This window comes from Capsicum annuum, chromosome 9 (assembly GCF_002878395.1).
Source record: "Capsicum annuum cultivar UCD-10X-F1 chromosome 9, UCD10Xv1.1, whole genome shotgun sequence".
Lineage (NCBI taxonomy): Eukaryota > Viridiplantae > Streptophyta > Magnoliopsida > Solanales > Solanaceae > Capsicum > Capsicum annuum.
This window is the reverse complement of record NC_061119.1, coordinates 115,311,117-115,383,205: the sequence shown is the minus strand read 5'-3', so window position 1 is coordinate 115,383,205 and position 72,089 is coordinate 115,311,117.

The window sequence follows — 72,089 nt, the reverse complement described above, 5'->3', positions numbered from 1 at the left end:
TTGATCACCCAAAATGGATTTGAATTCAATTGATCATTCTCAACATAAACAAAACAAACCAAACATGAAATTCATAAAGAAATCCATAAACTTACTTAGAAAAGAGATTCTTGGGCTTCATGGATGAAAAGAGTCCATGAATGAACACTATGCATACCTTAGCTTGTGATTCTACGAAGATTGATGGAGAGATTTTTGAAATTTGATGGTGAATTCCCTTGGAATTGAACCTTCTATGAAAACCATAGGGCTTGTTTCTTGAGAGTTTTGAGAGTACTTGAGTATAAGTTACTGAATTATGGCCAAATCTCATGTTATAAGGCTTATATAGGGTGGAAAATTAACCCTTTTAACCCTAGTACACGTATTTAATTTTTGAGAAAATTTCCTGACTTTCATTCTTGGCGCGATGCGCCACTATCTGGCCAAGTCACTGGAAAGTGACAAATGGGAAATTGCACGGTGGCACGACGCGGAGCTATCGGGTTGCCACCTGGTCTGCAACCTAGAAGTTTGGCGCGATGTGCCACTATCATGGAGAAACACTGGAAATTGACAATTGTCATTTGAGCTATCTCCGCGACGCGCTAAAGGCTCAGGTGATACACTGTCTCACTAAAAAGGCTCTAACTCTTCATCCGGGGATTTGGGCAAATTTGGTATCAATGGAAAGATTATTGAATTTTACACATGAAAAAAAGTGAAAATATTTAAAATACCATGTTTACAAAAGTGGATTCATCTTTCAAAGAAATATTTTAACATTCTTTGAAAAATTTTCAAGCTAGAAAAAGTATGGGGTATTACACTAAGACCGACCAATTTGGCTTCAAGATGGTGGCTATGCAATAATTGTATCAGGGTGCAAGACTTTAAATTCATCTCCATACACTCTAATACCAACCAATTTGACTTTAAGATGGTGTCTTTGCAATAATCGACTTATGCTATGAGAGTTTAACTTCGCCTCCGTACATTCTAAGATCGATCAATTTGACTTTAAGATGGTAGCTTTGCAACAATTATCTCAGGTTACGAGAGTTTAACTTTGCCTCTATACACTCTAAGCCGACCAATTTGACTTCAAGATGGTAGTTGTGCAACAATCGGCTTAGGGTGCGAGAGTTTAACTTTGCTTCCTTACACTCTAAGACCAACCAATTTGACTTCAAGATGCAATGGTCTTCTGTAAGTATGGGCTCTCTTACTGATGCACTTTTCCAATGGTCTTCTTTAAGTATGTGCCCTTTTACTGATGCACTTATGCACTGGTCTTCTTTAAGTTTGGGCCCTTTTATTGATACACTTATGCAATGGTCTTCTTTAATTATGGGCTCTTTCACCGATACAATTGTACAATGGTATTTCTTAAGTGTGGATCCTTTAATTAATGCACTTATTCAATGGTCTTCTTTAAGTATAGAACCTTTCACTGATGCACTTATGCAATGGACTTCTTTAAGTATGGGCCCTTTCATCGATGCCTTTATGCAATGGTTTCTTTAAGTGTGGTCCCTTTCACTGATGCATTTATGCAATGTTATTCTATAAGTATGGACCCTTTCATTCATTTACTTATGCAATGGTCTTCTTTAAGTATGGTCCCTTTTCAATGGTCACTTAAGGTAAGAGAGTTTAATTTTGCCTCCGTCACCTTTAGACCTATCAAGTTCATCTTCAAGTATGGTGCTATAATAAATCCGTTCAAATGCCAGCTTAAGGCACAAAGGGACGATTCTTTTCCACCTTAAGGCATGGAAATTTTGAGATCCTTTTAAGGACAAACCCTTGAGAGGCCAGCTTAAGGAGCAAAGGGACAAATTTTGTCCACCTTAAGGCATGAAAACTTTTGTATATCTTCTTACAGATAAATCCATACAGAGACCAACTTAAGGTGAAAAGGGACAAATCTTTCCCACCTTAAGACATGGAAATTTTGGAGGCCTTGATTTGAAGACTTAGAGATTTTGTCAACTTTCACTCTCAAATTTAGCATTTTAAATGGTTCAACTTCCAAATTTAGAGAGTTTGGAGACTTCACCTTATGTGAACGAAGCTCATATTCCATTAGAGTTTTCCCCCCATTGAGCCACCAATACTTAGAGTGAGTCCATGATTTAATTAGAATATTTTCATACTTAGTATCTTTATGGCAGATACTGTAGGAACATATTTTTTTTGACACTTATGCAATTCAACTTAGATTGAAATTCCAAGTTCTTACGTACCTCAATGAAGAGGATTAAGTCACAATGTAGTTCTGGGTGAGTATTTTTTATGTCCTAACTTTTGCCTAGGATGCCTCTTTTGAGGTTTTCAACCTAGCGGACATTTTTTCTAAGTCATACACAGTCTATACTCTTGCTGGATAGGAGTGGACATGCAGTCTATACTCATTCCTTAAGGAGTGTGGCATCTTCCTTTAAGGATAGTACTTCTTCAAGAACTTGGCGGTAATCAAACTAATTTTCATGCCATCTACATCGACAAGCTTATAAGTACCATTTGAATATACTTCTTGTATGATATATGGTCCATCCCACTTTGGGGTGAATTTTCCCCCAGACTTGTGAGAAGTAATAATGGGCCTTTTTACTAAGAGAACTCTCCAACTTGGAAACACCTCAACTGAACTCTTTTGTTGAAAGAATGAGATAGATGGGCTTGATAACATTCAAGATTTTTCTGAGCCTTCAACCTCTCCTCATTAAGAGATTCTAACTCCACAAGATGCAACTTAGCATTTTCTTGGTCAGTGAGTCCTTCCTGAATAGCCAGTCAGTCTTAAAGAAGGTAATTGACACTCAAGTAGTGGGACTGCTTTAACTCTAAAAGCAAGTGTGTATGGATTTGGTTGCGTTGGAGTGCGATAAGTCGTACTATATGCCTACAAAGCTTCTTCCATGTGTTCATGCCAGTCTCGACTGGACTTGAAGATGACTTTCTTCAATAGATTGCATAAAGTCTTAATAAATGCTTCAGCTAGACCATTGGTGGCAGCATGGTACATAGAAGCTTACGCTGCTTGAAACCAAAGAGATCACAAATCTTATTCATTAGCTTGTTATTAAATGGCTTGTTATTGTCGGTTATTATATATTGAGGGATTCTAAAATGGTAGATAATATTCACTCGGATGAAACTCGCAACATTCTCCTTCTTTACTTCTTTGAGAGAAATAGCTTTGGCCCATTTTGAGAAGTAATCTATTGCGGCCAAGATATAAAAGTGTCCACCAGAAGATTTTGTTAGTGGCCCAACAGCATCCATTCCCGAAGCATTGAATGGCTAGAATGCTACAGTTGGGTGTAATACTTTAGGAGGTTGATATATGAAATTTGCATAGAATTGACAAGCTTTGCATCTTCTAGAATAGTCCAAGAAATCTTTCACCATCGTTGGCCAATAATATCCCATCATTTTAATGTGAAAATGGAGCTTCAGTCTAGACTGATGCGATCCACAAACTCCCGAGTGAGCTTCTTACAAAGCATGAATTGCTTTTTCTCTCCTAAATACCATAAGAGTACTCCTTCAAATAATCTTCTATACAGTTTGTCTTTGTAGTAAAGGAAACGATATGTATGACGACGAATGTCAGTCCTTCTCCTTGGATCTTCTGGAAGTATTCCATAACACAAATAATCAATGATAGGTTGTCTCTCATCCCCCTTTATAGCTTTAAACATGACAAGGAGGTATTTAACATTATTTTCTTTACCCTCATCCCCATTTGATGGTATTACTACCTATTTTTGGCGGATAGTAACTCGTGTCTGATTTGGAAGAGTCAGGGTTGAGGCTAAAGTAGCTAGGGCATCAGCTTGTTTATTTTCTTTCCTTAGAGCCATCCCATTAAATTTTTAGCATAATCATGATATAGGCATAGCTCAGGATTTCTAACTTTATAGCTTCCCAATAGTTGCTTGATCACCAATTACGAGTTACCAAAGACTAGTAATTGTAGTTATTTCATATCAACTACCATCTCAAGCCCGAGTATTAATGCCTGATATTCAGAAACAATATCAAAGCAACGGTTTGTTAGGGTAAAAGAGTATGAGATGACCTCTCCTTGTGGAGTGAAAAACACCATACCAGCACCAGTTCTATCTCGATGTGCGGCCTATCAAAGTACATCTTTCATAAGGGTCTGTCTTTAATAACCATTGCTCTTTATCATGAAATTCATTACTCAATTCTCAGTATCAAGTATCAGGTGTTCTGCCAAGAGGTCAACCAATACTTACTTTATAGCCTTTTGGAGAATGTACACAATCTCAAACTATTGAAATTGAAGGTACCACCTTGCAAGTCGGTCACTAAGGACTGGTTTTGACATTGCAAACTTGATGGGATTTTCCTTAGACACAAGACGGACAACATGAACTTGAAGTAGTGTTTCATATTTTGATTTGAGAAGGCTAATTCAAAACATAACTTTTCAATTAGAGAATACTTTAGCTCAGTTGGTGTCATCATTCTGCTCAGACACTAAAGGAAGTTTTCATTGCCTCCACTATTTTCTTGTGCTAGTAGTGCTCCAACTGAAATTTCTTGTGCTATGATATACAGTATTAATGGTTTTTCTAGGTATAGATACCGCAAGAATTGGAGCCTTCATCAAGTATGATTCGATACATTTGAAGGCCTTACTACAAGCTTGGTCCCATTCGAAGGGAATGTCCTTCTTCATGAGATGGCTAAATGGTTGACCTTTTTTGGCCAAGTTTGAGATGAACCTCCTAAAATATGCTAGCCTTCCTTAAAGGCTTTTTAATTCATGAATGTTTAGAGACTCAGGCATCTTCAAAATCGCATCAACCTTGGCCTGATCAATTTCAATTCCTCAGTGTCATACGATGAAGTCGAGGAACTTTCCAGAAGTAACTCTGAAAGCACATTTTAGTGAATTCACCCTAAGTTGATATCTTCAAAGCAATTTGAATACCATTCTTAGGTCTTTTAAGTGGTCATCCCCTTTTCTTGACTTTACCACTAAGTCATCCATATAACACTCAACATTTTTATGGAGTAGGATATCAAAGATATTTTGAATAGGCCATTGATAAGTGGCACCAGCATTCTTCAAATTGAAAGGCATCACTTTATAGCAATAAATATCTTTGGTCGTATGAAATACAGTAAACTCTTCATCTTTTAGAGCCATGTAGATTTGGTCGTAGCTATATGAACCATCTATGAAGGACATTTCCTCATAAACTGTGGTGGCTTTAATCATTAACTGTGGTATAGGAATTGGAAAATCATCCTTAGGGCATATGTTGTTGAGATCTCAAAAGTCAACACAAACTTGAATTTGGCCATTCTTCTTTTATATCAGAACAATACTTGAATCTACGTGGGGTATTTAACTTTATGGATAAAGCATGCTTCAATGAGTTTATTGACCTCATTTTTAATCACAGAACAAACTCTAGCCTAAAGCTCCTTTGGGCTTGCTTAATAGGATGACCACCATTCTTGATCTCCAACTAATAGACCGGTACTTTTGGATCTAATCCAGGCATTTATTTATAACTCTAAGAAATACATCCATATATTTTTTGAGAATGTTCATATAAGTGATTTCCTCATCTATTTCTAGAAATGCACTAAGTTAAGTTGGTCTTAGGTCTTCATCAGTTTCAAGATTAGCTTTCTTTAATGGATCTATTATGGCCTTCACTCTTTCTTTAATTGTAATGGAGCATCTCCAGCGTCTTCCTCCTCTTGAGGATCAATATCGTTGATGGATATGTTGTAACACCAGAAAGTATCTTCCATCTCTTCATCAACCTTTATTTAAGATGAGACATGATTTTTATTTTGTGTTGTAATAGGACTTGAGGAACCAACACTTTCTTTATCTTCCTCACGCTTCCAGGTATAAACCATAGTATGAGCCTTAGCTTTTAACACCTTATTACATAAAACCACCAGTTCTATCTGTCGTCTCACTCTAGAAGGAATCAAACTTTGGGAATCCTTATGGATCTTAGGTGAAGAGTCTAATGTCGTACTTTGATGACTTTACAGATGCTTGTTACTTCTCTTCTTATCTAGAGGACCCAACTTCTCGAACACTAAAGTTCTTATGGTTGATTCTCTAAAACGGTCAAAGATAGAAGGCCTTTTGTTGGATGCAGTAGACTCTTCTTCTACAGTAATGTAGTTACTAACCGCCCTTATTATGGAGATGCAAATTAAAGGTGGCTGCATGTATCCTAGGCCTTCACGTGCCTGCCTAATTGTACCTTTCAATAAAAGTTTGCCCAATATTAATGGTTCAATAGGATTATATCCAGCCTTTACAAATAGCTTGTATACATTTGGATTAAAGCCCTCTTTTCTACACTTCGTAGGGAGTATCATATCTTATTGCAGATCTTCATCCACAGATTCTCCAAGTAGCCTTGAGGATAGATTTATTGTGTCAATCCTTCTGATAGGTAAAGTTAGACCCTTTAGCATATTACCTTGGGCATCAGATGGGTCATCTTTCTCTTTATTTACCTTTGGTATATAAGGAGAACAGGAGTTGCCTTCTTTTTCACAGATGCAATGCTTTCTATATTCAAAGTAAAGAGGGGCTTCTTGGTGGTGACTTTTTCGACAGTCACCGTGACCTTCTTAGATGCAAATCATCATACTTGATCTTGGTGACATATTCAGCCCTTTTCTTATTCACAACATAAGTTTTTAAGTAGAATTTTAAATCAGTAATGTTTGACTCAGCTTTAGGGAATGGCTTATCATCGGTAACTATCTTTCTTTCTACTCCATTGTCACGCCTTAACTCCTATTGGGGCAGACAGGCACTTGTAGCCATAATGGCTCGAGAGCACCAACTCGTTCCCTGGTACTTTCATGTATGTAACTATAATATTCAAAGGTCTTGCTAAGTATATATATGATGTATTGATGAAAACAAACCATGTAAGAAATCCCAAACCTACATATGCAAGACTAGGTTGTTGGGACCATGACACTAAAAGAACACAATACTACCACGCTTAAATGTACATTGGTTTACAAAGCCTCTAAAAGACATATGGACTTAGTTAAGGTTGGTACAAACCCCCCACCTTACTCATAACTACTATATAATCCCAAAATATATAAATATCAGACTCAAAAATCCCAAAATCAACTTGGAGCTCACCAATAGCCGCTGGGTGTTCTGTGCTCTTACTGGGGTGGTGTACTAGCTGGAGTACCTGTACCTGTGGCATGAAACACAGTGTCTCCCCATAAGGGATATTAATAAAAAGAATGTACTAAGTACGTACGACATCAAGTGACTATAAATAAGACAAGAGCTCAATGATATCAGATATCAATATATAACTATAAAGATAAGGATAAAAGACCAACTTTTCTTGTACTTATGGGATCATGTACATTACATCTTTTTATAAAATTATATGGCGTCATACAAATGACCAGCTGATCAATGGTAAAAGAGAATGACCCATGCTAGGCATTTTAACCCTTAGGATATGGTCCTCATATATACATAAATCGGGATCGACCCATGCTAAGCTTTCTTTCCACCCTTGGGATACCACCTGTAATGTTGGGATCGACCCATACTAGGTGTCCCTTCCACCCCTGGGATACCACCCAAGAATATATAGATTCACTTTGGATCATTCATTTATCTTTAAAGTTGTTGTTTTGGTGGTCATGTATTAGAGTCGAATCTTTGGACCAGTATCAAAAGGTATACAAATATTCAGTAGATGCAACAACAATGAGGTAAGATGCAACAATAATAGGAATATAACACATAGGATCTTAACTAACACCGTAGGCCATGTTGGCTAAGAAAATAACTCATAAATCTTGTTGTTGAAAACATCTATATCATATATTTAGAAGGGAAAATATGTAGGTTTAGTAATAAACACATTTTTAGGTACTTTAACACTCTAACGAGTTGGAATAAGGTTTTTAGTCACCTTGGAGGTTGTATGTTGCCTTTATGTATAATTTGAAAGGAAGAGTGCTTAGGAAGCTTACTTTGTAATACAAGAATTTGATTTATGCCAAAGAGTATAGGACCAATGAACCATACATACCTTGCTGCACAACTGATCACACTTTTACTTAACACATCCTCTCTTTTAGATTACTAATCTACAATAGCATAAAACTAGTATTAGTAGCTAATTAACACATTCACATTATTTAAACTTACCAAAATAGCAACCGGGTAGTAACCCACGATTAACTAATCCAAGGGTGTTCTTTCAACCTCATTCTTCTCCAACTACATTCACATTTAATGTAACTTCTTATAAGATCCTCCTTAAGAGTTTATCTTTTTTATACTCTCAAAACGATATATCAAGTGGTGTGGGAAGTAAACTTACACGACATTCAATTTGGTGGTGTACCACTATACCCTTCTTTACCTTTCAATGAAACCTTTCACACCTTTCCCCCAACATCAACCAAGCATCCCCCAACATATATACATAAAACAGATCCAAAACAGCCCCAAATATCCCTTAATATGGCAACCAAAAATTGAACTCACCATCTCTTGGGTTCTTAACAGTAATATATAAAGAATCCTCTACCAACACGCGTATATAGGAAAAGGGCAAAAATAGATAGTGGCCATAACCTTAATTTCTATGGTAGTTTATTCTCTAATGTATACCTCTTCAATATCTTTATTCCTTCACTCGCAAACCAAAAGTCAAGAGAAAAATCTCCTAATAATCAAGAATAATGGGGCTGCCATACTTAAAAAGGGTTGTCTTATAATTTAATCATGGAGAACATAATTCTCATAGTATTTTTAAGATAAGCTCATGATTTGTTTACTTACATTTAGCTTGGAAGGAAGTTAAATCCCAAGAAACCTAGTAGAGTTATAGAGTTGATGTATAGCTAAGAGAGAACAAAAGAGAAAACCTAGAAAGCTATTTTTTATCTAAGTTAAAATGAGCTAAAGAAGTTGGTTTTAATCCCTCTAAAAGGAGATTCTCTTGGCCGACTTTCTTGTCCATTTTTGGGCCATAATTTGTTAAGTAAGTTATGCACCTACTTTCCCATTATGTTGGGCCTTTTAGGATAAAAACTATTGGGCTTTGGCTGCCCATTCTCCTCATTTTCTCTTCGTTAATTTGGGCCAGAATTAAATTAAGTAGGTGGTAGTGTGCTTGGCCCAATAAGATGGTCAAGGAAGTCGTAGTAGGTGATGCACCTACTTATTTCTTAGGTTGATCAAAAGGTCAAAGTAGGTGATGCACCTACTTGCTTTATTCATGTCTAAAATGGGTCTTTAACGTATTGGACTTTTGGGACAAATTTGTTATTGGGCTTTTCATTCTATTCAATAATTATTTTACTTAGTTTGGGGCCTTAAATTAGCCCATTACCTATCCCATAAGTCTATATTAAGTACCACATAAGTAGAACTAGTACACATAGAATATAGGGTGTTACACCCCCCCTCCTCCCCCAGAAATATTCATCCTCGAATACTAGCATAACTAACTAGCCAATATAAGACTAAGTTTAAACTCACTGTTATCCACATAAAAATTATGTATTTATACTTACTTGTTAATGCCCCAAATTATCATCCTTGGACCTTGTTTTTAGATTCGAATAAATAAAGGTGCTTTGACTTCATTGCTTCTTTGGTTTCCCATGTGATTTCTTCTACTTACGGGCTCCTCCAAAGCACTTTTACTAAAGTTACTTCTATATTTCTTAACTTGCTGATCTAGTATAGCAGTTTGTACTTATTCATATGTGAGTTCTTCTATAACCTGTACATCTTTAGTAGGAGTTATATGAGATGGATCTCCTATTTACTTTCGAAGCATTAAGACATGAAACACCGGATACACCATTGAAAGCTCCTGGGGTAGGTCTAACTCATATGCCACTTGGCCAAATCTTTGAATAATTTTATATGTCCCTATATAGCGGGGACTTAGTTTTCCCTTTATACCAAACCTCATTACCCCTTTCATTGGTGACACCTTTAAGAACACCCAATATCCTATAGCAAACTCTAACCCTCTTTTTCTAACATTTGCATATGATTTATGTCGGCTTTGAGCTGTTTATAACTATTTTTTATCACATTAACTTGTTTTATAGCTTGATCAACAAGATCTAGCCCAAATAAGGTAGTTTTACCAACTTCAAACCACCCGATTGGTGATCTACACTTTCTTCCATATAAAGCTTCATAAGGTGACATTTGATATAACTATTGTTGTATGCAAACTCAATAAGTGGCAAATGATCATCCCAACTACCTTTTAAGTCTAATACACAAGCTCACAACATATCCTATAGTGTTTGGATTATACATTCCGCTTGATCATCCGCTTGGGGTGAAAAGTTGTGCTTATACTCACTTACATTCCCAAACTCTTCTGGATTGACCTCCAAAAATATACAGTAAATTGAGCTTCTCTATCAGATAAGTGTGTTGATTTGGTAAGTCTGTCAATTATTACCCATATAGAATCAAACTTTCGAGAGTAGCGAGGTTAACCAGTGATGAAATCCATGTTGATCATATCCCACTTCCAAGTAGGGAGCTCCATAAGATGCATATAACCTCCTGGCTTTTGGTGTTCTACCTTAACTTGTTGACAATTCAGACATTTTAGCTACAAATTCTGTGATGTTCTTCTTCATTTCATGATAAAAGAATGACCTAAAGAGATGAAGACTAAGAGAAACAAGATAACAAACAAATGCAATAAAGTAAGATATCTAGCTTGACATACAAGATTACAAGAAAAAAGAACCAAACTGTGTATCAAACAATAAGACCCCTAAGACCTGCAATAACAACACCAAACTCTTACGGTGACCGCTAAGGGAATCAACTCCGCCTTACAACTACCATTTCTAAGAAAGGATTATAATGGCTTTTCCAAGCCCTACACTACTTGGCTTTTCCAAGACCTACACTACACTCTCAAAGAGAGAAGAAAAAGTCTTTCAATGACTCTCAAATATCCATAATCAACTAATGAGAAAATAAGCCTAAAGAGTCTATTTATAGCTTATTACATAAAATATCAAAATACCTTTAATGAAAAGGGGCTCCTATGGAGTGTAAAGAAAAGGGACAAAAAGACTAAAACACCCTTAATGAGTGCTTACACTCCAAGGCCGCCCCTCCAATGCTCCAAAGCCGTGGTCCCTCCTTCTTCAAGCTTCCAAATGTGAAACCTCTTAGAACCCTTTGGTAGACATCAACATAAGTCCCAAGCAATCTTCCAAACATGGTTTTACTCTATTGTAAAATTAAAATGAGTCCTCCATGCATGTCCTTGTACCCTCAATATAACCAAAGCTTGAATCTTCATGTATGGGCCTCGAATGATGTCATCAAAAGCTATGATGGCCCTTTGGCTTGTATTATCCTCCCCTTCTTGAAAAAGATTTGACCTCGAATCCACATCTTGCAAAACCAAAGAAAGGACAAATAAGCACAACATCCTCATAGAAGAGGGTTAGGGTTATTACAATAAATAACATCATCATGCCAAGGGGGTACACACTTGAAATATAATCATGAATCCTTTGTTTTAGTCATGAAAAGCTTAGTGAAAATGTCACAAAGGAGATGGCTATGACAAGTATCAAGAGATAAAGAAACTACAAAGGTCTTAATGGTATCACTAAATTCAAAAGGTAAGACTACATTTATCTTAGGAACCATAAGACACAATTGTTTCATTACCTCTTCAAGTGTACTCATCAAAAGTGGTGCCACTATTGGTCTTAAAGTCCACCAAATCTACATAGCATTGTCATTCAAACAAGTGGACTAACCAACAAGTTCCCTACCTCTACATAATAAAAATCCAAAACTAGTATGGATGTCATCATATGCAAAGAGGTAGTATAAGAAGGAATCAAGTGTAAAGGCATCATCCAAGGTGCTATCATCTATAAGAATGCCATTTGGCCCAAAAGATATAGCACATAAAGCACATAAGGATGGATTTAAGGTACTTAAGCACATATGACCTCTTCCTTTAAAGTAAAGTATCAACTTGGCATCCACAAGTTAGGAATCATTCAACTTAAGCACAAGTGTGTCAAGTAAGGATGCACATTCTAATGCCCCAAGATCCCATCCCAAGACGTCACGCGGTGCTTAAGGCCACACGCGACCTCAAGCTAACCCTCTGAGCCTGTCATCACCTCTATAACTCACTATGACAATAATCAAGTTGTAATAAAGAAGAATAATGATGTCATGAACATTCTGGAATACCAAGAAATACTATCTTGTACAATCAAAATACTAAAGTTCTGTACATACTGGTACTCTAGTCTGACAAAGCCTCTACTACATAAGACTGAGGAGCCATTGGGAAAGATCCCCAACTGACCCGTACTGAATTGAAATAAACAACCATCTACTATCAAGACAAAAATTAGGGACAGAGGTCTTCAAACTGTGATGACTCACCAACTGTACGAATGTAGATGGAGGTACTCGAAGATCACTGTCGCTGCTGAGACTGAGCACCTGAACCTACATCACGAGAAAATATAGAACACAGAAGATTATGGAATCAGTACTTGGGAATGTACTGAGTATAATAATATCATAAATGTATAAGAAAATCATGCATGCTGATAATAATGACTCTTTTCGCTTGAGTTACCCGAAACATATTTTCCATAAATCATCAATAAATAACACATGTTTCATAAATCTCACAAATCGTTGGACTCAACTCAAACTCTTTGACTCATGACTTAGAGTGACTCGGTAACTTATGAAACTTGGACTATTATGGACTTAGCAGTTTCTTATAACCGACATAAACCATGTGAGCTTACATGGAGTCCAACATCTTACCCACGTTGGAGAGAGTTGTTCTATCCTTTCCATCGGAGTAGAACCTTAACTTTAGTGATAACTTTCTTGGCCTTTGTTCCTTAATCTTAATCCTACGGTGGCACGTAGATCTGGGGAAGTAGGATACATTGAACCCATACTTCCCGCTCAATGCTAAATACTACTCCCAAACTTAAGCTCAGAACGCGTTAGGAAATCCACCTTAATCAACTCAAGGGTCTATCATGAAGACAAAAATATAAATATATATCTCACTTGTAAATCATAATCAACTTGTGGATTCCTAACTCGACTAAATCTCCAAAATAATCTTTCTCATCATCAAGTACACTTGCTTATCAAATCATATCAAGTATCAAATATTCCAGAAAACATCATAGAACTCGTTCTTGACTCTCAAGATCAATATCAATATATATTCAATAGACAAACTTCTCATGGAAAAACATAAATCATGACACTCATCATAAATCACTTAGAAATTATCATTTCATGATACAATATACAACTCATGACATAAATTCTTAATTTAAGAAATAAGACAATGAAGTAGTCATATGTGTCAATCTTGTATAGCTCAAATCTAATAAATCCTTGATAAAGTAATTTGGGTGTAAACCCATTTTGCAAAATTCATGAAATTCAATAGAAATTAAATCTTTGGGCACAAGAACAAAAGAAGTGTTCTTGTTCAAAACCCTACATACCTTAATCTTTGAAATTGGATGAACTTTAGTTCTTAAGACTTTATCCACACTTGAAATAAATAATTCTTGAAGACCACACTCTGAGAAACTTATTCTTGAAGAAATTTTGAAGATTTATGGATGATTCTTGGAAGATTTATGTTCTTGATATAACCCCAGATATATTATCTCAAGAGAATTGGAAGAGAAAATAATGAAATTAGGGTTTGGATGGATTCTCATATTTATAGAGGCCTCTAAAAGATGGAAAATTACCAAAATACCCTTGCAAAAATATCTCTAAATTGCTTGAAAAAATAGCTGACGACATCCGTGACAGGACGTCCGACCCATGATAGGCTGTCACGAAATGTCGTCACAAAAGGGTCAAATTTTATGATTTTCTACCTAAGGCTGACGACGTCGTCAAAAATGTCATCAAAAACGTGACGACGTCATCATAAATGTTGTTAGAAACGTGATAGGCTGTCAGAACGTCATCACCCTTTTCCAGATTGACATGCTAGAGTAAAATAGGTATAACTCTTTGTTCCGGCATCGGATTTTGGCGAAATTGGTATCGTTGGAAAGATAATTCAATTATCTATCTGTTGATAGGTCATAAGCTCAAAAATTCCAAGTATAATAAGAGATATGCTTGTTTGAAGTTAACTATACCAATATCCTTCCCAAGAATTCAATCATTAAGGAATGTTTTGCTCCACCCAATCGTTAGGACATCTTTAAGGCCTTAATACACACCATCCTTGATCAGAAAACAATCCAAAACATTATAATTTATTTCTCATGAGCTTGATTCATGGTTGCACTATTGGTTAGAGTCTCGGGGTATTACAATATCTCCCCCTTGGAAACATTCGTCCTCGAATTTGGCTAGATAGGCCAAGCACAAGAGAAAATAAGGACGTATAGCTGGAATGACTCACTAAAAAGGATTACTTCATTCTAAACTTTCGAGTACTTCACAAAATGCATGAATCATGGAGAGAATAACCATATTACTGAATACACTGGATTAGAAAGAAACTGGATTAGGGAAGAATAGTACCTTCGGCTTAATTTGAAGTCGCGGAGAAGAGATGAGGGTATCTGGTTCACATATTTGCTTCTGATTCCAAAGTAGCACCCTTGACTGATTGATTTCGCCACAAAACTTTGAACAAGGGAACTTCCTTATTTCTTAGTCTACGAACTTGATATTCTAGGATTTCAACTGAAACTTCATCATACGAAAGGCTATCCTGAACATCGAAACGTTCTGACGAATCAACAACAACAGAATCACCAATGTGCTTCTTGAGCATAGAAACATGAAAGATAGGATGGACAGCTGAGAACTCGACAGGCAATTCAATCTCGTAAGCTTCTTTCCCAACATGATTCAAAACTCTATAAGAGCCAACGTATCGGGGACTAAGCTTCCCTTTCTTACCAAATCTTTTCACCCCCTTCATGGGTGAAATCTTTAAGTATACTAGATCGTTAACCTCAAACTCAAGAGCTCTTCTTCTCACATCTGTATATGACTTCTGAAGACTCTGGGCTGTCTTTAACCTTTCCCACATCAGCTTAACTTTATCCATAGCCTCAAACACAGCATTAGATCCACTCACACCGGCTTCACCTACTTCAAACCAACCTATGGGTGATCTACATCGTCTTTCGTATAAAGCCTCAAATAGAGTCATTCCAATGCTAGCATAAAAACTGTTGATGTAAGCAAATTCAATCAATGGAAAATGTTCATTCCAACTTCCTTTGAAATCAAGAACACATGCCCTCAATATATCCTCCAAGGTCTGGATGGTCCTCTCAGCCTGACCATCGGTCTGCGGATGAAAAGCAGAGCTAAAATGAACTTGGGTACCAAGACCCTTCTGAAAAGCCTTGCAAAAATGAGAAGTAAATTGAGTACACCTGTCGGAGATAATAGACAAAGGAACTCCATGCAACCTGACTAACTCTCGAATGTATAGCTTAGCATAGTCCTCAGCGATGAAAGATGTATGCACTGGCAAGAAATGCACGGACTTAGTCAACCTATCCACAACAACCCAAATCAAATTATGATGATGTCGAGAAGGAGGTAAACCAGTCACAAAATCCATAATTACTTTCTCCTACTTCTAAGTAGGAATACTGAATTCTTGCATCATTCCGTCGGGTCTTTGGTGTTCTATCTTAACCTATTGGCAAGTTGTACACTTCTCTACGAATTTTGCTATATCCTTTTTCATGCCATTCCACCAATAAATTTCTCATAAATCGTGGTACACCTTGGTAGCACCGGGATGAATAGAATATCGCGTGCCATGCGCTTCAGCCATAATTCTCTACCTTAAATCTTCAACATCAAGCACACATAATCTATTTTGAAATCTCAATACACCATCTCCCGCTTGGGAGAAAACCTCCACCTTTTGGTCTTTAACTGACTCCTTCAGTCTGACCAAACTAGGATCCATATCTTGCTTTTCCTTTACTTCCGAAACTAGAGAAGACTTGGAACTACTCTGGACCCAAACATTACCCTCAGCTTAATCAAGCAATCTAACTCCCAACCTAGCCAGACGATGCACCTCACAAGCTAACTCATTCCTATCTTTCTCGACCTGTGCTACACTACCCATGGACGACCGGCTAAAGGCATTTGCCACTACATTGGCCTTGCCCGGGTGATACAGCACATTCATATCATAGTTCTTTACCAATTCTAACTATCGCCTCTGATGAAGATTCAACTCTCTCTGAGTAAACACATACTGCAAACTCTTGTGATCCATAAAGACATCAACATGAATACTGTACAAATAGTGTCTCCATATTTTCAAGGCAAAAACCACTCCAGCTAACTAGAGGTCATGGGTTGGATAGTTCTTCTCATGCGGTTTCAACTATCTGGAGGCATAGGCTATAATTTTACCTTTCTGTATCAACATGCAACCCAACCCAACTCTAGAAGCATCACAGTACACCATAAAATTATCCACACCATTTGGAAGGGTCAACACAGGGGTCGAAGTAAGTCGAGTCTTCAACTCCTGAAAACTCTTCTCACAAGAGTCATACCATAGGAATTTAATTTTCTTTTGGGTCAACCGAGTCAAAAGAGATGCAATGGAAGAGAAACCCTCAACAAAACGATGGTAGTATCCAGCTAGACCTAAGAAACTCCAAATATCAGATGGGAAAATAGGTCTAGGTCAATTTTTCACAGCTTCTATCTTTTGAGGATCAACTCGAATACCTTCAGAAAAAACAATATAACCCAGAAAAGCAGTTGACCTTAGCTAAAATTCACACTTGCTAAATTTGGAAAATAGTTAATGATCTCTAAGGGTTTACAAGACTATTCGGAGATAATCTGCATGGTCGTTATCACTTTGGGAGTATACAAAAATATCATCTATGAACACAATAACAAACATATCTAGGTACTATCTGAACACCCGATTCATGAGATTCATAAAAGCTGCTGGGGCATTTTTTAACCCGAAGAACATGACCAGGAACTCAAAATGACCATATCGGGTGTGAAAAGCTATCTTTGGAATATCACACTCCCTAACTTTAAGCTGGTGATAATCGAATCTCAAGTCTACTTTTGAGAACTAGTTAGCACCTTGCAGCTGATCAAACAGGTCATCAAGTCTAGGAAGAGGGTACTTATTCTTGACTGTGACCTTGTTAAGCTGACGATAATCAATGGACATCCGCATGAACTATTTTTCTTTTGCATGAACAGAACGGGTGCACCCCCAAAAAATACGCTAGGCCTTATGAAACCCTTATCTAGAAGATCTTTGAGTTGCTCTTTCAACTCTTTAAGTTTTGCATGGGCCATATGATATGGAGGAATAGAAATAGGTTGCGTGTCGGGGAGAAGATCAATCCTAAATTCTATCTCTCTATCGGGAGGTACCCTTGGGAGATCTTCTAGAAAAACATCACAAAACTCATTAATAATGCTGATCAACTGAATGGTCGGAGTCTCGAACTTAGTATCTTTAACTCAAACCAAATGATAGATGCAACCCTTGGATATCAATTTCCCAGCTTTAAGATAGGATATGAAATGACTCCTAGGAGATACAGAATTTCCGGACAACTCAAAGGCAGGCTCATTGGGAAACTGAAACTTAACTACATGGCTACGACTGTCTATAGACGCATAACAAGAGTGAAGCCAATTCATACACAAAATAATGTCAAAATCAACCATTTCTAGCTCAATTAAATCTGCAAACATAATTTTGTGAAGGACAGTGATAGGACACTTCTTATATACTTGCTTAGCAACAACAGGTTCACCTACTGGAGTAGAAACTAGAAAAGGCTCAGGAATCTTTTCAGCATTGATCTCAAAATTCATAGCCACTAACGGAGTTACATAAGAAAGACTTGACCCAGGGTCCATCAACACATACACATCAAAATGAAATACACGAAGCATACCAGTAATAATATCTGGTGAATCCTCTTGCTCCTAGCAGGGTGGTATAGTATAAAAGCAATTCTGGCGTTGACCACTGGCAGTACTAGACGAGGCACCCTAAAGAGGAGTCGGACAAACCCAAAGGGCTAGAGCACTAATAGCCTGACTCTGGGGACAAACATCATGGCTCCCCTGTCTAGCATATGGGCAATCCCTGAATTTGTGGCCCAACTTACCACAACCAAAACAACCTCTATGCTCAGCCATACACTCTCCAGGATGCGTCCTACCACACTTAGCACATGGGGGATAGTTAGATCTATTACTCGCATTGTCCTGAGACATAGACATAGTAGGTCTATTACCCTACTCTTTTTTGACTCTGGATGCGGGAGTACTAGCTGATAAAGGTGCTGGCACAAAAAAATAGCTCTGAAACTGAGGGCAGATCTTTCTAGAAAATCTACTCTGACTATACCCCTGCTGCTCTGATCTAACTCTCTTATTCCCTCTCACTCTCTCTCTCTCTCTCTCTTTCACCTTGTTCACTTTAATCTGCTGGGCATATATCATCAATCTAGAAAGATCCATGTCCCTATTGAGCATAGCATACCTACACTCTTTCATAACATAACTCGATACGCCAGTCAAAAACTTACTCATACTGGTCCTGGAATCAGCCATCATATCGGGAGCATACTTAGACAACTATTTAAATTTAAGATAATATTCCTTAACTATCATGGAGCCTTGTCTCAAGTTCATAAATTCTTCTAGTTTTGCTTCCCTCAGCTTCGGAGGGAAGAATCGATCTAAGAACACTTCCTAGAATAACTGCCAAGTCATGGGAGCAGCATCCTTCCCTCTACTCTTCCTTCACAACTCCACACAATCATAAGCAACATCTTTCAAGCGATAGGAAGCTATCTCCACACTTTTTTCCTCTATTACATGCATAATTTGGGTGATCTTTTTCACCTCATCAAGATACATCAGTGGTTTCTCACCTACCCTTGACCCATAAAACTCTGATGAATTCATATGCATAAAATCCCGAACTCGAGCTGCTGCAGAATTACCTTCTTGTGGAGGTAGAACAGCGGCCTAAACATTGGCCTAAGCATTGACAGTAACTGCCTAGGTTAGCGCCTGAAAGCTGCCCGAAATTCGATATGAGTCATTGTCTCATTTAGAGGATCAACAGGTTGAGTTCATTCGTTGTTTTTACGAGCTCTACGAGGAGGCATTTTCTATCATATGAGAGCACGAATTAATAGCAGAGAAAAACAGTCGCAGGCTCGAAAGACTTTTGAAAGAAAGAAATGAATTTTCCTAAAACATCTTGTATCCTCTTGCTCATAGATGTGGTGTGTGCGGCTTATCAGACTCTCTAGGACTTCTTTAAACCTTAGGCTCTGATACCAAGCTTGTAACGCCCCAAGATCATATCCCAAGACGTCACACGGTGCTTAAGGCCACATGCAATCTCAAGCTAACCCTCTGAGCCTGCCATCACCTCTATAACTCACTACGAAAATAATCAAGATGTAATACAGAAGAATAATCACGTCATAAACATATTGGAATACCAAGAAATACTATCCTGTACAGTCAAAATACTGAAGTTCTGTACATACTGGTACTCTAGTCTGACAAAGCCTCTACTGCATAAGACTGAGAAGCCATTGGGACAGATCTCCAACTAACCCGTACTGAACTGGAAATAAACAACCATCTACTATCAAGAGAAAGATTGGGGACATAGGTTCTCAAACCATGAGGACTCACCAACTGTACAAATGTAGATGAAAGTACTCAAAGATCATTGTCGCTGCTGAGACTGAGCACCTGAACCTACATCATGATAAAATATAGAACACAGAAGAGTATGGGAATCAGTACTTGGGAATGTACTGAGTATGTGGGGGTGCAAGCAATATTTAAATAATATCATAATGTATAAGAAAATCATACATGCTGATAATAATGACTTTCTTCGCTTGAGTTACCTGAATCATATTTTCCATAAATCATCAATAATAACACATGCTTCATAAATCTCACAAACCGGTTGACTCAACTCAAACTCTTTGACTCATGACTTAGAGTGACTTGATAACTCATGAAACTTGGACTATTATGGACTTAGGAGTTTCTTATAACCGACATAAACCATGTGAGCTTATATGGAGTCCAACATCTTGCCCACATTGGGGAGAGCTATTCTATCCTTGCCATCGGAGTAGAACCTTAACTTTAGTGATAACTGTCTTGGCCTTTCGCCCTTAATCTTAATCCTATGATGGCACGTAGATCTGGGGAAGTAGGATGCGCTGAACCCATACTTCCCGCTCGATGCTAAATACTCCTCCCAGACTTAAGCTCAGAACGTGTTAGGAAATCCACCTTAATCAACTCAAGGGTATATCTCACTTGTATATCATAATCAACTTGTGGATTCCTAACTCGACTAAATCTCCAAAATAATCTTTCTCATCATCAAGTATACTTGCTTATCAAATCATATCAAGTATCAAATATTCCAGAAAACATCATAGAACTCATTCTTGACTCTCAAGCTCAATATCAATATATATTCAATAGACAAACTTCTCATGGAAAAACATAAATCATGACACTTATCATAAATCACTTAGAAATTATCATTTCATGGTAACAATATACAACTCATGACATAAATTCTTAATTTAAGAAATAAGACAATAAAGTAGTCATATGTGTCAATCTTGTATAGCTTAAATCTCATAAATCCTTGATAAAGTAATTTGAGTGTAAACCCACTTTGCAAAATTCATGAAATTCAATAGAAATTAAATCTTTGGGCACAAGAATGAAAGAAGTGTTCTTGTTCAAAACCCCACATACCTTAATCTTTGAAATTGGATGAACTTTAGTGCTTGAGACTTTATCCACACTTGAAATAAATGATTCTTGAAGCCCACACTATGAGGAACTTGGTTCTTGAAGAAATTTTGAAGATTTAAGGATGATTCTTGGAAGATTTATGTTCTTGATATAACCCTAGATATATTATCTCAAGAGAATTGGAAGAGAAAATGATGGAATTAGGGTTTGAATGGGATTCTCATATTTATAGAGGCCTCCAAAAGATGAGAAAAGACCAAAATACCCTTGTAAAAACGTCTCTAAATTGCTTGAAAAAATAGCTGACGACATCCGTGACAGGCCGTCAAACTCGTGATAGGCCGTCACGAAATATCATTACAAAAGGATAGAATTTTATGATTTTCTACCTAAGGCTGACGACATCATCAGAAATGTAGTCATAAACATGACGACGTCGTCAGAAATGTCGTCAAAAACGTGATAGGCCATCAGAAACGTCATCACCCTTTTCCAGATTGACATACTAGAGTAAAATGGGTATAACTCTTTGCTCCGGTATCGTATTTTGGCAAAATTGGTATCATTGGAAAGTTAATTCAATTATCTATCTGTTGATAGGTCATGATCTCAAAAATTCCACGTATAATGAGAGATATGTTAGTTTAAAGTTGACTATACTAATATCCTTCCCAAGAATTCAATCGGTAAGGAATATTTTGATTCACCCAATCGTTAGGACATATCTAAGGCCTTAATACACACCATACTTGATCAGAAAACAACCCAAAACATTATATTTATTTCTCATAAGCTTGATTCATGGTTGCACTTTCAGTTAGAGTCTCGGGGTATTACACACATTTAGTAGCATTACCCTAAGGAGACAATGACACTTTTGCCCTTGGGTTTTCAAGAATGTCATTTTGCTTGTTATGTAGACCAAGCAACAAGTTGGGTGTGCCAAGATCATCATATCCATATTTGGCACTGGGGTCAAATGGAAAGAGTAGATATAGACATGGGTTAGACAACACTTTTTACCCCATAGGCTTCACCTAATCTAAAAAACACACTCACTACAATAACATACACATCATCAAAAGTAAATAAAGAGTAGAGAAAGGGATTACTCATGTCAACTTCAAATAAGGTGTCCTCGTGTATGTACTCACTGCTAGTTTCAAAATCATCACCATGAGTACTCTCAACAATAAGGTCACACAAAGTAGAAGAAGAAGTAATTTCCAAGCAATGGACACTTTCTCTTTTTATGGAAGAACCCTCAAGTAAACACACACCACAACCAAAATCAAAGGGATTATTACTTAAGCCTTCACAAGAAGCAAGCTATTCATCCTCATAGTCATCAAACATAGTTGGGGTATCATACAAAGGATCACAACCACAATCAATTTTCAAAGAACAATCACCTATTGGGTTTCTTAAACATTCAAGCAAATCAAAGTTATCATCACCCAATTAACCATTCCTTTCCAAGACTACGCATTCCTTACCCTTAAGAGTGCTCTCATCTTTCAAGAAGAGATTTCTATATTTAGGAAGAATGTTATCACACCATAGTGGGTTTGTATATAGGCTATAGATTTCAAGACAAGCTATACCTTCAAATTCATTCTCACTACTAGGTTCATTAAGAGTGAACTCATTATCTTCAAACAAGATATTATCCTTAGAGAGAGAAGGATCTATCCACGAAGAGGATATAGAATATACAAATCCATTCTCTACAAGATCATTATCAAGTATCAAAGATGTTTCTAGCACATGACCCTATGAGCAAAATCGAGAGTAGAACATTCACTAGAGGTCATGCTAAAGGGGTGACTCCTATTTATTTGATCAATATTTTCAACATTGTCACTCACTTGAGATCCATTAAACACATCACACACATTCTTAAGTGGTGGACAAATTTCACACATAAGTTGATCAACATAGTTCCCACAAGATGATGTACTATCATTCAACACATTGGTTTCAACACTAGGTGGACATAAATTGATCTTACAAGAAGAGTCAATTCGGTCATCAATAGGATCAACTAGTGTATCCACATTCACAATATGTGCATCATCATCAAGGAGCAAAGAATTAATAGATGATGTATAATTATTCAACACAATGGCTTCAACACTAGGTGGGCTTAAATTGATCTTACAAGAAAAGTCAATTAGGTCATCAATAGGATCAACTAGTGTATCTACACTAACAACAAATACATCATCAACAAGAGGCAAAGAATCAATAGACTCACAAATAGGTAAGTTACTACTCACACTTAATGGGATATTAGCCACACAATTATCATTCATAGGCACAAAAGTGTAAGAGTTAGCTATTTTACCTTGAAATTCTTGAGTAGATTCTTCTTTGACATGGTGTGAAGGTTTCCCATATGCTTCGGCAGCAACTTCTCCTTGTCCTTGTGCCCTTCCGTTTGCCATGTTCTTACCTACACAAATGTCCTTAGAATAGAAGGACAAACATAGTTAGTACGGTTTGGTGGCAACCCCTTCACTTCACTCCATACAACTTCTCTTTTTTCCACTCTTGGATTACCAACTTGCACACCCTTACTCCTCTCAATCTTTTATATCTTATAATTATTTATCTTGGAGTAAGTGATCACATCCCTTTGCGGTTTGGAATAATTGAGGTGAAGAGATAATTTCCCCAATGGTCCACTACCACCTTAGGCCAATTTAACATTTTTGGAACTTATGTTGAGCAAAACAATTTGCACCTAACCATACATGACCTGGTGTTAAGGGGAAGATATTGCACCACACCTCTTCATAGTATTCAAATTGGGTGAAAACAATCCTCACTCTCTCGATAACCTTATATCCATCCAAGGAATATGGAACAAGTAAAGGTTCTCGAAACAATCCCAAATAGTCAACCATAGGTGGCATGATATAATTCTTATGGCGCCAATTATCTAGCATAAGAAGGCAGCTTGGTACCCCATAAATGTTACCTTTCCATAGTGAACAGTTCTCCTAGGATCAATATTGTAGAGTTTAGGACAACCCATGGGCACATGAGTACCCCTCGGCCTTGGAGATGTATTCTCTCTTCTTCTCATGGGACAACCTACACTATAGCTAGTATACCCATTCACACTACTTTGACCTTGATAAGATGTACTATAAGGTGAAGAATGTGAATCTTCAAGCTTCACATGTGCACTCTCACCATGGCTCTCATAAGCTTTGCAAAGGAAGGGGTTATACCTTACACAAATTCTAGGTTCGGAGTGGGAAGTGTAAGACTCCTCACCTTCCCCAACTTCATCATAAGAACTATCACAAAGGCCTACATCATCTCCATATTCATTATAAGAACTAGGAACTTCATTCACCTCATTTTCTCCCTCAAAACCATAGCTCTCAATTCTGCTCATGTCTTGATCATGGCTATGTTCATAGCCCCCATAATCTCCAACATCATCGTACACATAAAATCCCTCACTACAATCATAGCTTCCCATGTTGTAGTCACAATAATCCGAGGCTACCAAGATATATTTCCCTTATATCACCTTGTACCTATAAAATGGACAAACAAGATTAGTAGTAAAAGCTCATCAACAACACTCGTATACACTCACATTTGTGATCCTTACAATTGGAGCGGCGAATATTGAAAGTTGCTTATACTCCGGTAGTCAATAAGGTGTCAATCACTACTTAGCATCCAGAATAGATTCTTGTTTGATTGACTCAAGACACAAAACAGAAAAATCTACTTACGAACTTGGAAAAAAGAATTTCAATGAATCAAAATGAGAAAAGCACATAAAGAATGAAAACACGAAGAAAAGACTCAAAACTAATTCACAACCTAGTAAATAGTTACAAGTTTGCCAATTAGTGATGGAATCAACAAAAATACAACTAAGAAACAAGAATAGAAACTAAGAATCCAAAAATTTAAGCTAAAAATATGGGTGTGCAAAGTGATGACGTGGTAGCTTGTGATTGGACGATAATTTGCAATTTTTTTGTGTCCTTCACTTTGAGTTTTGAACAATATTCAATTCCAAGAGTGCATATTTGGTTTTGGGGGGAAATTGCAATGTTTTTGGATCCTTTTCAAGCTTCAAATAAATTTGAATTGAATTGGTCCCCCCTTGTACTTGCACTTATACTTGATTATTCCTTCTCTTTTGTTGTTTTCTTTCTTTTGGATGAATAGGGAGGTGCTTGGAAATTTCCTTAAACAAGTACTACACTCCCTTTCCTTCTTTTTTAAGATCAAACACGCACTTTTGAATATTCTTCCTCAACAAGATATGAAGATGAGGAAGAACACCAAGAACATTCAAGTGTTGATCAATGTTGACCACAAGGCAAATGACCTCCAAATTTATATTTTCTTGAAGATCCAAGGTCTCTTTGCCAACTCAAACACAAATATCACAAAATCAGTCCAAAAATGTCATAACCACAATAGTAAAAACGTGGCCCACCCTCAAATAGCTTCAAATACAAGCTCAACAATGGTAGATGGTTCAAAAAACCTCCGATTTAGCTCAAATCTTAGATCTAGACGCTATTAGTGCTAGAGAACAAGGATCTAGCACTAGAAATACATAAACACACAAAAATAAAGTAGATCTAAGATCTAAAATTCTGCCCAAACACAAAAACGTGATACACCTCTTTTTTTTTTTTTGGATTTTTGGACACTTATTCTAGTGTTTGGAACAAGGATCTAATACTAGAAATACACAAAAGACACAAAAATCAAGTCTCAAAAATTGAAAAACCCTAAAAAAATGTGAACAGTAACTTTTTTCTTTTTTCTTCTTTTTCACTTTTTTTTTAGTTAACAAGATAACAATCCCAAGATTAATTTTGTTGGAACAAAATCAAACCTTGCTCTTGATACCAAATGATAGAAGAATGACCTAAAGAGATGAAGACTAAGAGAAACAAGATAATAAACAAATGCAATAAAGTAAGATAGATAGCTTGACATACAAGATTACAAGAAAAAAGAACCAAACTGTGTATCAAACAATAAGACCCCTAAGACCTGCAATAACAACACCAAACTCTTACGGTGACCGCTAAGGGAATCAACTCCGCCTTACAACTACCGTTTCTAAGAAAGGATTATAATGGCTTTTCCAAGCCCTACACTACTTGGCTTTTCCAAGACCTACACTACACTCTCAAAGAGAGAAGAAAAAGTCTTTCAATGACTCTCAAATATCCATAATCAACTAATGAGAAAATAAGCCTAAAGATTCTATTTATAGCTTATTACATGAAATACCAAAATACCTTTAATGAAAAGGGGCTCCTATGGAGTGTAAAGAAAAGGCACAAAAAGACTAAAACACCCTTAATGAGTGCTTACACTCCAAGGCCGCCCCTCCAATGATCCAAAGTCGTGGTCCCTCCTTCTTTTTCAAGCTTCAAAATGTGAAACCTCTTAGAACCCTTTGGTAGGCATCAACACAAGTCCCAAGAAATCTTCCAAACATAGTTTTGCTCCATTGTAAGCTTAAAACGAGTCCTCCATGTATGTATTTATACCCTCAATATGACCAAAGCTTGAATCTTCATGTAAGGGCCTCGAATGATGTCATCAAAAGTTATGATGTCCCTTTGGCTCGTATCATTTCACCCCACCAATATACCTCTTTCAAATCATGATACATTTTAGTTGAACCATGATGAATAGAATTCTTGAATAATGTGCCTCTGTCATAATCCATTTTCTTAGCCCATCTATATTAGGTGCATACAATATATTTCGGCACTGAAGTATTCCCTCTTCTGTAAGATCAAATGCCTTTGTCATACCTTGTTATACATTCTCCTTAAGCTATAAAAGAATAGGATCTATGTATTGCTTCTCTTTAACCTCGGCTACTAATGAGGATTCTATTGCATTTTTCACAATAATGCTCTTGTCTGAAGATTCAAGAAGGCAAACCTCCAATCTAGCTAATTGGTGTAGATCCTTAGTTATCCCTTGCCTTTCCACGGGCTGTCTATAATTACTTGCCATCGCCTAATGACTTAACTCATTGGCTACCATATTTTCTTTCCCCAAATGATATAAGATATCAACATCATAGTTTTTAACAGCTCAAGCCACCTTTGTTGCCTCAAATTTAGGTCCCTAGGTACTGCAAACTCTTATGGTTGGTATATATATCAACATAAACCCCATACAAGTAGTGGCACCATATTTTTAAGAAAATATAACTGTTGCTAGCTCAAGATCATGTATTATTAGATAATTCTTCTCATGTGGCTGCAACTATCTTGAGGTGTAATTTATTACTTTACCATATTGCATCAAAACACATCCTAATCCAACTCTTCAAGCGTCACAATATACTGCATAACCTTTCATGCCTTTCGGAGGTACCAATATGGGTGTAGAAGTCAACTTACTCTTCAAATCTTGCAAACTTCTTTCACAAGTTTCATTCTATTGAAACTTGGCTTCCTTGTATTAGTTTTGTTAAAGGAGCAGAAATGGAAGAAAATCCCTCAACAAGCCTTCTATAAAACTTGCCAAGCCTAGGAAACTATGAACTTCTGTAGGCGTTGTGGGTCTTGGCCAGTTCTTCACTGCCTCTATCTTTTGAGAATCAACTCTTGTTCCTTCATCAGATACTATATGACCCAAGAATACTATATATTTTAACCAAAACTCATATTTGGAAAACTTCACATACAGTTTACAATCGCAAAGAATTTGTAACACCTGTCGCAAATGATTAGCATGGTCTTCTTCTGATCTTAAATACACCAGAATATCATCTATAAATATGATAACTAATACATCCAAGAATGTCTTAAACACTATTCATCAAATCCATGAAAGTTGTTGGTGCATTAGTTAGCCCAAATGACATAACTAAAACTAGAAATGACCATATCCCATTCAAAAAACCGTTTTAGGTATATCTTTATCCTTCACTCTTAGTTGGTGATAACTTGACATCAAGTCGATCTTTGACAAGTATTTAGCACCTTGTAACTGATCAAACAAATTATCTATTCTAGGAAGGGGATATTTCTTCTTAATTGTCACCTTATTCAATTATCGGTAATCAATACGCATTCTCAACGTGCCATCTTTCTTATGTACAAATAACACGGGTGCGCCCTAAGAAGATATGTTAGGCCTTATTTCCAGCAAATCTTTTAATTGTTCCTTCAATTCACGTAATTCTGTAGGGGTCATTCTATATGGGAGAACAGAAATTGGTTGAGTACCTGGGATTACATCAATACCAAACTCCACTTCTCGTTCTGGAGGTAAACCCAGAAGCTCTACAGGAAATACATCAAGAATTCATTTACCACTTAAATGGATTGAAGAGTCGGCGACTCCGCCTCTACATCCTTCACCCTTACTAGATGACATATGTATCCTTTGAATATCATCTTCTTTGCCTTAATATAAGAAATAAACTTACCCTTGGTGCCACAATATTACCCCTCCACTCAAGGAATGCGTTCTTTAGAAAATGGAAATGCACTGTCTTAGCTCGACAATCCACTATGGCATAACAAGAAGACAGCCAATCCATACCCATTATAACATCAAAATCTACCATTTCAAGCTCCACAAGGTCAGCCACTATATCATGATTACAAATAGTTACTATATAATTATGATAAACTCTTCTAGCTATAATAGATTCATCAATTGGTGTAGACACTTCAAATGGCTTAGCTAGCGATTCTGGTATTCTTTTGAGCTTTCCAGCAATTAATGGAGTGACATATGATAATTTAGAGCCTTGACCAATTAATGCATATACCTTATGTGAAAAGATGGACAATGTACTTGTAACCACATCAGGAGAAGCCTCCAAATTTTGTTGACCCGCTAGAGCATATGTACAATTCTAAACACCACTAAAACTAGCTCCCTTAACACCTCTACCATGACTCATAGACATCTGCTGACCCCTACCAAAAGAGGGAATCAAGGATGATAATGCAACAGTAGATCCAGTTGGTTATGCCATATCAGTCATGCCCCTTTTTGGGAAATCTCTCATTATGTGTCCCGGTATGCCACACCAATAACAAAAATATGTCCCAAACTGACATGCACCTAATGATTTCCTCCACAATGCTTACAAAGTTGTCTAAGAGGTCTTGATTGGCTTGAACCTCTTTGCTCCCGATACCCCACTACTTGAGAACCTTGATTCTCATTTCTTTGCCTGAATTAATTTCCCTTAAACAACCTCTGGAATCAAGGAGAAGCACCTAATATGGAGTAGTAAGGTGATGGTCTAGGTAGTCTATTAAAAAATTAAGGCCTTAATTCACTTTGAGATGGAGAAAATTATCCCATAAATCTTGCCCTCTTGGACTACCCTCTTTCTAGCTCCCGTGTCCTTTTTTGCCTTTGATCCTCTATTTTTTGTGCAAAAGCTTGTATTTTTGCTATATTCATGTATTTATTCAAGGCAGTAATAGTACAATATCTAACCAAATATAGGTCCAATCTATCCACATATCGATGAACACTATTCTCTATAGTAGCCACTACATTAGGAGCATACCTGGACAAAGAATTAAATTGAAAATTGTACTCTCTCATGCTCATATTCCCTTGGCAAAGATTTAAGAACTGGTAGACAAGGTTATCCTGAATCTCGAATGGAAGATAATGATAAAAAAAATGTTGTTTTGGACTCTTCCCAACTAGCTGAAGGTGCACCTATACCCCTTGATTTTTTCCAAGCTTTATACCACAATATAGCCACCCCCTTTAATCGATATGTTACTAACTCCACTGTCTCTTTACTAGATAAATGCATAATATCTAAATCCCTTTGAATCTGATCAATAAAGTCTTGTAGATCTTCATTAGGATCTGACCCAGTGAATACAAAAGGGTCCAATTTAAGAAAATTCTATGTTCATAGACTGGCTACCCTATCCACACCACTAGTACCCATAGTTAAACGAGCTTGTCAGACCTTTTCCAACAACTATACGTGTTAATAATTGTACCGCATTCCTTAAATCTTGCTTATTAGAATTAATAGGTGACTCTTGGGGTAATCCCCTCCTCCTTAGCTCTTCTGGAGATGGAGGAGTAGAAGAAGTCCGTGATGCAAACTCATCTTGAGCCTCACTTTGATCAACATATCTAGGTGGTGATTTTTTTGTCCCTTCTTTGGAAGCCACATCTACTTGCTTACTCTTCTTACTCTTACTCGTTCTTCTAATCAATATATTTACTATATTAAGAAAAAAATATTCGAGGTTAAATACAAATCAACCTATATTATTCGCTCTATCGCACAATCTAAGGAATGAAGAAAATAAAATAACTCCTAAATGCCTCATAAACTCCTACTTAGAGATGTGGTGAAAAACACACCCATAAATAAGACTCTACACAGACACGTTTTTGCAAACGACTCCCTAGGATGACCTGCTCTAATACCAGTTTTATCATGCCTCAATTCCCATTGGGGCGGACAGGCACCTATAGCCATAATGGCACCAACCTGTACCCTTGTACTTTCATGTATGTAACTATAACATTCAAAGGTCCTACTAGTATGGATATGATGTATTGATTAAAAGAAACCACTAAGCAAGCCAAACCTACATATGCAAGACTTGGTCATTGGGTCCATAACATTAAAAGAACACAATGCTACCATGCTAAATTTACATTGGTCTACAAAGCCTCTAAAACATACATGGAGTTATTTAAGGTCGGTAAAAAACCCCGCCTTACTCATAACTATCGTACAATACCAATATATATATATATATGACGCAGAAAGCCCCGAATCAATTTAGAGCTCACCAATAGCCGTTGGATGTGCTATGCTCTTATTGGGGTGCTCTACTATCTAGAGTACCTATACCTGAGGCATGAAACACAGTGTCCGCCCACAAGGGACATCAATATAAAGAATGTACTGAGTATGTACGACGTGAAGTGACTATAAAGAAGACAAGAGCTCAACGAAATCAGATATCAATACATAACTAAGATAAGAATAGAAGACCAACTTTGCTTGTACTTGTGGGATCATGTACATTGCATTCTTTACTTTGTTTTATTCTTTTATAATTTATACAATTATAAGGCGTGATACAAATAACCAGCTGATTAGTGGTAAAAGAGAATAATCCATGCTAGGCATTTTAACCCTTGGGATAAGGTCCTCAAAAATACATAAATTAGGATCGACCCATGATGGGATTTCCTTTCACCCCTGGGATACCACCCATAATATTAGGATCGACCCATGCTAGGTGTAATATCCCGCATTTTAGGCTAGAAAAAAAACCGTCGTTTCTATGCGTAGATGATCCAAAAGCCATAAATCCTATGAAAATTTGGCATATTAATCAATTATGTAGTGTGGGAACCTATTTGATCATGAATTGAGATTGTAGAGGTCCCCAAACTTAAGGATGAGTTGAAAATTTTCCTATCGTTCGAGTTTGAGTGAGCGTCAAAACTTGGGTCAACTACAATCAACCATAACTCTTAGTATATAAGGAATTATAGTCCTACTATAAATCAAATAAAAGCTCTTTGTATTATCTTTCCAACAAAACTAATTTTGCCAAAATCCAATACCCGAGCAAAAAGTTATGGCCATTTTTGTGACTGAGATAGTAGCATCGCGCGATTAGCGTCCGACGCACGCACCCAATTTCCAGGTGCTATTTTCACATTTTTAAGGGCAAAAGTGGTATTTTCCACCCCCTATTCAGCCATAACATGGGATTAAATCCTCTAAACACCAAAATAACATTATTTTCTCTTAAAATCACCAAGAACACTCCTTAGGGTTTCAACCCAAAGATCAATATATCTCAAGATTTAATCGTGGGTTTTTCTTAATTCTTCAAGATTCGGAATCCCCACTACAAGAGCTATGAGAAGCACCTTTTAATCATACGTATAACATCCCAAAAGCTAGAGTTCATTTAAAAACTTCTAATTTAAGGTATGTGGGGTTTTCCTAAAATCTCATAGGCATAGAAATCTTCTTTTAATTATGCAAAGGGTTTAGAAATCATGATTTTAATAAAAGGGTTTTGGATTTATGATTATAAACACGTTTTAGAAGCCTTGATGATATTGTTTTGGCCTTTAGGCCTCCCCCCAAATTGATTTAAAATTATATATATATATATATATATAAATGTAAGCATTTGTTTTAAGGTTGATGATTGAATTAAGAGCATGACTCATGAAAAATCCCTCTAGGAATTGTTTTGAATGCATCTCGAAAAGCATGATATGAAATGACTTGAGTAATGTTATATTTGGATTATGATTTTGATTTTAAAAGAGAGGGTTATTTATGTTGATGAATATTGAACATAATCATATAATGAAAGGAGTTGCATGGTTTGTTAAAGATTACATGACCACCACATTGTTATTGAAAGAATGATAATCCTTGCATAGTTTTGACTTATGCTTTTGGAACATGAAATCTCTTACACTATTTGTATGTTTAGGTGGTTTGAATTGAGTTTTTGATGAAAGAATTATGCATGATACATTATGGCTCAAAAATAGGACTTGCAAGTCTTGGTGTGATGACACCAACTTAGATAATGCCATGGTAATTCAGAACAGAATAGAATGCATGTTTGAAATTAGATTTTTAGATTTTGAAAATAGAATGATGCATGTTTTAGAACATACTAAAATTGGGCATAAAGAGAGCTCAGGTGGTTCCCCGAAGAAGGCACAAGTTCAGACAACTCATTGCCCAAAATCGTGATTTGCTGATCTTGATATATTATTATACGTTGGCCTAGTGCCCTGTGACGTATCAAACTCAGACACTCCAACCCTTGCAGCACATTTGGGTTAGGGGTTTCCCCACCGAGTCAATGGTGGATTCCATATAGCCCATGGAATATCAGACTTGTAGGGGAGTGCAACCTAACTCAGAAGTAATACAAAGATCAAAAACTGCAATGACAGAAAGGTTTTATGTTTTCAAAAATGCCCATGTGTTTAGAAATTATATCTTTCATGATGTTTATGATTGGGTCTCAACTATTTTATTTATATAAAAGTTTTGTTTTGGATTGCTCTACGTACCAGTACAATTGTATTAACCCCTCTATCTCCAGGGTCTAAAACTCAATTCAGAAGCCCTGCTAAGCCGTAGCGTTTTCAGACAGTAGTGATGTGTGTAATTGGTGAGCCTTCTTTATTCTAGAAGGTTTATGCATTTTAGATTATGTTATTTATTTTGGTTTAGGTCCACTAGGGGACTTATCCCATTTTTAGATAGTTATTATTTTTAGATATAGTAGAGATTTCGCAAACTTATTCAGACATTGTCTAGTTGTTGTTGGGCTTTACTTTTATATTATAAATTGAGTTCAGACTTATGACCGTGATTCTATTTCAGTATATATTTTCTGCACTTCTTATTTGTATATGAATGGTGTGTATGATTACAAGTTAGAAGATCTCTCGAACCTTCATGGTTTGGGATGTCCGTCATGGCCAGGGCCTCGGTTTGGGTCATGAAAAACTTGGTATCAGAGCACGATTCATGGTTCCAGGGTGTCTACGAAATCGCATCGGGTAGAGTCTTATTTATGGGTGTGTAGCGCACCACACTTATAGGCAAAAGGCTACTGGGCGTTTAGGAATATCTCTTGGTCTTCATGTTCTAGTTCGTGCTATGGAGTCAGAATATTCATCTTACATACTCTAATTTATGCTATGGTGTCGCCCATGCGGGAGTAAAATAAACTTAATTTTTTCCTTCTTTGATATGATTAGATATGTCTTATTATTAGGGTGATTCAAGTGCAGAAGTTTAGAGTCTAAATGATATGGTCATTTCTGATTAAGCCATATAAGAGTTTAAAATTTGCGCAAGGACTTGAGAAGAGTTCGTTAGTACTCCAAGGTGTATTGATTCTAGTGTGAACTTTGATTCTGATGAAATCATGTTTTTCAGCTTAGTATTAAGTGTATTCAGTCCTTTTTAAAATTTATGTTGCAGACATCATGCTTCAGGAGGGATGATGTGTAGCAGAATATTGGAACTGTATTTCCACCCGAGTAGTAGTATAATTTAAAGTGACGGTGTCATGACCTATTGGCAGTGATATTGGACCAAGAAGTTAGGATGTCAAGTCACAAGGTTAGAAATTAGAGTGAGGATGACTCTTATGTGGATAAATGTGTTTAGTTGAATAGCTGATGTTTGAGAATGATTTACGATTTTATATTGATAGACTAATGTGGTAGCTAGTAGCATAGGTGGATTGTATAGTAGTCTGTGGGGGGAAGTGTTTGACTCAAATTTTTTTTATTTATATAGAGTAAGATGTGTATTCTTAGATCATTGAATGTTGTGTGTGAAGTTTCTATCTCTTGTAATCTTGTTATAATTGTGTTGTTGAAACTGAAAGTCTAGTGAATTTGTGTAGGGATCTTTCAATTCACTAACATAGTTTCCTTGTCATTCATCTCATTTCTTATTCAAAACACAAAATTAAAGTCTAATGGAGCCGTGTAGGGCCTATTTTGATTCACTAGCAACTTGTTGTTCTTGTGTTTTTTGGAACTGGGGTTTAGTGGCGTAATGGCAAGAAAATTGGTAAGGGCGATTTATTGAATATATGTATGGCTAAATATTTTTCATGAGATTGAGTTGGTAATGAAGTGATACGTCCCTTTGTGATGGTTTAGTAGAAGGTAAGATAGAGAAGGAGTTATTAGTTAAGGTGAATTATTGTTTATTTGAAGTATGAACAGAGTTGTTGATGGTTTTTGTCATGCAAGAAAATTATAGGTTATTGATGAAGGTACTTGGTTGATGAGTGGTGTTAATTTAGATGTCCCTGAGATTGCAAGAGAGAGTTTAGTTGGGACTTATAGAGCTATGAACTAAGTTTAGCTGTACGAAAGGGTAGATAGTAATGGTGTGTAGAAGGAGGATGTGTTAATGGATTTTAAATAAGATAGATCATAGAATTGTGATTGATCCTTACCGTTATGAAGTTTTATCGAATTAATGCTTTTAGATGTTTGGCATGTAAGAAAATTATGTGAAGTTGTGGTTCATCATAGCTAGAACTAGACGCTAAGTTGGAATAGTAGATGGTAATCAAGATGGATATGATGAATTGATGTGGTGGGTGTTAGTTGTGTGAAAGTGATCTAGTAGGCTTGAACAATGTATATACAAGATCTTAAGTTTATTTGATTCGTAATCAAGTCTGCTGTGGTAAGTATGATGTAAAAGTACGCCCAAGGTGCTATAGGGCTGCATTATTTTCAAGGATCATTACATGTTGTATGGTTAGTAGCACCGTCGAGTTACGAGGTGGAGAAAGACTAGTTAGATAATATGTGATGTTCTTTATAGCTAAGTTATAGAGTTGTGATTAACGATGTTGAGCTTTTTTGTATAATCTTGATTCTCATGATTTAGAAATATAAGTTTACAAGCATGATGCTGGTAGACTATGACCGAAGTGGTATGGTCCATCAAAGGTTTGGAGATATCCATGTTTAGTGTTAGAGGAATCTAAGTTGGTGAATGTTTAAGCAGTTATATGATGACTTTTGTGGCTATAAAAACCTAAAGGTTGAAGCTTAGTAAGAGGTACTAGCATTTGTGGTTATACATGAAGATACCATCTTATAGGGTAAGTTTAGTTTTATGTGTACTGTTATATTCCCGACTCTAGAGTAAAGTGAAGTTTTCAGATGCTAATAGATGTGCCAGTAAAGTTGTGGAATTGGCCATAAGAAAGAATGATGCTCAATCTATTCTTATTTCAGCAGTTTACTTCAGTTATTCCGATACATACTCATGTTTTATGTTTCAGCTTCATGATCATAGCTCGTGTTCATGTATATGATAAGGAATCATGTACTCTCCTAGTTCCTAGTATGATGAGTTCCAAGTTTGTTCAGCAGTCAGGATCACTTTCTGTAAGTTATGAATTCCAAAAATTTAGGTCATGCAGTTCATGACTCTTGTGCACATGTGATACTCTTAACAATCAGTGAAAATTCAGATTTATATCAGGTACGTCCTCAGATTAGATCTCTTTAATGAGTCCATGTTATGAGTGCTCTATTCCTCACGTCTTAGCAGGGTATCAAGTTATGCTTAGTACTCTCCTCATGTTCCGAATCCCGATATTCCAATTTTTCAGTGAACTTTTCCCTTAGGTCGAGATAGTGACTATGAATAGTTGTCTAGATGGGAAAGAGTAAACATTTCTTGTTGATGAAAGATAGTTGTGTGCTCATTTGAGTTAAGGAAGTAATTGTGGAGTAAGATTGACGCCAAGTATTTGATACATGTCAAGGTTAGTTGAAGTTTTATGTATTATATTTGGGAAAAATTGTTGTGTGCTTGTTTTATGTAAGTCTATAAGTTGAAAGAATTTTGAGATAAAGTTTGTGTATGGCTTGGTTAGTTGAGGATATTTTATGTGTATCATTTGAATAGTTCAGGAAAGTTGTTATGGATAGAAGTATTAGAGAATATGAGAAAGATGCTTTATAAGTATTTGTTTAGAAGTGCATATATAGGTATGAAGATAGGCTTGAATGTCATGTTTGTATACATACAGATAGATGCTTTAAGTGTTTGTGAATGTCTAATACAAAGTTGAAGGTGATTGCTAGAGTGGCACTAAGAATTATGCAGGAGCTGAGGAATTGTGAAATACATGGTGTACAGAATTCATGATTCAGACTAGTACTACAGTATTATATGGTGCGTCTTGTGATTTTGAGTTAGGCTTGAATATGGTGAGGGGATTTATGTCAGATTAGACATTAGTAGATGGAAATATTAATGGCCATGTGAGAAAAATAAGTTGAATCAAATGAGTATGGTATTTAAGAAAAATAGTATAGTTAAAGGATATTCGAGTGGTGTGCTAAGCTTGAAAGTAAGAAGTTGTATTGCCTAAGGCCTGGTAATTCTATCCTAATTTATGAGTTATGAGAGCATGACTCATGAAAAATCCCTCTCTAGTTATGATTTTCCTTTACTTATGATATGCTAGGAATTGTTTTGAATACATCTTGAAAAGCATGATATGAAATATTTTGAGTAGTGTTATATTTAGATTATGATTTTGATTTCAAAAGAGAGGGATGTTTATGTTGATGAATGTTGAACATAATCATATAATGAAAGTTGCATGATTTGTTAAAGATTACATGACCACCACATTGTTATTGAAAGAATGATAATCCTTACATAGTTTTGACTTATGTTTTTGGAACATGAAAGCTCTTACACTATTTGTATGTTTGGGTGGTTTGAATTGAGTTTTTGATGAAAGAATTATGCATATAAAGCATTATGGCTCAGATATAGGACTTGCAAGTCTTGGTGTGACGACACCAACTCAGATAATGCCATGGTAATTCAGAACAGAATAAATGCATGTTTGAAATCAGATTTTCAGATCTTGAAACTAGAATGATGCATGTTTTAGAACAGACTGAAATTAGGAATAAAGAGAGCTCAGGTGGTTCCCCAAAGAAGGAACAAGTTCAGACAACTCATTGCCCAAAATCGTGATTTGCCGATCTTAGTATATTATTATACGTTGGCCTAGTGCCCTGTGGCGTATCAGACTCAGACACTCCAACCCTTGCAGCACACTTGGGTTGGGGACTTCCCAGCCAAGTCAATGGTGGATTCCATATAGCCCGTGGAATATCAGACTTGTAGGGGAGTGCCACCTAACTCAGAAGTAATACAAAGATCAGAAACTGGAATGACAGAAAGGTTTTATGTTTTCAAAAATGCCCATGTGTTTAGAAATTATATCTTTTATGATGTTTATGACTAGGTCTCAACTATTTTATTTATATAAAAGCTTTATTTTGGATTGCTCTGCATACCAATACAATTGTATTGACCCCCTACCTCCAAGGTCTAAAGCTCAGTTTAGAAGCCCTGCTAAGCCGTAGAGTTTTCAGACAGCAATGAAGTGTGCAATTGGTGAGCTTTCTTTATTCTAGAAGGTCTATGTCTTTCAAATTATGTTCTTTATTTTGGTTTAGGTCCACTGGGGGCCTTATTCGAGTTTCAGACAGTTGTTATTGTTAGATGTAGTAGAGATTTCACAGACTGGTTCAGATATTATCTAGTTGTTGTTGGGCTTTACTTTCACATTTTAAATTGAGTTCAGACTTATGACCATGATTCCGTTTCAGTATGTATTTTTTGCACTTCCTATTTGTATATGAATGGTGAGTATGATTACAAGTAAGAATATATAGATTCACTTTGATCATTCTTTTATCTTTAAATTTGTTGTTTTGGTGGTCATGAATTAGAGTTGGGACTTTGGACCAGTAGCAAAAGGTATACAAATATGCACTAGATGCAGCAACAATGAGGTAGGATGCAACAATAATAGGAATATAACACATAGGATCTTAAATAACACCACAGGCCATGTTGGCTAAGAAAATAACTCATAAATCATTTTGTTGAAAACATTTATATCTTACTAGTATTTAGAAGGGCAAATGTGCAGGTCTAGTAATAAACACATCTTTAGGTACTTTAACACCCTAATGAGTTGGAATAAGGTTTTTAGTCACCTTGGAGGTTGTATGCTACCTTTATGTATAATTTGAAAGGAAGAGTGCTTAGGAAGCTTACTTTGTAACACAAGAGTTTGACTCATGCCAAAGAGTATAGGATCAATGAACCATACATACCTTGTTGCACAACTGATCACACTTTTACTTAACACGTCCTCTCTTTTAGATTACTAATATACAATAGCATAAAACTAGTATTAGTAGCTAATTGACACATTCACGCCATTTATACTTACCAAAATAGTAACCGGGTAGTAACCCATAATTAACTAATCCAAGGGTGTTCTTTCAACCTCGTTCTTCGAAAATTACATTCATATGCAATGTAACTTCTTATAAGATCCCCCTTAATAGTTTTTTCTTTATTGTACTCTCAAAATAGTATATCAAGTGGTGTGGGCAGTATACTTATGCGACATTCAATTCGGTGGTGTACTATTATACCCTTCTTCTACCTTTTAATAAAAACTATTCACACCTTTCCCCCAACATCACCAAGCATCCCCCAATATATATACATTAAACAGATCCAAAACAGCCCCAAATATCCCTTAATAAGGCACTCAAAAATTGAAATCACCATCCCTTGGGTTCTTAAAAACAATATATATACAATCCTCTACCGACATACGTATATAGAAAAAGGGAAAAAATGGACAATAGTCATACCTTAATTTCTGTGGTAGTTTTTTCTCTATTGTATGCCACTTCAATAGCTTGATTCCTTCACTCACAAACCAAAGGTGAAGAGAAAAAAATCTTAATAATCAAGAATAATGGGGCTGCCATACTTAAAAGGGGTTGTCTTATAATTTAATCATAGAAACATAATTTTCATAGTATTCTTAAATAAGCTCATGATTTTAACTTTCCATTAGCTTGGAAGTAAGGTAAATCCTAAGAACCCTAGTGGAATTACAGGGTTGTTGTATAGCTAAGAGAGAACAAAGAGAAAACCTAGAAAGCTGATTTTTTATATAAGTTAAAATAAGCTAAAGGATCTAGTTTTAATCCTTTTAAAAGGAGATGCTCTTGGTCGACTTTCTTGGCCACTTTTGGGCCATAATTTTTCAAGTAGGTTATGTACCTACATGCCCTTTATGTTGGGCCATTGTTGATCAAAAACTATTGGGCTTTAGCTGTCTATTCTCCTCTTTTTCTATTCTTTAATTTGGGCCAGAATTAATTTAAGTAAGTGGTAGTGTACTTGGCGCAATGAGTTGGTCAAGGGAGTCTTAGTAGGTGATTCACCTACTTAGTTCTTGGGTTGGTCAAAAGGTCAACGTAAGTGATGCACCTACTTGTTTTATTCAAGTCTAAAATAGGCCTTTAACGTATTAGGCTTTTAGGGCAGATTTGGTATTGGGCTGCTCATTCTATTCAACAATTATTTTACTTAGTTTGGGGCCTTAAATTATCTCATTACCTATATCACATAAGTAGAACTAGTACACGTAAAATTAGGGTGTTACATTCGCCTCCGAGGTACTTCAAGCATTAATATAAGGGGATGAGATAATTTTTCTCTTATGTACCCAAAGCCTACCAAGTAATATATTGTATGAAGTTTTGTCATCGATCACATGCATCAATGCATTTGATCAAAAATCATCCATATGAATCCCCATCCTGATTGATCCCAAGGCCCTCTAGTCTCTTTGGTTGAAGCTTGGATCATTATAAGGCTTTCGGCCAGCTTGTTAGTAGCGATGCCAAGTTCTTTCATTGTATGGATAGGCAGGATGTTAACTCTGTATCCCTCATCAATTAAGATTCTATTTTTCTTCTTTCCTAGAACTTGACTTACCATGTACTGGGGGCGATTGTGTAGGGTTCCTCCAAGCAAAAGATTATTATTTGTAAATATGATTTTTGTATCACATACATGTGACACTTCACCAAGGGTTTCATCAAGCTTTTTAGAAGATAAAAGAACTTTTATGGGTTAATTTTCACCTTTTGCCCCCTTTTTGGCAGTATTAAAATAAGATGTCTCAAGGTTGACTTGAGCAGTCTTTACACGAAACCAGCATGGTAAGAATTATCCCAATGTTACTGGACACCGTGGTTCTTAGTGGTGAAGCTCCATTACCTTCATATTTTTTGAAAGTTCAACCAACATCTATTTTCTTGATTTCTTCACCATTCTCCTTCTAGTTGGTTGCTCGAATGACTCTTTTCGTAGACTCATCTTCTTGCGTCTATGCCTGATCACTAGAGTCTAACCTTCATTATTACATTCATCAACTAAAAACCTCTCATGCTCTAATAGTTTCTCATTATGCTCTTCAACACGTATTTGGATTGGATCAAGCGAGCCAAAAGTGATAGAGATTTGATGAGAACTGGTACTCTTATCATCGAAGAAAATATTTTTCGCATTTGCCAATTGCATGACTTTGTCCTTAAAGACAAAGCACTTTTCCAGAGAGTGACTCGCAAGCCTATTATACTTGCATTAATTCGAGTCATTGGTTATTCCAGCTTCATCAGGCCATTTCATCTCTGGGAGTTTAATGAGCTTATGTTCAAGGAGCTCATTGAAAATCTCAGCAACATCATAATCAAGGAAGGGATATTCCTTTTTTTGCATCTCCTTTAAAGTTTACTTCTAATTTGGATGTGCTCCAGAAGTCGTCTTCACACTTTGCTTCTTGCTCACCTTTATGGTGACCTTCACAGGAGACACATTAACATTCATGGATTCCTTTTTAGCACTTTTCGGGATAAAATTGCCCCATCTTTTGGGTTCTTGCTTATACTTTCCCCTTCGAGGGTCATGGATAGGTACTACTCTCCCTTTCTATTAGAAGACATGCTCAACTCCATGTCGTGAGTACGAGTAGCTAACTCTTCAAAGAATTTAGGCTTAATGCCTTGCGAGATATAGAGAAGCTCCAAGTGTATTCCTTAGGTGTACATCTCTATAAAAGCACCGAAATATTCATATCAAACAAATGAAATTAACAAATCAAATAAAAAAATTGGCATGTTTTCTCTGAACAAGAGGAATGAAGATTTTTCAATTTCAAAAAAATATTACGAAAGTGTTTATGTTTTAATGTTGTGGAGTAATAAATTGATTACCATAAATTGTAGGATTTTATTTTATTTTTTACCTTAATTAGTTAGCTTAAATGATGATTTAATGCAAACTTATCTGTTACATTCCTTAAAACATTCTAATTTAGTTAATTAATACGTGTATCAGTAGTATGTATCTAATGTGATTAACATGTATCATCAGATGTCAAATGCTGGGATTTTAGGAAATTTTGAAAAAAATGGAATTTATAGTAATTAATAGCAAACATGTCTTTATATATGTAATTTTTACTTAAATAATACCACACTTAATACATGGATCATTTTTCTAATACATTCTACCAAATGACTCCTCAATGTGTTAACATCATATCATTTTTCTAACTAACACTGGGATATTGTAATCAATTCTTGAAAAAATTAATCAAAACAGTATCCAAATTTCCACTCGATGTCTTAAGGAAAAATATTTTCAAAAAATAAATAACTCTTGAGAAATATTTTTGAGAAAATGTTCCAGTCATGAAAAATAGTTTTATTTAGATTCTATTTTAAAAAAAAATATGACCATTATCAAAATTTTGAAAATTGAGTACCACTCATAGCAAAAAGAATACTTTAAACTATGTGGTGTGAGTTTATTTTTCAGTTTCAGAATTTGAGGAGTTTTCTTGTAGTGGGTAGAGTTATAAAAGTAGAGAGATTAATTATTAGAGAGTTTCTTGTAGCGGGTAGAATTTTATACACGTATAAATACTATATTAATTTTATACATAAAAAGATTACTTCTCAACTAACTATCAAACATGAGATTGCTTATATAAAATTTAATGTATGAATAACCCACCTTCAAATTAGCTACAAACAACCCATCAGAGTTAAAATGTTGTTCTTTTTCCATACAAAGGATTTGCTCGATTTGCCCATATCTTTTACCGATGGAATACATTATTTTATTCACATTAAAATTTATAAAATAATTGAAATTCCCTGTACTTAATAATTGTGTAGCTGACACTTCATGTAAAAATTTACTAAATTTCAGCAAATACAAGTGGATTCAATCCTCTCAATAGTGATCATGTTTATTCAAAAATTTCATGGATGATATAAAAAATTATTGTTTAATATGTACATTGATATTTGACTTTTAAATCTCATTTAACTATTTTATATAAATAAAGTATGTAAAATTAGAAAGAGAAAAAAGGCAAATATGAAATCATAAACAACTTACCATTTAAATATATTTTTCTTTCAATTAAAATTCAAACTTAAAATTTACTATGTACATGACATTAATAATGATTACCACAAATATTTGATATTTTACTATGTACATAATATATTTTTATGAAGGGTGCACTAATATAATAAATGTCATTGTTATTTTTATAGTAATGTCATAGAGAAGTAAATTATAACATGAAAAATCAGTTTAGAAAAAAATCAGATCACTGCAGTGAAAATGTCCTTACAACAAAATGATGTTATAAAGAGGTGTGACTTTATCAATGTCTTTCTTTAAAAAGAAAAAAAACTAATAATATCACATGAGTATTAATTACTCACTAAGGATGTATCCACCTTAATTTTGTTATAAAAAGTCACTTACTACGTTGTTGTGAGTCAACACGACATTAATGTTGATTTTCATAAATATTTTGATATTTTTACTATATACATAACATATTTTTTTATAAAGAGTATACTAATATTATAAATGTTATTGCTATTATTATAGTAACGTTATAGAAAGTAAATTATAACATGAAAAATTAATTTCGAAATAATTAGATTGATTTAGTGAAATATCGTTATAACGAGATGACGTTATATAAAGGTCTAACTGTATCAATATGTCTTTCTTGTTTAAAACTAATAATATCACATGAGTATTAATACTCACTAAGGATGTATCCACCTTAATTTTGTTATAAAAAGTCACTTTATTGTTGTGAGTCAACTTGACAAAAGGAGTCATTATATTACTATAAGAGATCAAACAGATATTGACATAAATTGCAATAGATAAGTCATTTGTTGCAATAGTTGACTCATCTGTTGGAAAAAATCTAACAGATGAGTTATTTGTCTCAACAGATGCATTATCAATTACAACAGATGTCTCATCTGTTGGAAATAATCAAACAGATAAAGACATATAACAACAAATACATTATCTGATGCAATAAATGTCTCATTTGTTGGAAATTATCAAACAGATAAAGGCATCTGTTGGAAATTATCAAATAGATATAGATATCTGTTACAACAGGTTATAATGTGTTTCAATAGGTTATACTTAGTTGATCATGTAATTACTATGAAATTCATTAAAATTGCAATTGGACTTATTAATTGAAAGCTAATTTTAGTTAAATCAATTTATTTAATACTAATAATGGTGTAATATAAAACATTTTACATTAAATTAGTCAATTGTTCACTCTATTCATGACGAATACTTAGTTGATCATGTAATTACTATGAAATTTATTAAAATTGCAATTGAACGTATTAATTGAAAGCTAATTTTAGTTAAATCAATTTATTTTTTTTACTAATAATAGTGTAATACACATCAAATTAGTCAATTGATCACTCTATTCAGGACAAATACACTTAGTTGATCATGTAATTACTATAAAATTCATTAAAATTGCAACTGAAATTATTAATTGAAAGTAAATTTTAGTTAAATCAATTCATTTATTACTAATAATGGTGTAATATGAATCATTTCACGTCAAATTAGTCAAATAGATATAGATATTTTTACAACAGATGACAAAGTTGTTGTATCAGTTGATTCATCTGTTGGAAATAATCAAATAGATATAGACATATATTGCAACACATGACTAATATGTTGGAAGAAATCAAAATAGATCTTTTTAGTTGTTTGATTTATTCCAACGGATGGCCTATCTATTGCAATAAATGACTAACATGTTGGAAGAAATCAAAACAAGTCTTACTAGCTGTTTGATTTTTTCCAACAGATATTTATTGCAACAGATGACTAACCCGTTGGAAGAGATCAAAATAGGTCTTCAAGAGGTTTAATTTCTTCCAACGGATGTATCATCTATTACAATAGATGGGTATCTGTTGGAAGAGATTAAAATAGGCCTTTAAGATATTTTGCTTTGTTCCAACACATAACATATTTGTTGCAACAAATGGATTATTTGTTGGAAGAACTCAATCCAATAGCAAGATCTATTTTGATTTCTTTCAATATATGAGTCACCTGTTTTCACAGATGTCTTATCTGTTGAAAATAGTTTTCTACTCAATTGTATTTATTTAATTTTTGTTACTTTTCTTTTTGATGCACAAATTAATTGTTGGAATATAAATAAAAACATATTTTATATAATAAATAAAGTTAAAATTATCAAGTTCTATCTAAAACAACAATAGGACTATTTAATATTAACATAATTATGCTGCATTTTGATCCGTATATGTAGTTATTTTGTGGCCAACCATCATATATATGGAGCACTTATTATTTCTTGTTGGAAATGATTCTCAGACTCCACGCCTCCTCTTCACTCACCTTTTTCCGATTTGCATAGGTCAACATATGGAGAAGGTATTTCTCTCTTCAGAATCTCGACAAAAACAATCCAAGAATCTTTAGGAGGCGCCAGATTAATATCATCACAATATGCCATTATGTATTTTTCCATTGAAATTTTTTTAGATGAGTACTCATAAATTTGATTTCCAAATTATGCACCATATTGGGCTCGAAGCACTACCATAATACGTGGATAGGGTATTTTGTCCAAATCAAAAACTCTACATGTACACTTTCTTTTTTAAAGATCAGTTGTGGCAACATCACCATGATCATTGATATTCAACTTATAATTGGCTATTTGATGGGCTAATAACTTATTCGCCAAATTGGTGTACTTTGATAATTGCTTTTCCATTGAAGGAATAAGTCTGTTTGGTGAGTTGACCAACCCCACACGCCTCTTGTGAAATAATTTTGCAAACCTCGTGTTTATTTCATCAAATAGAATGATAATGAAAAATTCTCTTTCACACCAAACATTGAATTCACCAATTCAGCTATATTTGATATCATAATGTTATACCTATATAAAAAATCACATAGTACAACATAGTATTACAATAAACACAAATAAGATATTTAATTTATAATAATGTACCTATTTCCTGGAAAAAGTGTCTGGCTCTATCTGTCGAATCCGACATATTCGAGATATTTATTATCTTGGGTACCACATCTCTTATTGATTAAAAGATCAAAGAACTCAACTCTATCATATGCTTAAGCTACTTTATAAAAATAAGACACGGTCTTTGGATTATAATAGTCGTTTCAAATATTTTCCCCAAGGTGCCTCTTGCAACAACCATACTGAGTTGAAGGGTAGACAATTGAAACCATCTTTCGAATACTTGGATGTTAATCAGAAACTATACACAACCCATCGGTATCATTTACACAACTTCTTATTTGTTCAAAAAAAAAATATTGATATGAGGCATCACATTTCTTGTCCACTAACAAAAAAGTCACCAAAAAGATGTGATTCTCTGTATTCTCAGAATGTCCCATCTACAACTATGACTTTTCTCATTTATTGAAAACCAGGAATCAAAGTCGCATAAGCTACAAAAAAATACTTTAAATTTCTATTTTCATCAACCTGCAATGTCGTCTTACTTTCTAGATTTGTGGACTCAGGCTATAATGGTATGCACCAAGCATAGCATACCTGTACGCATGTGTTTCCCTAACCACAGACTTTGCAATCTCCATGCCCTTATAAATCTTCAATAACTCACCTTACAACTCAATTTTGTATGAATTTAATTATCCATATCTTTTTATAGACAGGCCTTTTCCATTGGAGAATCTATTTTTGAAGTATTTACCGATGACCTTTGTCATGACGAGCGGATTATGGCTCGTAATATGCTCTGAACCACATGTGGATACTTTTCATAAGTTCTAATGCAGAATATGTCAGAACTTATGAATTTCACAGCCCACAACCACTACTTGCACTCCGAATGTGCACATCTAAAACAATACATACTACGCAAATTAATCACTTTCATGAGTTTGAAATATTTTTTCAAGCAAGCAATATGCAATCAAGTGACTAGTTCTTCCTTGTTCTTGAATGTAATTCCCTTATAAAAACCTATTTTATTATCTTGAAGATTGATCACTATGTTGATTGAGAGTTGTACACTGTATTGCTCCCAACAATGATATAGGTGTTTGATCCTACCACTTTACTTTATCTACACTCTCATCATGATTTGGAATATTCATATCCACATCATTCAATTTATCATTAAACATATCTTGTTGTTCTTATTATTCTTGTTCTACATTCTGATTCTCTATCGATTTTTCAATGACGTACACCCTTAAATCGACTCTTGCTGCATTACTCAGATAAACACGTAAATAAACCTGATCATTTATCTTAAAAGGCAAGACCCTTTGATTTTCAAAAAGTTGTGCATGTAACTGATGACAAGATCTTTCGATTGATAATTTAGTTTATAATAGTTGATGATTAAGATCATAAAATCATCGTACAAAACATCTTTTTAGACTGTCATTACTATCATCTCTAATATTTTACCATTTTTCCAATGCCAAATAAATCAATTGTTCTTTTCGATCCATTTACCATGCCAATTAACTCCTATTGTTATTGATTCCTCCATTAATGATACCTAAAGAAATATGCTAAAAATTTAATAATGATATAATAATAAAATTAATAATGATAGTATAGAATATACAATTAAAAATTATATGCACTAGCATTATCAATGTCCCAAAAGATGAGCCATCTATTACAATAGATGTCTTATATGTGGGATTTAGCTTCAGATTTTGTCCAGTGGTGTGATATGAATACTATAAGATGAGGCATCAATTGCAATAAATGTCTCATCTGTTGGAATTAGCTTCAGATTTTGTCAATGTAACACCCTGTATTTTGCAAATTCTGGTTCTATTTATATGGAACTTGGTATAGCCTTGTGTATAGGTAATGGATGAGATTTGTTATGCAAATATGGTATAGATAGAGTTCTAGATATTGCCCGTATGTTTTAGTGTGACACAACCAAGTTAACAATGATACAACTATTTAAACTTGAGATCGTAAGCTAGTATTTGAATATAAAGTTTGAAGTGACCAAGTGTACACAAGTTGCAAGCTAGATTAAAAGGGTTAAGGGCTAAAAATGGAATAAAATATTGAGGTGCTTGCTTGACTTAATTAAGCTGGTAGATAAGTCACCTACTTGAGCTATATGGACCAAGTTAATGAACCCAAGGCTACAAATCAGATTTGGTCCTATGTTAATGTACTTATTTAGTCCTAATTTAAGTAAAAGAAAAGGAAATGAAGAAGCCAATTAAATCTGCCAAAGGCCCAAGTGAATTGATCCCAAATAAGAATTTAAGCAAGTAGGTGCATCACCTACTTTGACCTTTTGAGCAGCTTGATCTCTTTAATTAGGTGCATCACCTACTTGGACCCACTTGATTAATTTTGAGGTCCAAAATGCAGCTAAACAGATGGAAAAAAATAGGGCCTTTATAAAGCCAAGTTGCTGGTCATTTTCTTCAATTTTAATTCATAAAAAGTACCAAATTTCATATAGTTCTCCCTACTTCTCTCTAAAATAGCTAAGAGTAGCCCTAATTCTTCTTCTAGGGTTCTTGAAGAAACCCTCACCTAGGTAAGTGAAAACAATTATGGTTTAAGTTCATTCTCCCATAGAAGATTAGAAAAACATGTTATTCATGCTTAATTATAGGTCCATGGCAGAATATAAAGTAAGCTAACAACTCATTTTTTTCTTTGTTATTAAGAGACTTCTCTATTATTCTTTGATTTAACGTGTGAAGAAAAGTTCAAGTTCTTGAAGAGTTTGAATTAGAAGGAAAAGTTATAGAAAATTGAGGTAAGGTGACTGTTCCATTTTGTCCTCCTTATATATGAATTTGGGAAAGAATTATGGATGTGGTGCTATTGACAACTAAACGGATGATGAGTCCCATATTTGATTGCTACAATAAAAGGGATTTGGGGCTGTTTTGTAGAATGTTTTATGTGTATATGTTGGGGGCCGCCAGGTTGATGTTGGAGAAAGGTGTGATTACTTTGTATTAAAATATATAAAAATAGTATGGTGGTACACCACCGAATTAATTATTTTATATGTATATTGCCCGTGTTGTTTTGTGTATTGTTTGGAGGGTGTAATAAAGCCAAAGTTGTTTCGGGGGATCTTATAAGAATATGTATGATATGTGGGTGTAATTAGAGGAGAAAATGGTTAATATGACACCCTTGATTGATAAACTAAGGGCTTACTACTCGGCTACTATTTTGGCCAAAGTTAAGTAGCCTAATGTGTTGGCTAGTTATTGATATTAGTTTTACCATATACTTTATTATAGATAAACAATCCTAAAAGTTAGGAGTTAAGTTGGGTTAATAGCGGAGTTATACAACCAGGTTTATAAGGCTACTCTATGTCGTATACTTTGGCATGAAATCCAACACTTGTGGTACAAAGTAAGCTTTTTAAGGTCTCCCATAATAAATGATACCTAGTTACAGCACATGACCTCCCATCTGGATAATGACCTTATTCCTTCTCCCTAATGTGTTAAAATACCTCACCACATGCTTATTATCAAGTTTGTATTTTTACATTCACTAGTAAGTCTCAAGAGTTCTCCAGTAAGTCAAATAAGACTCGTATGTTATTTTTTAGCTCCTGAACATTTCATCCATGTACAATATGCTCCATACCATTTTTTTCATTGCGTTAAGTATTTATTCACATATCTCTTATTGGTAGATTATTGTTCAAAGGTACCAAAATGTTATGACCACCAAAATAATAATCTCAAAGACTAAATAAATTAAGTAACACAAATCTTATTTGAGCGGGTGGCAGCTCAAGGGAATAAGCCTTACATGAACCCATCCCGATACCTTTATATGTGGGTGGTAGCCCAGGGTCATAAGCCTAGCATGGGCCGATCCCAATGTTTATAAATAGGTGGCAGCTCAGGGGCATAAGCCTAGCATAGGTTGATCCCGATTTGTCTATTTACCACTAATCAACTGGTCATTTGTATCATATGGCTTACAAAGATTATGAAGTAAGAAAAATAAAATAAAGAAAAAAATGTCATGTACTGACCCTATAAGTATATATAAAGTTGGTCTACTAGCACTATTTGTACACTTGTATCTGATTTTCATTGAGCTCTTATATCATGTGTGGTTACTTTCAGTCTTACATATTCAATACATATTTTTGTACTGACGCCTCTTATGGGAGGGGACCTGTATTTCATGCTCCAGGTAGAGGTGCTTCAGCTAATACACGTTCTCAGTAGGATCTTAGGATATCCAGCGACTATTGGTGAGATCCAGATTGATTTGAGGCTTTCCGAGTCTGTTTTATATATTTTGGTATTGTACAGAAGTTTAGAGTATGGCGGGGGTTTGTCCCGACCTTAACTAAGTGTCTATGTATCTTTTAGAGGCTTTGTAAACCAATGTAAAGTTAAGCATGATAGTGTCTTATTCTTTAGATATTATGGACCTAATGGCCAAGTCTGCTATATATAGTTTTAGCCTTGTAGTTTATTTCTCATCAACGCATTATATCCATGTATGGCAAAACCTTTGGTTATTATAGTTACATGCATGAGAAGTACAAGGTTATGGATTGGTTGTCTCAGGCCTTCAAGGCTATGGGTGCCTGTCTGGCCCAATAGGATTTGAGGCATGACAAAAGTGGTAGGTGAAGTCATATTTAACCGTTGAATCTATTTTTTCTTACTATAGTAAAAATGCCAGTTACAAGAAGTAAGAATACAGGTAAACGGGTAGAAGTGGCTGCCAGAGAAAGGATAGCAAGTCACCACCTAGACAAGCTAATCAAAGTAAAGCTCAAATAGAGTTTGTATCACAAACCTCTTCTACTCCTCCATCTCCAGAAGAGCTAAGAAGGGGAAGAACAGCATCCTCAAAACTACCTATTAATATTGCAGAGCAAGGTTTAAGAAATGTGGTGCAATTGCTAGCTCGTATAGTTTCTGTACAAGCTCAAAGACAAACTAATCTAACCATAGGTTCTAGTGGTGCAGATAGGGCAGCTATCCTATGGACGCAGGATTTTCTTAAGTTGGATCCGCCCACATTCACCGGATAAGATCTTAATAAAGACCCACATGACTTTATTGATCAAATCCAAAGAGCTATAGATATCATGCATGTATCTGATAAAGAGACAATTAAGCTAACAGCATATACATTCAAATGGGGGGCTATATTTTGGTATGAAGACTGGAAATAATCTAGGGGTATCGATGCACCTTTAGCTACTTGGAAAGAGTTCATAGAGGTATTTCTTGATCATTACCTTCCATTTGAGATTCAAGAGGCTCGTGCATATCACTTCCTAAATCTTTGTCAAGGGAATATGAGTGTGATAGAGTACAATCTCCAGTTTAACTTTTTGGCTAGGTATGCTTCTAATGTAGTGGCCACTATGGATGATAGAGTTCATTGATAAATGTATAGATTGGATCCACATCTGTTTAGAGATTGTACTATTATTTCCTTGAACAAACATTTGGATATAGCAAGGATACAAGCTTTTGCACAAAAAATAGAGGATCAGAGGTAAAGAAAAAGAACACAAGAATTGGAAAGAGGGTATTCCAAGAGGGCTAGATCTACGGGGCAGTTTATGGCATCCCAGAGAGAGTTTAGGCCTTGATTTTCTAATAGACCGCCTAGGCCATCATCTTCTTATTCTTCAGCTAGTGCTCTATCACAGTTTCAAGGGTCCAAGGCCAATCAATTTAGGCAAAGAAGTAACAGTCAGAGCTCACAAGCAGTGGGGTATCAAGAGCAAAAAATTATGAGCTAATTAAGGCCTCCTCGGTAGCCATGTAAACAATATAAAAAGCTTTATTTAGGTGTATATCGATTTGGGATAGATACTTGGTTTGGTGTGGTATGTCGAGACATATGATAAAAGAATGCCTACAAAGGGATATGGGTGGAATGGCACGACCTATTAGATCAGCCATTGCATCATCAACGTCGGTGCCTTCTTTAGGTAGAGGTGTACAACTAATAGGTCATAGTAAAGGTGCTAAAGGAGCATCTAGTTCTAGTGGGGTTCAGAATCATACATATGTTATAGCAGATTGACAAAATTTAGAGGCTTCTTCAGATTTGGTTACAGGTACATTGTCCGTCTTTTCACATAATATATATGCATTAATTGATCCAAGTTCTACATTATCATATGTCACTCCATTGGTTGCTGAAAAATTCAAGAGAATACCAGAATTACTAGTTAAGTCATTCAAGTGTCTACGCCGGTTTGTGAATCTATTATAGTTGGGAGAGTATATTAAAATTGTATAATAACTATTAGTGGTTGTGATACAATGGTTGATCTTTTTGAGTTAGAAATGGTAGATTTTGATATTATAATGGGTATGAACTGGTTGTCTTCTTGTTATGACACAGTAGATTGCTGAACTAAGAGGGTGTACTTCCATTTTCCAAGAGAGACAGTCCTTGAATAGAGGGGTAATATTGGTGCACCAAGAGGTAAATTTATTTCATTTTTAAGGTAAAAGGATAATTTCCAAAGGTTACATATATCATCTAGTTGGAGTGAAGGATACAGATGCGGAGCCACTAACTCTTCAAACTATTTTGGTTGTAAATAAATTTCCTGATGAATTTCCTAAAACCTTCCAGGTTTGCCTCCAGTACGAGAAGTAGAGTTTGGTATTGATATGATTCCAGGTACACAACCAATCTCAATTCCCCTGTATAGAATGGCCCCGTCAGAATTACGAGAGTTGAAAGTGCAATTAAAAGACTTGCTAGAGAAAGGATTCATAAAGCCTAGTATATCCCTTTGGGCACACCAATGTTAGTTGTGCATAATAAATAAGGTTTATTGAGAATATGTATTGACCACCGACAACTGAATAAGGTGGCTATTAAGAATAAATATCCCATTCTAAGAATTGATGATTTATTTGATCAGTTACAAGGTGCCAAATATTTCTCAAAGATTAATTTGAGGTTGGGTTACCACCAAGTGAGGGTCAAAGAGAATGATATACCCACGACATCTTTTTGAACATGGTATGGTCATTATGAGTTTCTAGTCTTATCCTGTGGGTTAATAGAACTCGCAACTTTTATGGATTTGATGAATAGGGTGTTCAAGCCATTCTTAGATGCGTTCATGATAGTCTTTATAAATGATATTCTATTTTATTCGAGATTAAAAGAGGACCATGCCAATCATTTACGATAGGTATTACAGATTCTTCATGATCGTAAGTTATATCCAAAGATCTCTAAATGTGAATTTTGGTTAAAATATGTGGCATTCTTGGGTCATATTACATCTAAAAAAGGTTGATACTCAAAAGATAGAAGCTGTGAAGAACTATCCAAGACCTATAACGCCTACGAAGATTTGTAGTTTCCATGGGTTGGTGGGTTATTATAGGAGGTTTGTTGAAGGGTTTTCTTTAATTTTTGCACCTTTAACAATGCTAACACACAAAGCATCCAAGTTTTAATAGAATGATACATGTAAAAGGAGTTTCTAAGATCTGAAGAATAAGTTGACTTCTACACCCATATTAGCACTTCTAGAATGCATAGAAGGGTATGTAGTATATTGTGATACTTCAAGAATTGGCTTAGGATGTGTGTTAATGCAACATGGTAAACTAATAATATATGCCTCAAGATAATTCCGTCCACATGAGAAAAATTATCCTACACAAGATGTTGAGCTAGTAACAGTTATATTTGCTTTAAAGATATGGCGCCATTACTTGTATGTGATTCACATTAATATATATACTGATCACAAGAGTTTGTAATTTATCTTTAGCTAAAAGAATCTAAATTTGAGGTAGTGAAGGTGGCTTGAACTATTAAAAGACTATGAAGTTGATATCTTGTATCATCCGGGGAAAGCAAATATGGTAGCTGATATGTTAAGTCATAAGGCTATGGTGGGAAATTATGGGTAGCCTACGGAAAGACCAGGGATGACTAAAGATCTAAACCAACTAGCTAGTTTGGGGGTTCACCTTCTTGAAACTCCAGATGAGGGGCTTATTATACATATCCGACAGAATCTTCATTATTAGCCAAAGTGAAAGAGAAGCAATACGCAGATCCTATTCTATTACAGCTTAAGGAAAATGTATAATATGGTATGACAAAGGCATTTGAACTTACATAAGAGGGGGTACTTCGGTGCCAAAACATATTGTTCGTGCCTAATGTAGATGGGCTAAGAAAGAGGATTATGACATAGGCACATCATTCAAGGTATTCTATTTATTCGGGGTCAACTAAAATGTATCATGATTTGAAAGAAGTGTATTGGTGGGGTGACATGAAGAAGAACATTGCATAATTTATCACCGAATGTCCGAATTGTCAAAGAGTTAAAGTAGAGCACCAAAAGCCCAAGGGTTATAAGCAATGTATAGATCTTCCAATCTGGAAGTGGGACATGATCAACATGGATTTCGTCACTAGTTTACCTCGTACATCTCAAAGGTTCAATTCCATATAGTTAATAGTTGATAGACTTACCAAATCAGCACACTTCCAATTGGTTAGGACCAGTTACATAGTTAAAGAGTATGCAAAATTGTATATCAAAGAGATAGTTCGGTTACACGGAGTACCAATATCTATTATACCAGATAGGAGAGCTCAATTTATTGTAAATTTTTGGAAGTCTTTTCAGACAAATTTGGAACACAAGTAAAGTTAAGTACAGTTTTCCCCCCTCAAACATATAGACAAGCAGAACGTACTATTTAAATGTTTAAAGATATGCTACGAGCTTATGTATTGAACTTTAAAGGTAGTTAGGATGATCATTTACCTCTCATCGAGTTTGTATACAATAATTGCTATCATTCAAGTATCAAAATGGCATTATATGAAGCTTTGTATGGAAGAAAGTGTAGATCGTGAATTGGATGGTTTGAAGTGGGTGAAGCTGCCTTATTCGAGCCAGATATTGTTCATCAACCTAAGGAAAAGGTTAAAGTGATCCAACAATGGATAGAGACAACCCAAAATTGACACAAATCGTATGCGAATATTACAAGAAGGGGGCTAGAGTTTGCTATCGATGATTGGGTATTCCTGAAGGTGTCACCAATGAAAGGGGTAGTGAGATTTGGTAAGAAAGAAAAATCAAGTCCTTGTAATATAAGCCCATATAAGATTATTCAAAGGATTGGCCAAGTCGCAACCCCAAGAGCTTTTAAAAGTCCACCTAGGGTTTCACGTCTCAATGCTTCAAAAGTCCATCAAAGATCTATCTCATATTACTCCTACTGAAGATGTACAAGTTACATAAGATCTCACCTATGAAGAAATTCCTATTGCCATTCTAGATCGACAAGTTAAGAAGTTAAGAAATAAGGAAATAGCTTCTGTAAAAGCACTTTGGAGGAACTAGCAAGTAGAAGAGATCACATGGGAAGCTGAATAAGCGATGAAATCCAAGTACCCTATTTATTCGAATACAAAGAGAAAGTCCAAGATGCTGAATTGGAGCAATAACAAGTATAATATATAAGTACTATGTGATAACAGGAATAATAAACTTAGGCTTGAACTTGTTTTAGTTGGACAGTTCAGCTAACATTCGAGGATGAATGTTCCTAAGTTTATTGATGTAACATCCTGTATTTTACAAGTTCTGATTCTATTTATATGGAACTTAGTATATCCTTGTGCATAGGTAATGGACGAGATTTGTTATGTAAGTATTGATGGCACAGATGGAGTTATAGATACTGCCCGTTCATTTTAATACGACGCAACCAAGTTAACATTGATACATCTAATTAAACTTGGGATCGTAAGCTAGTATTTGAATCTAAAGTTTGAAGTGACCAAGTGTATACAAGTTGCAAGTTAGATTAAAAGGGCTAAGGACTGAAAATGGAATAAAATATTGAGGTGCTTGCTTGACTTAATTAAGCTATACGGACCAAGTTAATGGACCCAAGGATATGGATAAGATTTGGTCCTATGTTAATATACTCATTTGGGCCTAACTTAAGTAAAAAAAATGGAGAAATGGCTCAGCACTTAAATCTGCCAAGGGACCAAGTTAATTGAGCCCAAATAAGAATTTAAGCAAGTAGGTACATCACCTACTTTGACCTTTTGAGCAGCTTGATCTCTTTAAGTAGGTGCATTACCTACTTGGACCCATTTGACCAATTTTGAGGCTCAAAATACAGCTAAATAGATGGCCAAAAATAGGGCCATTATTTCCTTCAATTCTAAGTCACAAAATTTACCATATTTCATAAAGTTCTCCCTACTTCTCTCTAAAATAGCTAGGAGCGGCCTTAATTCTTCTTCTAGGGTTCTTGAAGAAATCATCACCTAGGTAAGTGAAAACAATTATAGTTTAGCTTAATTCTCCCATAGAAGATTAGGAAAACATGATATTCATGCTTAAATATAAATCCATAGTGGAATATAAAGTAAGCTAACGACTCATTTTTTTCTTTGTTATTAAGAGACTTCTTTTTTCTTCTTTTATTTAACGTATGAAGGAAAGTTCAAGTTCTTAAAGAGTTCGAATTAGTAGGATAAGTTGCAAAAAATTGAGGTAAGGTGACTTCTCCATTTTGTCCTCCTTATATATGAATTTAGGAATGAATTATGGATGTGTTGTTATTAAGAACTCAACGGATTATAAGTTTCATATTTGATTGCTACAATAAAAAGGGTCTTGGGGCTATTTTGTAGATTGTTTTGTGTGTATATGTTGGGGGCTGCCAGGTTGATGTTAGGGAAAGGTGTGATTAATTTGTATTAAAATATAGAATAAAGGTCTGGTGGTAGACTATGGAATTAATTATTGTATATGTTTATTACCGATACTATTTTGTGTATCGTTTCGAGGGTGTAATGAAGACAGAGTTATTTCGGGGGATATTATAAGAATATGTATGGTATGTGGGAGTAATTGGAGAAGAAAATGGTTAAAATAACACCCTTGATTGATAAACTAAGGGCTTACAGCCCAGCTACTATTTTGGGCAAAGTTAAGTAGGCCAATGATGTGTTGGCTAGTTACTGGTATTAGTTTTACCATATACTTTATTGTAGATAAACAATCCTAAAGGTTGGATGTTCAGTTGGGTTAATAGTGGAGTTATACAACCAGGTATGTAAGGCTACTCTATGCCGTATTCTTTGGCATGAAATCCAACACTTGTGATACAAAGTAAGCTTCTAAAGCTCTCCCATAATAAATGATACCTAGTGGCAAGACATGACCTCCCATCTAGCTAATGACCTTGTTCCCACTCCCTAATATTTTAAAATACCTTAGCACATGATTATTATCAAGTCTGCATTTTTATATTCATTAGCAAGTCTCAAGAGTTCTCTTTTAAGTCAAATAAGATTCGTATGTTATTTTCAACTCCTGAACATTTCACCCATGTAAAATATGCTCTATACCTCTTTTTCATTGCATTAAGTGTTTATTAACATGTCTCTTAGTGGTAGATTATTGTTCAAAGGTACCAAAAGCTTATAACCACTAACGTAACAATCTCAACGGCTAAATAAACTTAAGTAACGCAAATCTTAATTGAACGGGTGGCAGCTCAGGGGCATAAGCCTAGCATGGGCCGATCCCGATACCTTTATATGTGGGTAGCATCTTAGGTTCGTGAGCCTAGCATGGGTTGATCGCAATGTTTATATATGGGTGGCAGCTTAGGGTTGTAAGCCTAGCATGGGTCGATCCTAATTTTTCTATTTACCACTGATCGACTGGTCATTTGTATCATATGGATTACAAAGATTATGAAGTAAGAAAAGTAAAATGAAGAAAAGAAGGTAATGTACCTAACCCTACAAGTATATATAAAGGTGGTCTACTAGCATTATTTGTACACTTGTATCTGATTTCTATTGAGCTCCTATATCATGTGTGGTTACTTTCAGCCTTATATATGCAATACATATTTTTCGTACTGACGCCCCTTGTGGGGGATATGTATTTTATGCTTCCAGCACAGGTGCTTCAACTAATACACTTTTTCAGTAGGAGCCCAGGATATCCAGCGGCTATTGGTGAGCTCTAGATTGATTCGGGGTTTTTCGAGTCTATTTTATATATTTTGGTATTGTACAGAAGTTAAGAGTATGGCGGGGGTTTATCCCGACCTCAACTAAGTGTTTATGTATATTTTAGAAGATTTGTAGACCAATGTAAAGTTAAGCATGATAGTGTCTTATCCTTTAGATATATGGCCCCAACGGTTAAGTCTGGTATATATAGTTTGGGTTTGTCATTTATATCTCATCAATGCATTATATCAATGTATGTCAAAACCTTTGGTTATTATAGTTACATGCATGAGAAATACAAGGTTATGGATTAATTCTCTTGGGCTTTCATGGCTACGGGTGCCTATCCACCCCAATAGGATTTAAGACGTAACCGTCTTAGTGTTGTAACATAAGTCCAATAGATAAATCATCTATTACAATAAATCTGTTTATTCTTGCAATAGATGTCTCATATATTGGAATTAGCTTCAAGTTCTGTCCTAGCACTGTAATATGAATCCAACAGATAAGTCATCTGTTGCAACAGACGTCTCATTTGTTGGAATCAGCTTCAAGTTATGTCCAGTGTTGTAACATAAATCTAACAGGTAAGTTATCTGTTGCAACAAATGTCTCATCTAATGGAATCAACTTCAGGTTATGTCCAGTATTATAACATGAATCTTACAGATGAGTCATCTATTACAACAGATGTCTCATCTATTAGAAATATTTTTGTATTTTGTTGTATTTATTTAATTTCTTGTTACGTTTTTTATTAATACACAGATTAATTGTTAGTCCATAAATAAAAACATATTTTATATAATAAATAGTACACATTACCAACAATGAGTTAAAATTATCAAGTTTATAACTAAACCAACAACAAGATTATTTACTATTACGATAATTATGGTGCATTTCGATTCGGGCATGTAGTTCTTTTGTGGACAACCGTCATATATGGAGCACTTATCATTTCTTGTTGGAAATTATTCTCTGACCCCACGCCTCCTCTTCGCTGGCATTCTTTCCCATTTTCTTGGGTCAACATATGGAGGAGGTGATCTTCATAATCTCAACAAGAACAATCCAAGAATCTTCAAGAGGCACCAGATTAATATCATCAGAATATGCCATTATGTATTTTTCACCGAATAATTTGGAGATGAGTATTCATAAATTTGATTTCCAAATTATGCACCATATTGGGATTGAAGCACTGCCATAAAATGTGGTCAGGATATTTTATCTAAGACCAAAACTCTACATGTATAAGCTCTTTTTTAAAGATCCATCGTGGCAACATTATCATGACCGTTGATAGTGAACTTGTAATTGGGTATTTGATGGGCCAATAACTTATTCTATGAATTGATGTACTTTGATATTTGTTTTCCATTGAAGGAACAAGTCTATTTGGTGAAATGACCAACTCCATACACCTCTAGTGAAATAAGTTTGCAAACCTCACGTTTATTTCATCAAATAGAGTGACAATGGAAAATTCTCTTTCAACGTCAAACATTGTATTCACCGATTCAACTATGTTTCGCATCATAATGTTATAGCTATACAAAATAATCACATAGTACGACATAGTATTATAATAAAGTCAAACAAGACATTAAATTTATAATAAAGTACATATTTTGGGGACAAAATACCCTGCTCCATCTATCGAATCTGCCACGTTTGAGATATTCTGCTGCCTTGGCTATTATAACCCTTATTTGATTGAAATGGTCAAAGAACTCAACTCTATCATAAATTTTAGCTACTTTATAAAAATAAGAAACTATCTTTGAATTGTGATAGTTATTTTCCCCAACGTGTCTCATACAACAACCATAGTGAGCTAAAGGATAGACAATTGAAACTATCTTCCGGATACTTAGATGCCTATCATAAATTACTAGTTTCATGAGGCCCGTGCTAAGCCCGAGCCCAAAATCAGATATAAAAATGAGAATTTAAATATGAAAATATAATTTATATTAATTTTTTTACTTTATAATTAGTATAATTGAATGGTTTATTAAATATATCTTGTTGATTAGTTTTCATAATTATTAAAATATTTAATCACATAACTGGATAATTTTAGATAAAAAAATAATTTGTGAGGAAGAAATTATTAACAGAGTATTATAATATGCCAAAATGCTACAAGTAATTTGACATTGTATAAAACAATTTGATTTAAAATATGTAATAATTAGGATTCAAAGAAGATCATAAATAGAAAATATTGATATTTTTATAAATTTGTGAATACGTAATTCTTTCTTTATAAATAGAAACAAATTATTTTGATATTTATTGATTTTTTAGTTTCTCTCATGATTTCAGTGTCAAGAGTTTCGCAATATATTTTTTCCATCTTATAGAATTATCTGAAATAAAAAATTTCAAAGACTTCAAATTTATATTATAATAATTGTAACCTTAATTTAGAATCATTATATAAATTAACTTGATAATTATCTATAAGAATATTCAATGATAATTAAACTAACATTAATAGATTACTTCATTTGATTTATTTACTTGTTATTTTTTTTCTTTATAAGTCCCTTAAAAGAATGCCCCATTCATCCCATTTTAATTATTCTTTTGTCTTTTTTCATGTACATTAAGAAAAATAATAAATACAAGATATTATTTATTAAGTTATCCTATTTCTTATATATTTTTGGACGACTGGATATAATATGAGAAAAATCCATAAGATAGTAGTTGAAATTATCACAAATTTAATTTTGTATTAAGTTAAGATCATAATATTAGAAAAAAAAACTTCTTTATTTTCTTAAATTTCGTATCAAATCAAAATATAAATAAAGAAAATGAATGTTCGGTGAGAGTAAAAGACAAGAATAGATCCACAAAACAATGCTATATTTCAGCATGAATATACCAATAACTAAGGCCCAAGTTGAATGAACTAAAAGGAAAATTAATGAAGGTGATGAAAATGTAAGAAAAGGACAACAAAAAGTCATGTGTAGCTCTTTGAATTATCAAAGGATCAATGTGAGGACCACCAAACTCCTTATTCTCCCTTATAATGTAGTAAATGTACAACTCATCGGTATCATTTACACAGCATCTCACTATTCAAAAAAATATTGATATAAGGATTATTCACGAAGATGGAAGTGTGTGAAGGTCTTTTGAACAACTCCAAAGGATTGCACATGTTGAATTATGAAGAAGAGTCCTTACACTCCAAGGTCGCCCCTCATTAAGGGTATTTTGATCATTTGCCCATGCTAAAGTGTGAAGAAGAGCCCTTACACTTTAAAGCCCCCCCCCCCCCCCCCCATTAAGGGAGTTTTGGTCATTTTATTTTGTATTAGACTATAAATAGACTCTTATTAGGCTTATTTCCTTCTTTAGTTGATTATTGATATTGAAAGAACTTTGAAATACCATTTCTCTTACTCTAAAAGAGTGTGAGTGTAACTAAGGCAAGTGTGGAATCACTTTTATTGAACTTTGGCTTAGAAACGGGGGTTCTTAAGGTGAATTGATTTCCTTCTTGGGTTCACGTAAGAGCTTGGTGTTTGTCTCTACGAGTCTTAGGGGTCTTAGGGTTTGATACACTCTTAGGTTCTTATTTCTTATGGATTCTTAGTCAAGTTAACCATCTTTCCTTTATTGTATGTTTTGAGTTTGCTTCTTTTCATCTTGTTCTCGAATTCATCTTACTGTTTTCATCTTATTTTCGACTTTTTTAGTTAGTCTCATATCATTTGGTATCAGAGTAAGGTTTGATTTTGTTTCAACAAAATCAATCTTGGGATTGTTACTTAGAAAATCAACAACAAAGACTGTCAAAAATAAAAAAATCACAAAAAAATAGTGGTCCTATTTTTGTACTTTGGTCGAAACTTTGAGCTTAGATCTAGGAAATTTTTGTGTTTTATTTGGTTCTAGTATTAGATCCTTGTTTCCCAACACTAAGTGAGTCTAGATCTTGAATTTGAGCTAAATCCGGGTTGATTTGAGACATCCACTATTGTTGAGCTTGACCTCAAGAAACTTAAAGGTGGGAACTCACTTTGGAAGGTTATTGTTGATGTTTTTGGAGTTGAAAATGTGTTAGTTGTGCTTGGATTGTCAACGTGAGCATGGAATTTAAAAAATAATCAAATTCAAAGGTCATTTACTTAAGGGTCAACTTGGGTCAAACTTTGAATGTTCTTAGTGTTCTTTATAATCTTCATATATTATTAAAGAAGAACATCCAAAAAAAGTGTTGTTTGATCCAAAAAGAAAGAGAAAAAGAGTGTGGTCCTTGTTTGTACAAATAATATTCCAAGTATATTCAAGTATTCCAAAGGAAGAAAGAGTCCAAAGACACCAAAACTGAAATATTCTCAAAAAAGGGGACAAGGGCAAGTACAAGGGAAAGTACAATGAGAAGACCACAACAAAATTCACAATTAAAAGGTCTATTCTTTGTATTTTCTTCATCAAAACTGATTTCCACACTCACCAAATTGAAGATTGAATTGAATTTCAAATTGGAAAACAAGTCAACAAGTCAACTCCAAAACGTTGACCAATATTGACCAAGCTGCCACGTCACCCAAAGCTCAAAATTGGGATTCTAAGTTTCTTTTCTTGACTCTTTTCGTTTCATTTATTGATTCTAGTACTAATTAGCAACTAGTAATCACCTACTTAGTTATGAATTGGTTGTTTGAGTCCATTTCTTTCGTGTTACCTTTCTTTGTGTGTTTTTATCTTTTGTGATTTGTTGTAGTTTCTTGGCTCAAGTCCGAACAAGATTTCTTTGAGTCTTTCAAATAAAAATCTATTCCGAGCAAGAGTAATCATCCCTCAACTCCTCACCGATTATAAGCCAAGATTTAACACTTGTGAAACCAAGTGTGAGGTAGCCAAAGGTGTGAAAGTGTTGTGAGGATTTTTTGTGAACTAACTAGTTTGTTGTTTTTGTTGATTGTCTTTCTTAGGTACAATTGCAATGGAGGGAGAAAAATCACAAGCCATGGATAGTAATGCTACTAATACTATCTTGGCTTCTCTTGAAGCCCTTAACCGAAATATGGAAAGAATACAAATGGGCCTTGGAAGGCTAGAATCAGATATGTCTTCGATAAAAAGGGATATAACATTAATGAAAGGGGAAATGTCTACTATGAGTGGGAGGTTGGATCATGTGGAAAGTTAAAGGAACTTTCGTCCCTCTATTCCTCAACACTACCATGTTTCTTCAAGTGGACATGCTTAAAACACCTCTACTACCATTACCTCGGAAACCTTCCATCAAATGTTTAATCCTTCAGGACCTCCATAAAATCCCACCACCCAAACTACCACTTATCCTCAAAGCTGAAATCCCAATAGACCACTTTATCCTCAATTCAACCAAAACCAAGAACTTGGAAACCAAATTCCCCACTTTAATCTCCACTTAACCAAATGCCACCACTAAACCCGAATCCTCCATTCCAAACTCCACTTAAACCTCCACCAAGTCCAATTCCCCCATTCCAAGCTCCACTTAACCAAAACCAACTCGTTCATATAGAGGAATATGGTAAAAAGGGACAATAAGGGAATTATAAAACTTATGATGATGCTTACATGATGGAAAAAGAGATGAGAAGTAGACATATAGATCAAAAGAGATTCTGAGGGGATGGAGGAAGAGTTGGTAAATAGAACAAACAAGGAAATCGCCACCAAGATAGAGATGTGGGTATCAATTCCATCAAAGTTAGTCTTCCAATTTTCAAAGGTGAGAGTGATCCTGAAGTTTATCTTTCATGAGAGTCTGCTCGTGAAAGGCTCTTCCAAGTTAATAATCTCACCAAAGAAAAGAAAAGTTGTTATGCTATATATCTCACTTGGAAGGTTATGCCAATACTTGGTGGAAGTATGTTAAAAGGTTTAGGAATAAATTGAATGAGGGACTACCCCCTCCATGGTATAGGTTGAAGTACCTTATGAAACAAAGGGACTTATCGGAGAGTTATAAACATGAGCTTCTTGCCAAGTTATATAATTTAAGGCAAGGTAGCAAGAGTGTCATGGCTTACTATGATGAGTTTCAACAATTAATTTTGAAGGTTGATCACCGAGGAGAACAAGCGAACCATGACATCATACACTTCAAGGTTGGGTTGAACAAACACATCTCTTCCCACATGACTCTTCACAAGCTTGAGACTATAGATGGTATCTTTTAAGCGGCAATAAAGATTGAAAGAGAAGATTAAAGAGAGGTCGACATACAAATCAAAGGAAGCCTCTTCGGGTTGGTCAAAGAATAAGGAATTCTTTCAATCATCCTCGGCTTGGCACAAGAACAAAGAGCCTAAATCCAATGCTCCTCAACCCATGACCATGGCGAGTGTGAAATTCTAAAATTTATAGTAAGACGAATCATGGTTAGTAAGGCTTTAGATGATCTAAGTTAAAGGAAGAATCTATTCCATACAAGTGTCTTATCAAAAGAGGTGTGTGTACAATAGTCATTGATAGTAGTGGTTGTACTAATATTACTAGTGCTACGACGGTTGATTTCTCGAAGCTTCCCACTACTACACATGCAATTACTTACAAGATTCAATGTTGAATGATTGTGGAGATTTGAAGGTAACCCGAAAAGTGATGATTCGGTTCAAGGTAGGAAACTACCAAGATGAGGTGCTTTGTGATGTGATTCCTATGCAAACTTATCACTTGTTGTTGGGTAGACCATGGCAATATGATAGTTCTACTAAGCATAATGGAAGAACCAAGAGGTACTCTCTTTAACTCAATGGACGAAAGTTTACATTTCATCCTCTCTCACCATCTCAAGTAAATAAAGTGCATCAACAATTGGGGGAGTTGAAGAAAAAAAAAGAAAAAGGGGAGAAAACCTGAGAGTGGGAAAAGTGAGGAAGCTTAGGGGGCCACAACTTCAAAGAGTAAAAATCCTATGGTGATGTTGTCTAAGAAGAATGATTTCTTCAAGGAGCATGATGACAAAACACCCATGCTTCTCTTAGCTCATGTTTTTAATACTAACCCCTTTATTTCTTTTATTCCCCCTTCTATTTCCTTTGTTTTGCAGGATTTTGAAGATGTGTTTCCAAAGGAACTTCCACAAGGGTTACCCCTACTTTGGGGAATTTAGCATCAAATAGACTTAGTGTCAGGCTCTTAATTGCCTAACAAACCGGCATATCGAAGTAACCCTACGGATACCAAAAAACTTCAAAAGCAAGTTGAGAAACTTCTCAACAAAGGATAAATCATGGAAAGCATGAGTCCATGTGCGGTTTCGGTCTTGTTAGTACCAAAAAATGATAGAACATGGAAAATATGTATGGACTGCCAAGCCATTAATAAAATAATGGTAAAGTATCACCGCCCTATTCCCTGATTGGATGATATTCTTGATAAGTTGAATGGTTATTATGTGTTCTTAAAAATTAATATTAGGAGTAGCTATCACCAAATAAGAATGAAATTGGGTAATGAATGGAAAACCGCCTTAAAGACCAAGTTTGGTCTCTATGAATGGATGGTTATGCCATTTAGCCTCACTAATGCTTCTAGTACTTTCATTCGGTTAATTAATCATGTGATGAAACCGTTCATTGGAAAGTTTGTTATGGTGTATTTTGATGATGTCCTTGTTTATAGCAAATCTCTTGAAGAGCATGTGTTATATTTGCAAAGTGTGTTTGAAATCCTTAGAAAGGAAAAATTGTATGCTAATCTTGAAAAATGCTCTTTTGGTGTGGATGAAGTTGTGTTCTTGGGGTTTGTTGTAAGATCAAAAGGAGTTAAGGTGGATAAATCTAAGATAGACGCTATAAAAAATTAGCCAACTACAAAATCCATTGGAGAAGTACGAAACTTCCACGGGCTGGTTAGTTTTTATAGGTGGTTTGTCGAAGGATTTAGTACCATCGTCGCTCCCTTGACTGAGGTCATTAGAAAGGACAAACCTTTCAAGTAGGTTGATGAGCAAGCTAAGTCCTTTAAAACCTTAAAAGCTATGCTCATTTTTGCCCCTTTATTGCAATTACCCAACTTTAACAAGATGTTTGAAATTGAGTGTGATACAAGGTAGGAATAAGTGTCGTCTTAATACAAGATCTTAAACTATTACCTACTTTAGTGAGAAGCTCAAGGGCGCAACTCTAAATTAGTCTACTTATGATCTAGAGTTATACGCCTTGATTAAAGCCTTAGGTAATTGGCAACATTACTTGTGGTCCAAAGAGTTTGCGATCCAAACGGACCATGAATCTTTGAAACATCTTAGGGCCCAAGGTAAGCTAAATAAGTGATAGCCTAAATACTACCAAACACACGAAATTGTCTACTAAGATGCAAATTCCAGCAACCAAATAAAGAGAAAAAAACACATAGAATGGAGATAAAGAAGAAGAATGCTTGAAATTAAAGAAAGATAGAAAGACCCTTACTCCTATTTAATGATTAGCACTAGAAGATGTTTCAAAATCTTTAACACACCTCACAAATAAGAGTTCAAACCTTTCTCTTGGGTGACTCAAAGGAAACACTCTTTCTCAAGTACACCTTTCTTGCCAAATTATCCAAAACAAGTGAAACCCTAACTTCAAATGTTCTTGGACCACTTTCGAATTCTAAGAGCTAAAACTAGAGACTAAAAACTACAATATAAGAGTAATATACAATTTCATCAAAGTATAAAGAAAGAGAATTAAAATGGTCTATTTATACTATTACATTTAATGGACAAAAATTCCCTTAATGAGGAAGGGAATTTGGGGCACCTCTTGAGTGTTGTTTTGGAGTGCATAATAACTTCAATGCCCTTCACTTGAGGCACCTCTTGAGTGTATAAGTTCCCTTCCTTCCTTCTCTTGACCAGGGCTTCAAAATACTTCAAAAAGTCTTCAATTGCTTGCTAATTCCAAAGCCTTGACCCTTAGACCATACTTTGTACTTTTGATGCTCCTTGTACTTGTATCATCCTCTCCATCTTGAAGGAATTTTTCCTCAAATTTAGATCTTGTAAAACCAAAGAGAGAGCAAAAACAAACACAAAATCTGCTTGGTGTTAGCATTAGTACCACACTTATATCATCAACCCATGGTTGCTCACACTTGACATACATCCACATATCCTTGGTTTTTAACATAAAAAGCTTCAACATAAAGGGTACCAAAGACATGAATAGCCTCAATATCAAGAATAAGTCAGCACGACTAGCAACTATAACCCTCACATCTCAAGAGTATGTCGGGGTCAAATGGGAGAAAATGGTAAAGGTTTAAGTCTAGATGGCTCATTCCTTTCACTAGGTTACCAAGTTCACAGCCATTCAAGACATTATCCACCACTAGGATAAACACAAGGTCACAATGAACAAAATTAATATAATGACTTTTATTACACAAGTTCAATTGACCATGTTGAATATCAAGACCATCATTACTAACATCAACACTAACTTGGAAGTTTTCAATCACACTATTCCCATGTTCAAGTAGTGGATTAATCTTAGGTGCGCATGGTTTACTATACATATCAAGAGACTAACAAGAGAAGAAACATGCACACCTATATTAAGTATTTTCGAAACCTCTACATAAGGAATCACATTACAACAATTTTAGCCCAAGAAAACATAGGGAATAGTATCATTACCTCGATTTGGACTAGGACAATCCACTATCTTGAAGCTCTTGGCCAAGGTTGTTTTGAGGCCACTTTCATGTGAGATTTCTTGTTGATACTCCTTTGATAATTCATGAGCTTGAACCTGCAAATAAGGAGTATCAAGGCTAGGTAAAATGCTAGCCTTTGGGTTAGTGAGTATCGAGGGACCTTTGTGCGCAAGTCCCACAAACAAAGTTGTTTTCCTCTTTCTTTTCTCACAATCCAAAACTTCCCCTCCCTTTTTCTTTCTACTTTTCTCATCCAACTTCTTGATTTTCTCTTGGATTTCATTCACACTAGATTGTGAAAGAGGGAGAAGAGTGAACTTTCGGCCACCATGCACAAAGGTGTACCTATTAGATCTTTCATCATGTATAGTGTGTCTATCAAATTGCCAAGGTCTTCCCAACAATATGTGACATGCTTGCATAGGTATTACATCACATAAAACTTCATCATGATAACTCCCTATCTTGAATCTAATCACATATTGTCGTTTGACCTTTAATTCACCACACTTGTTTAACCATTGAAGCTTGTATGAATTCGAGTAAGGGATAGTGGCTAGTTTCAAGTGGTCAACCAAGGTGACACTAACAATATTCACACAACTCCCACTATTTATGATCATTGAATTTAAATGTCCTTTAATAAGGCACTTAGTATGAAAGAGGTTCTTTCTTTGATCATCCAAGACCTTACTAAACAAAGTTCTCCTAACAACATAACTAGGCACATCACATTCTCCTTCATAAAGCAACACATATTCTTCACTACCCTTACCTTTAACTTTAGGTTCTATGCACTCTCCATCTTGAGAGTTGTTATCATTCTCCTCGGTTTCTAACTCCACTTCTTCACCAAGATAATACAACTTTCCTTCTCTTAGAATTACATTATGTCGGTTAGGACACTCACTTGCCCTATGACCCCAACCTTGACACTTGAAACATTGTAGACCCTTAGAATGAGAAATAGAAGTTGGTTTACCTTCAAGCTTTAGAGGATGATGTTGGTCAGCGTTGGTAATGGTTGAGGAAGAGCTATAGATGTCGAGACCATGCCCTTTTCTTTGGACCAATCCGATGAGGTGTAGGGGACCTTTGGCTTGTATCTTTCTTTGTTCTCTTTCTCAATTTCCATAGCCGTTTGGAAGATTTCAACCATGGTTTCAAACTTGTGAAGAGTCAAATGGGATGATATATCTCTATTCAACCTAACCTTGAAGCGTATGACATCATGTTGCACTTGCTCACCTTTATGGTCAAGTTTTAAAATAAGTTGTTGGAACTCATCATAGTAGGCCATGACACTCTTGCTTCCTTGCCTCAAATTATAGAGTTTGGCAAGAAGCTCATGTCTATAGTGTTTCAAAATATATATCTCTCTCATTAGTCTCATCAACTCCTCCCAAGGAGATAGTTGGCCACTAATCAACACATTACCAAATCTTTTGGTGTAATCCCACCAAGTGATTGCACTTGAAAGATCTTTTCATAAGTGGATTCCCAAGCTAAGTACACTTTTGGATCACTCTCACCTTTGAAAATTAGAATGCCAACCTTGATTGAATTAATGCCAATGTCTCAGATTCCTGGATGTTCAATGTGTCCTTGTCTTGCCTCATGCCCTCGGAATCTTCCATAATGCCCTCTTTGTTCATGTCTTGCCTTTGTTTCTTCTTCAAGGAACCAATCATCACCATGAGGAACTTCATAACCTTCATACTCCCCTCTACCATAATCCTCAAAATAAAGGTGTTGGTTTCAAATTTGGGGTCTCTGGGGAGGTGGATTTGGTCTTTGGTTATTTGGAGCTTGGACTTATGGTATTGGAGGTGGTGGTTGGTAGGTCTTTGGTACATGGGATTTGGCATTTGGTAAGTGATATTTTGTAGAGGTATTTGGTTTGGATTTGGTGGTGGAGTTTGAGTTCCAAGTCCCTCTTGTTGGACTTGGTTCATTTAGTGAGGTATTGGCCTTTGTAGGGTTCGGTTAGGAGAGGTTTGGGATTGGTTTAGTGGCTGGTTTTGTGGAACTCTTGGGGGATTAAGCATTTGGTGGAGGGTTTCGGGTGCTATAATCATGGAAGAGTTATTGGCTTGGGCACTAGAGGGTGCATGGTAGGGATTAGGAGTAGAAGGTCGTGAGTTCCTCCTACTTTCAACACAATCAAGCCTTCCACTAAAAGTGGAAATTTCACCCTTCATAGTCACCATTTCACTTCTTAAGGCATCATGATTTTCTTTTATTTTATCCTTAAAGAGTCATTACATTCTTCCATTTTTTGAGCAAAGTTTCGACCCAAGGCTGAGTCCGAGCCATAAAGGCTCCAATAGCATCATTTCCCAATGGTTGGGAAATAGTACCTTTGGATTCCATGAAAAATGTACCTAAAAAGTGCAAAAAAAACAACAACAAGCAAACAACCTACAAAATGAGCAAACAAGTTAGTTCAAAAGCCTCACTTCACTCTCTTTCAATCTCACCTTACACTTGGCTTCACAAGCGTTGGAGATTCGGCAATACTTGGCAAGTTACTTGAGAGGTGAGAAGCTTTGAATTGAAATTGATCTTTGTTTGAAATGACTCAAAACGAAGTGATGCACGCACTTGAACCAACAAAATACTACGACTTAGAAACGAGAAAAGCACACAAAAAGTGAAGACATGAACAAAATGGACTCAAAACTAATTATCAACCTAGTGGGTACTTACTAGCTTGCTAATTAGTTATAGAATCAACACAAAAGCAACTAGAAACAACAAATAAAAACTAGGAAATCTAAATTTAGAGGTGAATTTTGGTTGAGCACAAGTGATGACGTGGCACTACGTGGTTGATTGTCACTTTTTTCGAAATTCCAAAAATTTTTCCAACTTGTTTTGGCCAAACTCCTCTTAGGAAGGAAGAGAATTCGGTTTTAGAGGGAAAAATTTCAAGATTGAAGCCTTTTCAAGCTTCAAAATGGATGAGAAATGAATTGGTCCACCCTTTGTACTTGTAATTGTACTTTGTTGTCCCCTTTTTCCCTCTTTCTTTTGGAAGAATGGAATATTCTTTGAATATGCTTTTGGACAAACAACCTTTTCACTCTCTTTCTTCCCTTTTTTGGATCAAACAAGAACTTTGAAGATCCTTCTTCACTAAGTTATGAAGATCATGGAAGAACAAGATAAATATTCAAGCGTTGACCAAGTTTGACCACCTAGCAAATGAACTCCAAATCTGGATTTTTTTGAAGATCTAGGTTCTTTGGCCCAAAAAAACTTCAACCAACCAAAAATCATCCACCAAACACGCCTAAATCACAAAGGCAAATTTTGGTTCTAGCACAAAAGCTTCAAAAACACCATGTTCATGGAGGTTCTTAGCTCAAACTCAACTAAACTTCAATCTAAAAGTAGATCTAGACTCCCTATGTGCTAGAGTTAGAGAGAAAGGATATATAGCACAAGAAACCTTCAAAACACCACAAAAACTTGTAGATCTAACTTGGAAAATTCGGATCTACTACAAACACACAAGACAACACACAATTTTTTTGGTATTTTTTAATTTTTGACTCTTTTTTATGAGATTTTCTATATAAGAACACTAAAACCAAGATTTAGGGATGCTGGAACAACCCTAACTAAGGATTTGATACCTAATGATAGCCTAAAGACTACCAAACACACGAAATTGGCTACTAAGATGAAAATTTCAGCAATCAATTAAAGAGAAAACAACACATAGAATGGAGATGAAGAAGAAGAATGCTTGAAATTAAAGGGTAGATAGAAAGACTCTTACTCTTATTCAATGATTAGTAATAGAAGATGTTTTAAAATCTTAAACACACCTCACAAATAAGAGTTCAAACCTTCTTCTTAGGTGACCCAAAGGAAACACTCTTCTTCAAGTACACCTTTCTTCCCAAATTATCCAAAACAGGTGAAACCCTAACTTCAAATATTGTTGGACCACTTACGGATTCTAAGAGCTAAAACTAGAGACTAAAAACTACAATATAAGAGTAATATCCAATTTCATCGAAGTCTAATGAAAAGAGAAGTAAAATGGTCTATTTATACTATTACATTTAATGGACAAAAATACCCTTAATGAGGTAGGGAATTTGGGGTGCCTCTTGAGTGTTGTTTTGGAGTGCATAATGACTTCAATGCCCTTCACTTGAGGCACCTCTTGAGTGTATAAGTTCCCTCCCTTCCTTTTCTTGACCAAGGCCTCAAAATACTTTGAAAAGTCTTCAATTGCTTGCTAATTCTAAAGCCTTGACCCTTAGACCATACTTTGTGCTTTTGATTCTCCTTGTGCTTGTATTAATAAGTGGGCATGCTAAGTGGATTGAATTCCTAGAAACCTTCCCTTATGTCATTCAATATAAAAAGGGAAAGAAATATATGGTTGCTGGCACATTATCTAGGAAATATGTGCCCATTTCTACCTTATCTTTCAAGTTGATGGGATTTGAGAGCCTAAAGATATTGTATTCGGAGGATGCCATATTTTCCTTTATCTTTTGGAAATGTGAAGAGTGGGATAGGAAAAGATGGCTTAAGTAAGGGGTTTCCATTGTTTGTTCTAAGTTTGATAGGTATTTGTTCAAAGAAAG